The sequence below is a fragment of the Vombatus ursinus genome, unplaced genomic scaffold (genome assembly GCF_900497805.2).
Source record: "Vombatus ursinus unplaced genomic scaffold, bare-nosed wombat genome assembly UNPS02014813.1, whole genome shotgun sequence".
NCBI lineage: Eukaryota > Metazoa > Chordata > Mammalia > Diprotodontia > Vombatidae > Vombatus > Vombatus ursinus.
The window spans coordinates 2,782,633-2,854,721 of NW_020954591.1; the positions used below are offsets into that span (position 1 = coordinate 2,782,633).

Genomic DNA, 72,089 nt, shown 5'->3' on the forward strand with positions numbered 1-72,089 from the left:
ATTTTACGTTTGGTGTAAGTCAACTGTTTAATGTAACTACTAAAAAAGCTAAAGTCTTTTTAGGCCCAGGACCAGGAAAGTAATATTTCCATGGTATTCTACCCTGGTTGGAGCACATCTAGAGGGTTATATTATATTCTGAGTTTATGGGGGGGATACTGATATACTCACTCATTCATTCATTTATTCATTCAATAAACATTTATTAAGCACATACTACGTTCCACGCAAAAAAAGGCAAAAGACAGTCCCTGCCCTCAAGGAGCTTAATAGAGTAGACAACATGCAAACAAATATATACAAAGTGAGTTATATACAAGATAAATAGGAAATAACTAACTAAATAATAATTAATTAATAGGGGTTGAGGAAGGCATCCTGTAAAAGGTAACATTTTCATTGGGACTTAAAAGAAGCTAGGGGTGTCAGTAGTTGGATTGGAGGAGAGAGAGTGTTTCAGAAATAGAAGATAAGGGGAAGAGAGAATTCCAGAGAATGGCAACCAGGATGGTGAAGAACTTCAAGATTGTATACAAACAAAAAAAAAAGACTGGTTGAAGGAACTAGGGATGTTTACTATAGAGAAGAAAAGACAGGGGCTACAAAACAGCAGCCTTCAGGGGCAGCATAGAGTAGTAGAGAGAGTACTGCACTTGGGATCAGGGAGGCCTGGGGTCCAAACCCCACCTCATTGCTCACTAGCTAGCTGTGCTGATCTTGGGCAAATCAGTTGACCTCTCTGTGTTTCAGTTTCTTCAACTGTAAAATGAGGGGATGTATGGGATGACCTCTGAGGTCCTTTCCAGCTCTAAATCTATAATCCCATGATCCTATGATCAAATATTTGAAGGGTTGTTAAAGGATTTAATTTATTCTGCTTGGTCCTAGATGGAAGAGTTGAGAGCAGCGGGGTGGAAGTTATGCAAGGATAGATTTCATGTCAATTAAAAAAAAAATAACAATTCATGAGAGCTGTCTAAAAGTAGGATGGACTACCTCTGGAGGTAGTAAGTTCCCCTTCACTAGAGGTCTTCAAACAAAGTCTGGATGACCAGCTGTCAGTCCTTTTAAAGACTATATTCTTGTTCAGGAACAACTTGGACTATATGGCTTCTAGAGGTCCTTCCAAATTTTTGATTCTCTTCTTTCTAATTTCATGTCTAATCAATTGTGAAATGCTGCCACACATTTTCCCCATTAGATCTCATACCCATCTCTCCTCTCCCCTCAAAATGCCATAACCTTGGTTCAGGAACTCATTAGCTCCCATCTGGACTATTATAATAACCTTGTTAATTGTTATCCCTACCTTCAGTCTCTCCTCTCTCCTATTCATCTTTCATCTTTAACTGCTAAAAGTCTTTCCAAAGCATAACTCTAAAGTTGTCACTCCCCTCTTGAAAAAAACAGAGGCTGCCTATTATCTATAGGACATAATATACACTTTAACCTGACATTTAAGGACCTTCACAACCTGTCTCCAGTTTACAGTTCCAACCTTATCATGTATTACTCCCTATTGCACACTCTACAGTGAAGCCAAAGAAGACTAAATGGCATTCCCCTAATGCTATATGCCATCACCTTCATCTGTGCTTTTGTACAAGCCATCATCCACTCTTGGAATACATTCCCTCTATTATCTCAGCTTTTCAGAACTTTAATGTTCATTCAAGGCTAAGCTTCCCTAGTCAGCCATGCTCCTAAGGTACTTTGTCTGGATTTGTCTTTCTTCTGAATCACTCCCTATCTTTCATTAGACTTATCTATGCACATATAATACCCACCTCCCTCACCCCATTCCAGTAGATTGTAAACTCAAGGACAGGAATTATGCTTTTATCTTTGTAGCCCTGTTTATTTGTTTCCTTTAGCACTTAACACAATGTCATGCACATATTAGAAGCTCAAAAATGTTTGGTGAATTTGAATTTAATTGGTAAGACTGGGTTTGAATCCAATAAAATATAAGTTCCTTGAAGGCAAGGACTGTTTTGTTTGTCCCTTTATTTCTCTAACTCCTGGTACTAAATAGGTACTCAATAACTGTTCATTGAATTAATGATGTATAATGTTGCCTCTGAAACCAATAAGATATTTTGTGATGCAACAGAGAATCATAATCATAAACTACATAAACTTGGAATCCCCAACAAACTTGGACTGTGCCAGGTCAACAGCATTGTTATAAGGTCAATCCCACATCCTCTTGCTAATTTTCATTATTGTCCTATGGAAGTATCAAGTCCCTTATTTTAGAGATAAGGAATCCAAGGCAAAGTCTTTCATAAAGATAATTTCACTTAGTTCCTCAAGTAGTACTGAAGACCTACATATACTATCATCATACTGGGTGCTAGAAGTGGCATGAAGGAGTTCATGATTTTGTTGGTGTAAATATACACAATGCATGGAACAAGAACACATGACAGTATACGATAAAATACTTTATTTTATTATCTAAATAATAAATAATAATTTAGAGATAGAAATGGCTTTAAAATTGAAAGTGACCTCCAGAAGTAATCTAAACCAACTCTCTCATTTTACAAATGATGAAACTTGGGCCCAGAGAAGTTAATTGACTTGGCCAAGGTCATATAGGTGGTAGGGTAAGGATTCTCACTCCAAATCCAGAGTTCTTTCCACTGTACCACACAGCCAATGTGGAGCTGTGAAAAGTCATCAGCCTCACTCTCTCCTCCAGAGTCATCAAAGTCCAGTGGCAAGACAAAAGTCAAGAAGACTAGAGATGGCTGGGGTGAAATGGATGACCTTTGCCTTTCTAAATTAAGGTCTTTTTCAGGCCTCAGTTTGTCTGAGGCAACATCCATTCAATGACTGAGGGCTAGATAAGAACTGAAACAAAAGATAGCTTCACTTAAATCTAATTCATATGCAAGTCAAAACATCAACCTCATGATGTCATTGGCCCTCTTCAAGAAGGAAGGATGAACAACTGTAACAAGAGAAACTAGAGCACTTGGGAGAAGGTTTCATAGAGGAAGAAGAACTGAGTTGGACCTTGAGAGATTGATAAGATTTTGGTTGGTGAATAGGAAAGGAGGGTTTTCCAGCTGGGGGAAGGTAAGGCTGAGCCAATGAGTGACATGTAATGACAGTTTTTCCCAGACTAAAAAGTTCTGGCTGTAACAAGGGTCAAGGTGTCACTCATTAGCTCAGCCTCATCTATCAGCCATTGCCAGGTCAGAATCTGTTATTAGTCTAAAGTTAATTTAGATTTGTCAAAGCATGATAAACTCCAAAAAATCATTATCCATTTATATAATAAATGTGACAGTTTCCATCTCCAACCACAAAGCAAACCCTTTTGATTGAGGATCCTTTATACACTCCTCAAGTCTCCTAAAAGAAAAATCCATGAAGTTTCTTTGCTTAATAAAACTTCCATCTCCAGTGGCAGAACTCTTTTCTAGTTTATCACAGTTGATGAAGTTTGAAGTCCCCTTTTGCTCTTATTGGGCAAGGTAATAAGTGCTCTTTGTCTTAATTATAGTAAAGAGGGAATAAATACTGAATGAAGGAATGAATGAATTAAATTGAATACAAGATCAAGAAGCTTAAAATTCATTCTCTAGATAGTAAGCAGTCTTGAAGACAAATCAATGAGTCAATGCTAAAATTAAGAATTAGAATATTGGCTTTCTGTTTTACCTCCCAGTGTTCTATCCAAATCATTCCGATTCCTTTCTGCCCTAGAAAGACCAAATATGAGGGAAGTAAAAAGAGGAAGAATTCCCAAAACAATAGAAAATGAGGGTTCAAATGAACATTTGCCAGGCATAACATTTCTGCTGATCTCAGAATTCCCAACAGAAACTAAATGAGGAGAGAAACTATATCTGATCCAAGATTTTTATTGAGTTTTTTAAGCCCAAAATAAACCCAGCAGCTGTTCAAATGGTTGACACTAACCTCAGACTTTGACCAAAAATTAAAATCCTCAAGTAAACAGAAAGATAATGAAAAAGAGTGACAGAATATATCACCACTCATATGAATCAAACAAATCTGGATAGAGACAGTGAGAGGTTTGTGGTTAATTTGGGATTATCATGAAAAAAGTACTCTATTGCCAGCCAGGAAACCTGGGTTCTAGGCCCTGCCTTAGCCACCTACTTTAGTGAAATTAAGCAGTCATTTTCATTCTCTGAATTCCAATTTCCTCACTTATAAAATGAAAGGATTGAATCAGATGTTCTTTAGGGTCCTTTCCAGCATTAACATTCTAGAATCCTTAGTTTGAATGCTACTCAATCTTCTTCTTCTGCTCAGATCTCATGACCATATAATAAGCATTTATTAAGTATTTACTATGTACCATGCACTAGGTAAGGTGCTGGAGGTACAAAGACAAAAGTAAAATGGTCCCTGTAGGGGACTTTAAAGCCATTTAGTCCAGCTCCTTCATTTTACAGATAAGAAACCCGGATCCAGAGAGGATGTGCCTGGCCAGAGGTTATAGAGGTAGTAAGCAGCTGACAGGACTATGTACCACTGGAAAGTCCAAGGTATTTCCATATTGTAATTTGTCGGCAGATTAGCAAACAATTTTAATATCTGCTATGTACTAAACTATATATCATTACTTTCATATGTTGTTGTATTTTGTCAAAAGGTTTGGCCCCATCTACTGAAATTATTATTTTTTTGCAGATAATAGTTTTATTGATGTGGGTTTTTTTTCTTTTACATTACATATATTTACAGATTACTCCCACTTTGTGAAAGGTCCCTTATAACAAATAGTTAGGTCAAACTGTTAATACAGTGAACTCAACTAAAAGTTCATACATTTCAAATCTGTAGCACCACCAGCACCACCTCTCTACTATTTTTTAAAATTAACGGAAATCTCGCGCTCTCTCTCACCCCTACCCCACTGTGGAAAGTGGGGAAGAAAAGAAAAAAAAGCAAATTTTTTTATGATAAATGTGCATAATCAAACCAAACAAATCCCCTCAAAGGCTGCACTCTCCCTCACTTGCTCTCTGTTTCTGTCTCTGTCTCTGTCTCTCTCTCTCTCTGTATGTTTATATATACATACATATTTATGTTTCATCAGTCCTCTGGAATCATGAATGATCATTGTATTGATCATAGTTCTTATAGCTTTCAAAGTTTTTGTTTTTACAGAGTTGTGTTGAATAAATTGTTCTCCTAGTTCTACTTACTTCAAAAGTCCCCAAAAGTCTTTATTTTTTAACATTGATGCTACAAATTGTTCTATTTCTACTAATTTCCCTCTGCATAAATTCATATGTCTTTCTATGTCTTTTTGAAATCATCTATTTCCTCATTTCTTATAGCACAATAGTACTCCCTCATCATATTCATATACCACAATTTATTAAGCCATTCCTCAATTATCATGTGATTTGTATTCCTTGTATGTTGTTTAAATCACCCCAGGGCAGTGTAAGCTACTCTTCTTTTTACTTCTAATGGCCCCAGATGCCAATTAAACCTGTTCACTATCTCTACAGCTTCTAAATTTGAGCATAGGTATCAAATGTGAATGTCTGATGAGACTAATTAAATACTTTGAAAAAGTGTGAAATAATTAGTCCTGGGGGAAAGGAGGACAGCAAATAAACAAAAAACCAAAAGCAAAAACAAAAAAGACTTTTCAGACATTACACCGACAGGGTTCTTGTCTTTATTAAAGTTTAATGAAATCACAGCCCAAAGATTAATTAAAAAATTGAAGGGCTATGAATTAACAGTAGGAAACAAAACCTCTTTTGAGGACCACTCTTTCCTAGTTTAACAAGATAATCTTAGTAGCTTATTATCATATATTGCCACCTAGTGTTCAAATAAAGGGGAAACTTCCAATTGTGCCCAACAGCCCTTTTTGGCAAAATCCTTAAGCAAATTCCTTGCAGTTAAGTTTGGATTTTCACTATGTCATGAATCCAAATATAGTCCCTTGATGCACATCTTTAAGTTTATTATTGAGGTTAATAATTTTTGTCTTATTTTTTTCATTTTATTGGACCAATATTTCCTGAGTGTCTGCTATGTGCAAAACACTATATTAGGGGCTTAAGAAGTTCAAGATAAATGAAAACTAGCCCTTAAATGTCAATAAAATTATACTCTAAAAGAGGCAAAAAGACATACATAAACAATGAAGAGGGGAGGAAACCAAGAGGAGGGAAAAGAAGAGGGAGGAAGAGATGGGGGGTGAGGCAAAGGGGGAAATACAAGAAAACTTTAGAGGGGAGGACACTAGCAACTGGGTGGACTAGAAAAGGCCGCCTGCAGAAGATGGTCTTCTAAGGTAAGCAGTCTAAGAGGTGGAGGGAAAGCATTTTAGACATGGCGGACAGCCAGTGCAAAAGCCCTGAGATGGGAGATGGAGAAGTGGGTATGTCAGCAACAGCAAGCAGTGTGGTAGAGCTGGATCTTAGAGACTTTAAATTCCTGGACTGTACAGATGCGACCTCAACAACTGGCAACTCACTAAAGATCTTGTTAGGGCAACTAAGTCACTGTGAAAGGTCAGGTGAAGGTGTTCTGCAGGAAGGTCACTGCAGTGCCTCAATTACATTTTTGTACTAGGCTCAGGGGAGAAGGAAAGCCAGATTTCTTTTTGAAATGACTTGCATCTTTGTTTTAATTTACTGTCTCCACTAGTGAAACATCATTCTATGGATACAGGTTTATCAAAATAAACTATAATCCCAAATTCTTATTCTTCCTAAAACACAGCTTTTAAAAATATAAAGATTGGATTAAACACATCCACTTCCTTTAAAAAAAAAAACTCTTTTGTCTTTCAAATTAACAAAGTTGTACTGCAAGAACTATTTTTACAATTAACCAAGGCAATTTTAAAATTTAGGTGGTAGTGACATCTGGTGTTCATATAGAGGACTGCATTTCTCCCTTTAAAAAGGAACCAAAATATATCCATTTATAGACTCCTAGAATATTAGAGCTGGAAAGGCCCTAAAATCACCTAGTTCAGGTGTTCTCAACCTTTTTATGTCATGGACCCCTTTGATATTCTGGGGAACCCTATAGACCCCTTCTCAGAATAAAATTTTAAGTGCTTAAAATAAAATGCATAGAGTTACAAAGGAAACAAATTGTATTGAAATAGTTATCATTTTTTTTTCAAAAGAAGTTCACAGACACTAGGTAAATTCTACCTCCCCATTTTATAGATATGGGAATTGAGGCACAGACATTGATTCAACAAATACTTATTGAGCACCTATTAGATGAAAGTATTTGTGCTAAGGACTATGGGAAATATAATAATAAACAACATTTATTAAGTGGAAAGGACACTGCGTTAAATGCTAAGGAAGATACAAAGTTTAGATGACCATAAAGATATCTACAGATATCACACTAAGTACTTTAGAGAGTTCCAAAATAAAGTGTTGTATGAGGACTGTGGGCAAGTTTATTAATGAGCAAGTAACACTTCATGGTGAAGGTGGTAATTGAGTTGAATTAAACCTAGTCTCTGACCTCAAGAAGCTTACAAACTTGGAGGGAGGAAGAGTCAAGCACAGGGTACTCTCCAAGATGCTCTTAACTAGAGCAAACCCCTATGTAAAATGAAATGTACTTTTGTGGAAACAGCCCTTCTACAATCTCTTTGACATTATTTAATAGATAACATGAAAGCAAACTTCCTCTCAAACCCTTTCTAATTATCATAAATTAATAGATTCTCTATATGAAAGGACATATGACACCAATGCAGCTGTGCAAACTAACCATACACATTATGCCTCCACAGATGGGGATCTGTGCTATTTAAAGTTTCCAGGGAAAGAAATTTCACAACCTTCCTCCATAACCTATTCTACTGTCAAATAGCCCTCACTGTCAGGAAATTATACATACTTCAAATCTCTCATGATGGACCATAAGGCTACGCATTTCCTCCTCGATCCTCAATGGAGCTGGGGAACAGCTGGTCAACTATGTGATGAAAACAACTAAAAAATATGGATGTTCCATATCAAATTGCCTAGTTTCTAATATCTGTGATTTCAGAAATGATTTACTTGCTCCATAAGTGGGTGAGTTAACATTGAAATCAACTGTAAGGTGGGCTGTGAAATTCAATTACTCATAATTTTTTTTTTCCCCAGAGAAAACACACTGGAAAATGAGAAGACCAAACAAAAGAGGGATTCACTCTAAAGGCTAGCGCCTCTTCTTACCTGTACAGATACATCCTATCCCCAATCTAAAGTGAAGCCAGACCCTGGGAGGAGGAAATTTGTAGAGAAACTTCAAAGAAGTCTAAAAGAGATATGAACATTTGCATGCAATATTCATTAGTGCAAAGTATGGCCATGTCACTTCCCTATTCAAAACCTTTCAGCACCGCTAGTGGACTACAGATTAAAATACAAACGTCCTAGTCAAGTCAACAAGTATCAGGTACTTACTATGTGCCTGGCGAGTTAAATATTGGCCATACCAAAAAAGGCAAAAACATAGCCTCTGACCTCAAGGAGTTCACATTCTAGTGAAGCAGACAACATACAAATAACTATGCATACTTGGTGTACATATATCTCTTAAATGAGAAGTAATCACAGAGAGAAGGCACTGGTTTTGGGGGGTGAGGGTGGAGGGATGCGTTTTTCATAAGGTGGTGCTTGAGCTGAGTCCAAGGAAGCCAGGAAAGCCAGAGGGTGAACATTCCAAGCACGGGAGAACGCCAGTGAAAAGACATGGAGATGGAGTGTCATGCAAGAGAAATAGAAAGAAGCCAGAACGTAGTGTTTAAAAGAGAATGGGAGGAGAGGAAATGTAGGTATTATTGATTGCAGATTTCTTTCTCGAGTTTAGCCACACAAGGGAGGAGAGATATGGGACAATAGTTATAAGGGATAATTGGGTCAAGTGAAAGTTGTTTTGTTTTGTTTTTTAAGTATGGGAGAGACTTAGGCATTTCTGGCATTTTAGGCCTTCTGCCACCAGGCTGCCAGCTTTTTCTAGTGTTGCTTCACATTAACTGACAGTTATATAATCTATATTATAGATCTATCACCCCTTCTGAACTACCTTAACACAGCACTGACAGGTTTGTAGATCGAGTACCAGTGTATTCTGGGGGCACTTACTCCTAAAATTATAATTTATATGCTACCACCAGTACAGTTCCCTTTAATAGTCAGCCAGGAGATACAATCAACTCAGAGGTGTATGGGGTACTCAGCAAGGACTAGTACCTCTGGTGTGAGGGCTTGCTGAACTCTTTTCAGGACTGTTCATCCACCTTTGGTGTCCACCTGTGACTCAACTCTTACCTGTGACTCCAAGAAGCTGTAGTATTTGCAGTGGTTATACCCAGGTAAAACCATCTCAGCAGACTGGCCAAACCTGGTTGAGGGTAACCAACAGTCCTCAAACCCATCAGTGAGTTAGGGGGACGTCTATCCCAAACATGTGAAGACTTTCCCATGTAGAATGGGCAGATAAGAACAGTTTGTTAAAACAGCCATGAAGGTAGTTGAAGCAGGCACTGTGGAATGCTGAGAACTTGGTCTTATATTGAATGTGCTAAGGGCATTAGTTGCATCCTGGGTCATCACCAATTGTCTTGCTTTGTCTTGCCACTGAACTTTGATGACTGGAAGAGAGAGTGAGGCTGATGACTTTGTGCAACTCTGCCTCACTTAAATCCAATTCATGCACAATTCAAGACATCACTCATTATGTCATGATGTCATTTGTCCTCTTGGAAAGCAAAGGATGAACAACAAAAACACAATCAGCTCAAAACAAAAACATTTACTAAGGTGGGATCACAAGAACAGGAGTGACAAAACACCCCATAAGTTGAGGGCACTGTCTCCCTCAGATATAGTCAATGCCCATGGGAATAGCAGACAAACTTAGTATACAATGATAGTAAAGCCTTCATGCAGAAAATACAAGTGGTGGCCAAGGAAATTCAGATACCAGATATTACAGGGCTTCAATGTCCTTTTTTTTTCCCCATAAAGCCCTCACACTGCTCCCTCCATCCCCTGAGCACTGCCTTCAGGGTTACATTCAATTTTTCAGCAGCCAATAGCCAAATGCATTTTTAATTCAATCATGAAGTACTCCAGAACAATTCATAAAGGAATAATAGAGCTTAAATACACTTTGCACTCTATTTGAATATAATAGCTCATTACCTCTGCTATTTTTCCCTTATTTTCTGGAACTATTGCCACTAGGTTGGAGGTAAATCAACTTTCCTTATGCCCTACCTGCCCCATACAGACAAACTAGATTATTAGTCATTCCCTAATCTTTTACTGATATCTCCTCTCTCCGTGCATTCACATGACCTCTCCCCCCCATGTCCTTCACTTCTTCAAGTTCAGCTTAGGTGGCACTTCTTCCATGAAACATTCCCTTACCCCTCAACAAATGGGTAGATTGTATGTTCCACCAATATTCACATCATGTCAAGAAATCTCAAAGGACTTCAGCACTTTGAGTGGATCCCAATCGTCTTCTGGTGTATTATGGAACAACATGGACAAGAATCACACAAGACGAGAAAATAGAGATAGTTTGTGATTTGTATCATTTCAGGGATTATCTACACAAATGAGAACACAGATCCAAAAGAAGTCTAAAAGTTGTCTCTCTCCTATTAGACTACATGCTCCTTGCAGGCAGGGACCATATCCTTTTTCATCTTTGGATCCCTAACACTAAGCACAATGCCTTGCCAAGTAGGCACATAATAAAATATTTATTGAATTGAACATATATATGTATATATATATATGAATCTAAGTAAAATGGCAAATAACCTGACTTGTGGTTATTGATATAGCTAAGGAAATTAGTCTTGGCTCTTTTCTTAAATCTTTGTTTCTGGAATGGAAATAATGGGAAGTTTGGAAGGAAGTAACCACTCATTCTTAAAATTTATTATAGAGAGAGGAAAAACCAGATATTGCCTGATAAACAAGCTAGATTTAACAGATCAAATAAAGTAGAACAGTAGGTCAGAGAAAGGAGATGAACTAAAAGTATAGAAGACAAGTCATCCCAGTGGGAAAGTGAAGATCTCAAGAATAAAATTCTGAAAACCACAAAGAACAGTTGTGATGAAGAGGAAATGGGGGGATTGTCTAAAGAGACTTCTATGGATGACCCAGGCACTGATTAGACAACTTAAATGTTTAAAAGATATAAAGAAAATGGAAACAAGGAAGGAACAAAAAATTAATACAGAAGCATAGCAGCCTTGTAAGAATAATGTTAAAAATATTTAACTTCATAATAATCTGGGGCTGGCAAGGAAAGCTATGGATAATAAGGGTTTTGGTTTGGTTCTTAGCTATATATGAACAGAAAGCATGCAAAGAAGGGTTGGGCCAACTAACTGGGGAGATAGAATGGTGATAACCAATGACAGAGAGAAGGGAAAGCCACTAAATTCTTGTTTTGTTTTTGCTTTCTTTGTGCAGGATGATAATCTTTGAATTGGAAAAAAAAAAATAAAACAAAAATGGCCAAGAGGGAATTTATATCCAAGATAAATAGGGAACTATAGAGAGTAGCCTTGTGAAATCAAGTCATGAGGCTCAGATAAACTTTATCACAGGATACTGAAAGAATTGGCAGATGTGAAATGATTACTCACCCTACCACCCAGAAATGGACTGGGTGAAGAGTCAGCTCAAGGGGACACCTGAAGTCAAGTGCTTTCCTCCTGCTTTCATGCTACCATTCCCCCACCACCACCCGACCCCAGTGAGGAGTTGGCTCCAAAGACTTGCCTTAAAGCAAGAGTCCTCTTCCTGTTTCACCTGCAGCCCTCACCACCAGAACCCAGTGGGGAAGAAACATTCCAGGGGTTTGCCTGTGATCATCTTCTTCCTGCCTACCCACCTCAACCTTCGCCTAGCACAGAAAAGCTGATCTCTTCCTCTTCCATGCTTTTCTACAGCACCTGGCATGACTCCACCCAACGCAGAAGAGCAGCCAGGTGATCATGGACAATCACCCCTAGATTTTGCCCTACAACACCACCCCACGGAAACTTAACAAGAGAACTCATAAGGTCATTTCAGGATGAGATGATGGAGTGATCAGAAGCAGAAAAGCCAGCTTTCTCATTATTACAGCAAGGAAAGATGGATACAGAGAAAGAAAGAGAGACAGAGAGAGAGAGATGGAGAGAGAGACAGAGAGATGTGTGTGTGTATATATATGTATATATTATATATACATATACATATTGTATATACATATATACATACAATATATACATATATGTGTATATATTATATATATAAATACATATGTATGTATGTATGTATGTATGTATGTATAGCACCAGTCCAAGTGATGCTCAAGAAGTATAAGAAGAAACCATAGAAACTGCATTATTTCAGCTCAGGATTAAAAAAGAATAAAAATTAAATTTAAAAGATAGGTAGAAGATTGTGTACTAGGGAAGGGATACAGCCAGAAAATCTTAGTTTGGAAGCATAGCACACAAAAGTGTTCCAGAGTGAGGAACCAGGGAGTTCCAGGGAGCTGTCAGCTGTGAGCCTGGGGGAAGAAAAATGAGACAATGGACAAACAATGAACCAGGGGCAACTGGAGACTGAAGCTGTGTATCTCTGATTTAAGACTGGGGTTAGGGACCTACAGAGCCCAAGCCTGGAGAGCAGCAATCAGAGCATACCTTAGATGAGACAGTTTAGGACACTGAAAGTTGACAGTTCAATGATCTGAGTCACCTTGAAGTCCTTTCTTATTCAGTATCTGCAGAAAGGAACAGCAGAATCCCCAGATAATTTAGGTGAAGATCCAAAGATCCATTCTTTCCAGAAATGCAGAGTCCTGACACAAAGTTCTAATGAAGGAAATCAGAAAATGATAAAATAGCAGAAGATACAGACTATAAAGAAATATGGACCCAGGTATGCCTAAGACACAAATCCAGAAAAAGAGAATAATTCCATAATATCTATAAGCATCATCTTAAATAAGAACACAGCTTTGCCACATGGTCTACTAAATTTCTTGGAGGAAAGAAAGCAAGAATTTAAAATTTTATTCTGTAAGTGGCATAAGACCTCTAGATGAAAGAATTGGAAGGTGAATAAAAAGCATAGTAGGGGAATTGCAAAACTTTAGCCAAAAAACAAATGTCTTCAAATTAGAATGGATCAAACATAAATCAATGACTCCATGACACAAGAAACAGTAGAATAAATCCTTAAGATGAGGGGCTGGTGACAAGAACTGCTGGGAAAACTGGAAAACAGTATGACAGAAACTAGGTATAGATCAACATCTCACACCAAATACCAAGATAAGGTCAAAATGGGTACATGATTTACACATAAAGGGTGATACCATGAGCAAATTAAGAGAGCATGGAATAGTTTATCTGTCAGATTTATGGATAAGAGAAAAATTTAGTACTAAAGAAAATATAGAGAACATTACAAAATGTAAAACAGATAATTTCGATTATATAAAATCAAAAAGTTTTTGCACAAACAAAACTAATGCAACCAAAATTCTAAGGAAAGCAGAAAACTGAGGGAAATTTTTGTAACAAGTATCTCTGACAAAGGAATAATTCTTCAAATATATAAAGAACTGAGTCAAATTTATAAAAATACAAGTCATTACCCAATTGATAAATGGTCAAAAGATACAAACAGGCAGTTTTCAGACACAGAAATCAAAGCTATCTATAGTCATATGAAAAAATCTAAATCACTATTGATTAGAGAAATGCAAATTAAAACAACTCTGATGTAGCACCTCATAGCTATCCAAGTGGCTAATATGACAAAAAAGGAAAATGTTGTATGTCGGAGGGAATGTGGGAAAACTGGGACACTAATGTACTGCTGGTGGAGTTGTGAACTTATCTAACCATTCTGGAGGGCAATTTGGAATTATGCCGAAAGGGCTATAAAACTGTGCATAACCTTTGATCCAGCAATACCGCTGCTAGGTCTATACCCCCAAGACATCCAAAAAAAGGGCAAAGGACCTACTTGTACAAAAATATTTATAGCAGTTCTTTTTGTGGTAGCTAAGAATTGGAAAAGAGATGCCCATCAATTGGGGAATGGCTAAACAAGCTGTGGCATGAAATATTATTGTGCTATAAGAAATGACAAGCAGGATGATTTCAGAAAAACTTGGAAAGACTTACATGAACTGATGCATAGTGAAGTGAACAGAACCAGGAGAACACTGTACACAGTAACAGCAATATTCTTCAATGAAGAACTGTGAATGACTTAGTTATTCTCAGCAATCCAAGGATCCAAGACAATTCCAAAGGACTAATGATGAAGCATACTATTCACCTCTGGAGAAAGAACTGATATTGAATGAATACATACTGAAGCATGCTATTTTTCACTTTCTTTCTTTTTTTTCTTTTATTTGATCTTCTTATACAAAATAACTAATGTGAAAATGTTTTACATAATTGCACATGTATAACCTATATCTGCTTACTGTCTCAGGGAAGGGGGAGGGATAGAATTTGAAACTCAAAACTTTAAATACAAATGTTAAAAAAAATTTTTTAAGATGAGGGACTGGAGCAGAATTTATTGTGCTTTCAGGTTTGTTCTAAATAGCAGGGGCAGCAACAATGATCTAAGACAAGGCAACAACAAAAACACAAACTACTGAAGGAAGTAATTAGGGAAAGTACACTATACTTAAAGGCATCATAAATAATTAAATAAATCAGTGCTTAATATAAATATGCACCATATGGCAGAGCATCTAAATAACTAAAACAAAAGTTAATGAAATTGCAGGGAGAAATAGACAGCAAAACAATAACAGCTGAGGCAGCTGAGGTGTCATGGAAAGTACAGTGCTTGGTATATATTTTCATCCATTCAGTTCCAGGTTTCAAGCAACTTTGACTAGGAGAACGGCAAGGGGACTCACACAAACAGTACATCAGAAAGAATGTTTTCAAGAAAATCACTCTTATGCTACATTTTTGGCCACATTTTTTTCTACTTAGACTCTAGAGAAAAAATTCTTCAATATTCCTTAATCTTTATTCTTATTTTTCCTCCTCTTCCAGGTTATTACTGTTTCTGATAATAGAGGCACCAGGGCTTAGCAGACAATGCACTAGATCTGGAAGATGTGAGCATGAATCCCAGGTATGATATGACTTTATTTATGTTTTTGTTATTATTTTTGGGAACTGAAATTTATCAGGGTAAGATTATTCTCTCTATAAACTTGGTTTTTGATTTCTTAACAGTACTTTAAAACATAGAAGTGAATGACTTTGTCAAAGGATGGAATGTACCTATCAAGAGCCAGTAAAATATATATTTGCATTAAGTTTTGTAAATCTAATGAATGACTGAATTAAAAAGTGTTTAATTCTATTATCTTAAATACTGTGTCTCAAACATTCCTTCAGCTTTCCTTACTCAAAAGCTTCTTATCTTCTGATTTTCCTGACTCATTCAAAGGTAAGACAGAGACTGTAGAATTTTAAAGGTTGATTAAAGTACCAGACTAGGAAAGCACTCAGGGAACAAAATGTAATCTTTGCTGTTCTCTTTGTTATCCTTCACCACAACTGCCTGTTTTAAGGCATACTGATAAACACATGACTAACTTTGCATTCCAAATAACACACGTTTTTAATCTACAAATGACATGCACTTAAACAGGCTAAAAGATCTATAGCACCATAGGTACAGCTTCAGCCTAGAAAAGATATTGTATCATTGCGAGGCAGCTCTTCCATAAGGACAATAGAAGGATTATAAAACCAAAAGAGACAAGATGGAATGTTTTCTGCCTAACCAAGCATATCTAAACCATATGAACACATTGAAAGCCTAGAGACAATCATTTGTGTTGTTTCAAGAAAGAGTGGCACAGGATAGCCCTTGGTTGAAAGAAAGTAATGCCCAAGAGAATAGTGATGAAATAAATAAAAATAGAAAAAATCATGAAGGAAAGAAAAAGATATTTTAAACCACTGATTTAGATTCTGTAACCTTCATTCTTTCTTTTTGTCCTTCCTCCCTTCACTCATTCCCTTCTTTCCTTCTCTTACTCTCTTCTTTCTTTCCCCCCTTCCTCCCTTTCCTATCTCCTTTCCTTCCTTCCTTCCTTTTTTTCCTTTCTCCCTCCCTTCTTTCTTCCCTTCCTTTAATCATTCCCTTCTTTCCTTCCATCCTTTCCCTTTTTCTTGTCTCCCATCCTTTTCTTTTTTCTTCCTTATCTCCTTCCTTTCTTGTCCTTTCCCCCTTCCTTCCTCCCCTCTTGCCTTTCTTCCCTTCTTACTTTCCTTCCTTTCTCTCTTCTGTCCTTCCCTCCCTCCCTTTCCTTCATTCCTTCCTTCTTCCATCTTTCTCTCTTTCCTTTTCTTCCTTCTTTTCTTCCCTCCACCAAAGTACTATCCTAGACACTGTAAATAATTATAAAACCATTCACAATTCCTCTTGAATGTGGGAACAAATATGACCAAACCTAGAGGACCCAAGAATTTTTCAACCCTACTGTGCTATTTGACCCCAAAACGCTTATTTCCATGTCTTTACTGCTAGTCTTCAACAAGTGAGTGTTAAATATGCTGCCAAATGCACTGGGATAAGGAGTAACAGACTCAGAAATAGTAAGAGCTGAGCTCAAGCCCCAGCTCCCCTGAGCTCAAGCCCCAGGGTTGCTGTGAGTATGAAATAAGATCATGGATGCAAACATTAAAGAAGTAAGAAATACCTGTCATTATCTCAATTATTTCACAAGAGGTGAAGTCTGGATCGTTCAGTGTTTTGGTCTCCAGTTTGCACATTATCCAGAAGACTACAATCTTAAATTGTAACATGAAGTATTTACAGTATATTAGATGTGAGGAAGACACCTGAGGCCCACTAAAATGAGTAACTGAAGAAAGGTACTTTTAAAATTGGTTCTTTAAAAATTGGAAAATTATCTGATCTCTTAACTCTACTTTGAAATACTTCTTGCATGGTCCTACATATTACACAATAAACATCATTCTTAAAGCAGGACAAGAATAATGCAAGAATTCCTTTTAGACTTGTCTCCCACGAAGAGGCATAGGACTAATATGGGATAGTGCTGCCCAGACCTGTTTTGTTGTTGTCAGTCTGACTGTTCGTGACCCCATTTGGGGTTTCCTTGGCAAAGATACTGGAGTGGTTTGCCATTTCCTTCTCCAGCTCATTTTACAGATGAGGAATCTGAGGCAGAATTAAGTGCCCTGCCCAGGGTCACACAGCTAGTAAGTGTCTGAGGCAGGATTTGAACACAGGTTATCCTGACTCCAGGCCCAGCATCCTAAGCACTAGGGCACTTAGTTGCTCAGGCCAGGTCTGCATCTTTCTTTAACTGTGCAGCATTGAAAAGGCTAAGAGTGGGGGCGGGGCACAGCTGAGCTGTTAGTTTTGTCAAATATTTTACTGGGGTGGCTGCCTACCTACTTCTCTGCCCAGAGACACAATTCAGGTCATGGTGAACTTAACCACCCGTTTTAGACTCTGGGCACACAACCAGGCTTATGTGGTCAGAGGAGCCAACACTCACAGCTCCCATTATATGATACTTAAAATTTTATCCTCATACTATCTTATTTGAGCCTGGCAACAACCCCATAAGGTAGGAAGACCAAGTATTTGTAGCCCCCTTTAGAAGAAGAGAAAACTGAATTTCACAGAAGTTAAGTGACTTTTCCTAGGTTACCCCGATGGTGAGGAGTAGAAATTCAGGTTTTCTAAGTCTAAATCTAGTGCTTTATCCACTTACACAGTATCCTGTAGGATAAGAAAGAAGATTTAAGGGTAAGCTGTCCACCGTCCCATACAAGGAGAATTTATACCTACCATCCACTGCACAAAAATAAAGATTCAGACTAGGTGATTTAGCTATGTTTCTGAATGGAAGTGATTTGGTTTAATATTTGAGTATAAAAGATATAGACCGTTTCAATTTATATCCTGATCTTAAATATAAGCATTCCTAGTATGAAAAGTCACCGAATCACATTGCTTGGATCCTACCTTAAAGCTTGGTAAGGACAGATGATGAGAGACAGAGAGAGAGAATGTATGTGTGTGTCTATGTGCATGCACATATACATACTTTATATACACACAAATACATATAGAAATGAGAAGATGTATATACTTTTTTTTTTTGCTTAGGCATTTGGGGTTAAGTGACTTGCCCAGGGTCACACAGCCTGTAAGCGTCAAGTGTTTGGTCTGAGGCCGGATTTGAACTCAGGTCCTCCTGACTTCAGGGCCAGTGCTCTATCCACTGCGCCACCTAGATGACCCTGAAGATGTATATACTTAAAGTATACACATACACATATGCCTTGCCTCCTTTCTCTCTCTCTTACTCTCTCTCAAAGTCTAAACTTAAAACTGAAATAACACTTTTGGGACATCCTGTGTATGTACACACACACACTACTTCACTACTTCAAACATTACTACCCCAAAGTTCTGTCATTTCATGGATAACATTATTGCTATTATTGACACAGATCTTGGATTGTTGTAGCTGAAGACATTCCTCTCCCAATGGCCAGCCTTTTTGGTTATGACCCTCTGCAAATGTAAACAGATTGGATTTATATATCTGGAGCATTCCTTATACAGTAGGAATTGCCAGGAATGGAATGTTCCTATGAAGACAATTCCAAAAAGATGTCCATCTAGCAAGAAATGCAAGACCTTTGACGCCTATGTAAAAATGAACAAGGCAGAAGGAAAAGACAGGACATACTAGAAATCCTAAAACAAGGAGGCAAATTCAACTTCTTATTTGTCATTTCCTTTAAGCACTGCAATTTTGTAGGGTGAGACTCATTAATATGGTCCTGGAAGAGTATATTGAAAATGAAAAGGACTGGAAAAAAGGGTCAGGGCAATATAATTATATAGTAAAAATTGATATAAAAAAATCCAGGAACCAAAGCACGATGGAGAATAGTGGGGTGAGAATTAATGGAAAAAGAAATTAATAAGGGTGAAAGCTCCAGAGCATCCAGGTAGAGGAGTCTGGAAAATGGATGAGCAATACATACAACACAAAGGTATGACACAATAGTGAATGTAGACCTCAACTATCCAGGCATCTGCCAAAAGACTGTTAAAGGGCTCTCAGTTCAAATAGCACAGCTGACCAATTATTGATTTGTATTAATGTTACCAAGGCTGGCCTCTTTTTCTCCTCTGATAAACATTTCTTAAATACCTACTATGTACCAGGAACTGTACTAAGCACTGATAAAAAGAAAAGCAGAAAATTCAGTCCTTGCCTTCAAGGAGCTCATAGTCTAATGAGGGAGACAATATACAAGCAACTAGTACAAACAAGCTAAGCAGACAGGCTTACATTTTGGGGCCCGTAAGAAGCCCTAATACCTTGGTTGACATTTCCAGAGCTTGAGCTCCATGGGGATCACTTAAAGAATCCCAAGGTCACTGCCTCACCATAAAGCATTGGATTAGGACTTTAGCAAAAAGACCTAGATACTATGTGAATGTGTATGTGGATAAAGGTCACTTGTGTCCTGTATGTGAATAGTTTCAGTCAGCAGGAAGAAAGTTGGATTGAAATGAATTCATAGAACAATCATTGTCTCTTCTTGGCAAAGAAGAGAGTACTGCACTTGAAAATTGTAGATAGACACATGTAGAACCACTATCAAATTGCTTGCCTTCTCAATGATGGTGCAGGAGAGGGAGGAAGAGAATTTGAGACTTGAAATTTAAAAAAAGAATATTAAAATTGTTTTTACATGTAATTGGGAAAAATAAAATATTAATTTTTTAAAAAAGTTGTAGATACACTTAGGCTGAACCTCCAACCTATTTACTAGTGTTGCCATGCTTAACTTGATATAGAAAAATCTCAGAACTGGAAGGGTCCATAGAAGTCATCTGGTTCAACTTGTTCATAAAGCATCTCTTTTACCACAATGAGTCAAATTCACCGACTGTAAAAGTACCATATTAAAATGTAATTAGAAAATGTTTAACAAAATAAATTTCAAAAACCACACAATGTAGATAACGTTAATTTGTGGTTTTTTAAAGTCAACATGCCCGGATCAGTTTCTATTTGAGTTTGACAACGCTGCTCTACAATATTCCCAAAAAGGTATAATCCAGTCCTTCAGTGCTTGATAACCTTTTATGAGAATAAAACTTGCCTTTGTGACATAGCGGATAAGGCCCTGGACCAAAAAACACGCATTTAAACCCTGTCTGATATTAGTTCTGTAACACTGGTAAGTCATTTAACCTTTCAGAAGCTCAGTTTCCTCAACATTAATAATAATAATAATAATACCTACAATATTTTTCTCAGAGGTGTTAGGAAGCTCAAATAAGATCATGTATATAAAGTTATTTGTAAACCTTTAAGCACTATATAAATGTGACCTTCCCAAAACAATTCACTTCACCTTTGGATAGATAGATCTAATTGTTCCTAAATTTGTCCTGATATCAAGCCCTTAATCTTCTTCTCTGCAATTTCCATCCATTCTTCCTGATTCTATCTTCTGGGGCCTTTCAAATAATTGAAGATTGTTTGAGTTCTCAAAAATGAGAAAAGTAATGTTTAAAATTTCTATTTTTCAGGGCTGTTTTAAGGAAAGTATCTCTTTAGTTGTTAAATGCTATATAAATGTGAGTTTTTATGTCCTCTTGACTCTTCCTGGATCTTACTTATTCTTTAGATTAGCCCTTTCTTAGATATCATCTTTCCCCAATAACTTGTTGCTTTTCCTGTGTTTAATATTCCCAGCTCTCCTCTATCCTAAAAGACACCCTATTGCTCCCCAATTGTCCTTTATTCTTCCTTTCCACCCTCCCCCCCAATTTCTAGGCTTTCACAATTACTCTCCTTAAACCTCTGTAATCTTGTTTCCATTCCCATCACCCTAAGCAACTGCTTTCTCAACATCTCCCTACCTCCATCACCAAAATAATTGTTTTCCTTCCCCCTCTTCCTTGACCTTTCTGCAAAATCTGAGTTAACCACTCTTATTTCACTTACTATATTCCACCTTGCACTACTTATTTAGGTTCGTGTCTTATTCACCCTACTAGATTTTAAGCTCCTTGAAGGTAGTCCCCATTTTATACATCTTTGTAAAATATTTGAGTTCCCATTACAAGTTTGTTTACTTTAAGAGAATTGAGTTAGCAAAGAACTTGGAAGGGCTAGGGGAGAGTACTTTGAGAAATTCTTTGGATAATGCTTAAGTTTCAGGAGTGGTCTAAGAAGGGTGGACTGGTTCTCCAGGTACTACTTCTTATGGCAATAGTTACAGTCTCCAATATAAAAAACAACTACTTAAATAAGTTTTTACGATTGTCTCCAGTCCTCCTAAACCCACCCAGCTTTCTTGGAATACAATCTCTATGGTTCTGGAGGGCAGCTAGGTAGTGTGGATAGAGTGCTTCACCTAGACTCAGGAAGACCTAAATTGAAATCTGAAGGGGTTGGGATCTGGGCCGCAGAAAGGATAAACCCTGGATTTTCCCACTTGGCCAAATCTCTGGCGTTAGCCTGAGGCTATAATCCCATCAATTGGCCTTTCATTGTGGTTACACCCAATCTCCCAGTTAGGTTAACTTAGCCTGGCCTTCCTTTGTCTTACCTCTCAAAGTATGGCCCCCAGCCATTTCCCACCCTTAATTCTAGCTAGGCTCCTTTCTCCCTTGCCGGGGAGGTCCAGGTCCCAGGAGTTCTGTTCACCCCACCTTACTGACCACTCCTAGGTCCCTCCCACAGTCTTTCTGTATATAAAGTCCACCTTGTCTCCCTTAAGATGCTTAGTTTCTTAAAATCTAACCACTGCTCAGATTCCTATAATCTAGCCACTGCTCAATTTCCTAAAATCTAGCCACTGCTCAAATTCCTAAAATCTAGCCACTGCTCAGATTCTTAAAATCTACCCAACAGCTTACTAATGTTCAGACTCCTTAAGAGTCAGCCCAATATGACAGATGTTCTAATAAACCTTGTCTCTGGGTGAAAGAAGGCTTAGGTTGAATTCTTTCGGGCAGGACCAGCATGTTGTGATTTTGGGGTCCCAGCACCCTGAACCCCTAAACCGTATCTAAATCCACTCACAGACACTTACTAGCTTGTGTGACCCTGGGAAAGTCACCCAATCCTGTTTGTCTCAGTTTCCTCCTCTGTAAAATAAGCTGGATAAGAAAATGGCAAACCATTCCAGTATCTTTGCCAAGAAAACCCCAAATAGGGTCTTGTGGGACATGACTGAACAACAAAAAGGTGTGGAACCAAGAACTATAACCAAATCAACTCACTAACGGAAAGAGTGTTGTCAATATACTTCCCAATGGTCCTAGTATCCCTCGGAACTTTCTGGATCACAGAGCCCCTGCCTGGCCACCATCCCCCTATGTATAGGGTAGGGGGGTGCTGCAAAAAGTTTAACAGCTGACTCTACAAGAGAGGAAAAAAATACTTTAAATTTAATATGCATTACTAACGTTTTCTCCATTACTTTAAGTCTAAACAATTGACAAAATAATTTTTTAAAAAAGTTCTCATTTGTAGTGTTGTAGATTGAGTAGCTTATACAGAAAATTTTGGTTGTTTTTCCAGAGGTAGTGGGAGCAGCCTCCAGCACACCCTCTGTAAATGAGCTTCTTTCCATTAGAATGTAAGAACCCTGAGGGCAGGAACTTTTTTTTAAAATTTTGTATTTTCTTAGAACAGTTTAGCATTTAAATTAATTAAATACTCAATCAATTAACAATTAAAACTGAGCTTACACTACCTCAGCAAGCAATTTAACTCGCAAATGTTAACAGCCATTACTTTTTCTTAGATTCTTAAATGTTCTAAGTCCTGGAACATTGCCCCAATAGCAGCAACGCAAAGGAAGTAGAGAAGAGAGAAAGAGGCGGATCAGGGTGGAGAAAGAGAGCCACCTGGGACCGTCTGCGCATGCGCTGCTTTTCGTCCGCTCCATCGAGCCTCGGTTTTCCTTCCGCTCGATGTTCTCTGGCAGCGATTTCTCCCACCGCCTCCTGCGACGACAACGATGCTGACGCCATTTTGACGGTGACCAGAAAGTGGGGCTCCTGAGCACAGGTAAACACCGGCTGACCCAATTAGTCCCTCTGTCTCCCCCTACCTCTCTGGTCGTGGTTTTCGCCTCGTTCTCTCTCGTCCTTCTGGGTTGTTTTCTCCTGGAAGCCTCTCTCCGAGCCTTGTCACAGTCTTGTCACTCGGGCCCTGTCACAAGGGTCCGGGCCTGTGTCACTCGTCTCAATGCTCCGCCCCCCCCCACCCCCGTCCCTTCACCGCCTCGCGGAGACCTCCAAACCTCAGAGAGTCTGTGTGCTCAGGGCCCTGGCTCCTCCACCCCCTGGCTGGGCATTGGGGGGTCAGGGTAGGGGTGACGCCTTTGGGGGCCGAGGCTGCCGGGGCTCGGGCTCCCAGCCTTGGAGCCCCCTCCCGACTGGGCCAAAGAAAAGTGCTTGTCGCGGGGTTCGTTGAGCTCAGTCACTCATTGCCTGTCACCAACCCGTTCTTACTGTTTTTGTCTTTTTTCCTCCAGGAAGAACTTGCCATTTAGGAAAGGGGGAAAAAAGCAATAAAAGAAAAGATTCTTTTTATTATTTTCCTCTCACCAGAAATGGCCAATGTGAGTAAATTAAGTCGAGTCCTTAAAATAGCTGGTGGTAACTGCAGCAAAAACTTACCGTATTTTGATGAGGGGAGGATTGGGAGAAGGGCGGATTGGTTTTATCTTGACTTGAGAGGTGAAGAATTCAGTCATTAAACACGCATTTAGCGCCTGCTGTTTGCCCAGGCACTGTGCTGAGCGCTGTAAGGATGCAGAAAGAAGCAAAAGACAGCCCCTTCCATCACAATCTAAATTTTGGTGCTGATAACACGACATGGGTATGTAAGGACTTAACCTGTGTATAGCTAGCTTTGTATGTATGTGTTTGCATGTTGTCTCTACCATTAGATTGTAGACTTCTAGATGATGGGGACTGTTTTGCTTCTTTTGTATCCCCAGCACTTAGCACGGTGTTTTAGCATATAGTAGACTCTTAATGAATGTTGATTGATTGATTTGTTAGAGTGTTTTTGATATGGTGGTTTTTGACCCCGATTTTCCATTGAGTTATAAAAAGCGGAGTGTTTGATTCTCCATTTAAACAGTTCTATAGCTTTTAGGTTTATAAATGCAATTTCTTCTCATTCACAGTGCTAGACATATAGTAGATTATTAGTAAGTGTTGATTGCTTGGTTAGCATGTTTTTAAAATGATGGTTTTTGACTCTGTTTTTAAGTTGAGTCATTAGAAGTGTTCTTGGTTCTCCATTCCAATAAATCTGTAACTCTTAGATTTATAAACACATTGCCTTCTCATTCACAGAGCCTGGCACATAGTAGATGCTTAATAAATGTTTATTGAATTGAATTCAAAAGAGGAACGGGTTCACTAAAAGTTTCTTTTCAAATAATTTTTGCCATGTCTAACTTTTATGAATAGATAAAGCATTTATTAAGTAAGCTCTCACTGTGGACCAGCAGAGTAAAGTTATTCCTTTTTCCACATGGCTGGATGTTTTACATGGCTTCCCTTGTATAATGAGTATCATGTTACTTGCCTTATATAAGGAGGGAATGGAGAAAGGGAGATAATTTGGGGACTCAGTATTAAAAATGAATGTAAAAAATTTTTAATGTAATAAAAAAAGAAAATGCAAAAGAAAAATAAATAATACTTCTTGCAGATATTATCAAAGCCTTTAAACATCACCTTCATTAAGTAAACCTTTGACTCCACTTAGAGCAAGGGTTTTTAGGGTTTTTTTTGTGTCATGGAGTCCTTTGGTAGTCAGGTGAAATCTATAGACCATTTTCAATATGTTTTTAAAGGTATAAAGTAAAATACATAGATTACCAAGGAAAACAAATATATTCAAATAAAGTTATTAAAAAAATTTTCATGATCCTCAGTTATCTATCCACAAACCCCAGATTAAGATCCCCTGATTTAGAGAATGATAAATTGAAGGCTAGGAATATCAAGTTCCAGTCCCATGAAAGTATAATACATTCAAAAGAACAGTAAACAGTAACTGGCTTTTAGTCATGACTCCTAATGACAGACCTGTAAAATAAAGGAAAACCATTACCCAATAGTAAAAATGTTGTAAACATAAAAAAAAATTAGTCCCTGTGTTTTTAAAAGGAAAATTCTGCAAATATTTGAATAACATTATTTGTAGTTTCAGAGTCCTCTGGCAAAGTGTACGCTCTTAGGTAAACTCAGGTGACTTCTGGAAAGTGTATAAATTCACCTAGTTGGAAAGAGCCTATGCTTTTGCAAGGAAAATTTTGTGAGAATATTGTTTTGATATACACAGTATAGTATTTAATGTTTATTAGGTGACCTTTCGGAACTTAAATCAATTCTTGTACATACAGTCCATGTACAGTAAGTACTTCGCATATGTGCATATCTTGCAGTATAAAAATATAAATGTTCTCTTGATTTTGGAGGAATGTTTTCTTTTACAAAAGGGATCTTAAAATATCATCTGAAGAACCTGACATCTGATCAGAAGAACAAGTTTGTTCATAACTATGTAGGTGATTCTAAATTGAAACTGCTTAATCTGATTTAGACTTATGATTATTAACAGTAGCTTTAAAATTTTATTTATTTTTGGTATTCTTTTCTTTTTAAACTTCGAGTCCCACAATCTCTCCCTCCCATTTCCTCCCTCACCCAATGGGAAGGCAAGCAATATAATAGCAATTATACATGTGAAATAATGCATAGCATATTTCTATATTAGCCATATTCCTCCCAAGAAAAAGAAAGTGAAAAAAAATCATACTTCATTTTGTACTCATAGTTCATTAATTCCCTCTCTGAAGGTGAATAACATTTTTTCATCATGAGGCCTTGGGAATGTCCTGGATCATTGTATTGATCAGTCTTTCACAGTTGATCATCATTACATCATTGTAATGTACTGTGCAGGATGATCTCCCAGTTCTTCTCCCTTCACTTTGCTTCAATTCATATAGGTCTTGCCATGTTTTTTCTGAAACCACCCTTATCATCTTATTGCATAGTAGTACTCAATCACAATCATATATATCCTCAACTTAACCATTCTCCAGCTGATGAGCAGACCCTCAATTTCCAATTGTTTGCCACCACAAAAAGAGCCACTGTAAATAACAGTTTTATGCCCTTTGGGCATGGTTCCAAATTTTCTCCAGAATGATTGGACCAGTTCACTATTCCACCAAACAGATGTTAATGTACCTGTTTTTCCCTCCTCCTCTCTAGGATTTGTCATTTCTGGTAGATGTGAACTGGTATCTCAGAGTTGTTTTAATTTGTGTTTGTCTAACCCATAGTGATTTAGAGCCTTTTTTCATATGAGCATATATAGTTTTGATTTCTTCATCTGAAAACTAACTTCATATCCTTTGACTGTTTATCAATTGGAGAATGGCTCTTATTTTTATAAAAGTGATTCAGTTCTATGTTCTGTATATATTTGAGAAATGAGGTCTTTATCAGAGAAACTTGCTGTAAATTTTTAGATAGTACTTCATTGTCTATGGTACATTTTATCAAAATGAAGTTTACTTGATTATCCATTTTAATTCCTGTTAAATAATACATTTTTCTTTTGCTTTGTTTGAGATCATGATTGCTATCCCTGCCTTTTTTACTTCAGTTGAAGCATAATAGATTCTGCCCAGCTCTTTTTTAAATTGTGTTTTTCTTTGTTTCAAATATGTCTCTTGTATACAGCTGTTGTTGGATTCTGGTTTCTAATCCATTCTATCTAATTCCATTTTATGGGTGAGCTCTTCTCATTATCATTCACAGTTATGATTATTAGCTGTGTATTTCCCTCTATCCCATTTTCTTTTGTTTCTTCTTCTCTCTCTTTTTATCCTGTCCTTCCTCAAAAGTCTATTTTGCTTCTAACCACTGCTTCCCTTAATCTGCCCTCCCATTTATCATTTCTCCCATCCGTCTTTTATCCTCTTTGCTTTCTATTTCCCTATTGGGTGAGTTCGATTTCTATACAAAACTGAGAGTGTATGTGTATATATATGTGTGTGTATATATATATATATATATGTATATATATATATATATATATGTATATGTATGTGTATTCTTCCTTCTTTGAACTAAATCTGATGAGAGGGAGTTCAAGTATTGCCTGCCACCACCCCTCCCCATTTTCCCTGGCACTGTAAAATCTCTTACTTGTGAGAAAATTTTCCCTATTTTACCTCTCCCTTCCCCCACTGCATCCCTCTTTCTTACACTTGAATTTTTCTTAGAGATCATTCCAGTGTAATCTACTCAAACCCATGCCCTCTGTCTATGTAAACTCCTTTTGACTTTGGCAATTGCTTTTAATTATTGTATCCACATACATTATAGGTCATAGGACCTCACGAGTCTGTCCTGAAAACCCCCCCTCCTCCCTTTTCATTTACTCAGTAATTCTTCAGGTATTAAAGGTAGATAGTTAAAACAAGCTACTGTCATCAGATGCTCCTCCCACTGTTTATCTAAAATTATGCAAATTAAAAACATATTCTAGTGTTGAAAGAGAAATTGAGAATTAATTTATTAGTATGCAGTAATTCACTTTTTTGTTGTTAAAACACTTGTTGGGCTAACAAAAACATGATACATTAGCTGAAGTTCTGAGAACATAGAATAAATTAGGACAGAAAGCAATAGCTGCTGTTTTGCTGCCTTTTATTCCCTTTTTGTTACAGACTTATTCTACTTTTTTTAGGAGGTGGGACTATGTTATTGAATGTATTTTTGATAAACATACAAGAACTCACGTCCCTAGGGAATAGTGTCCAGTTCATAGCAATTATATTTATTCTAATTCTGCTATTAAACCATTTTTAGAATTCAGTTCAGTGGCCTCAGTGATTTTTGAAAATGTCAATGTCAATAGGAAAAAAAGTGAATATACTCAAACCAGTAAATTTTAAAGCAATGTGAATAAAAAGGAACATTGCTTTTGTGCCTCAAAAACTGGCTTTAAAAGTAATTTCAAAAGAGTTGTTCAAAATATTTATGATCATCATTGGAATAAAGGTATGTAAAACTGGAGTTTTTTTGTTTGGATGTGTTGCTTTGCTTGGTATCTTGTTACGTTGTAGCAACACATACCACTTTTTGAGTGCCGATTCTTGTGATCCGATGTTAACTCTCTGTGAACCATACAAAAAACTAGATGGTCCTTGCGCTCAAGCAACCTAGTGTAGTTGTATTATAGTTATTTTTGTATATTCTCTCTCCTAGATCTTAATAAGCTTTACTGAGTTTTATATTCCCAAATGGATATAGCATAGCTAGTACCTTGCTCCTAGTTGCCCAGTGACTATTTGAATCAGTGCATGAATAGTTAAATAAGGCATATACTTAAAAATTAAGTGATTCAAGAAATATTACAAAGCTATAAATAATTAAGTGGCAATGATAATAAATGCTAAATGATTTTGGGGTAGAGAAGGAGAATTGCTGGGGATCAGCAGTAATGAGGAATGTTTCCTGAAAGAAGTGGAGCTTGTGCTTTTGAAAGAACTTAGTATATTTACTGCATATTCCATTAACTTAGCTACACAGGAAGCTGGCCAGACTTAGGGTAAATGGGGACAGGACCAGTTAAGTTTTTTTCTGGCCAAATAACATTTTTGAGGGTGAACTATTTTTTGCAACTGCCATAAAACCTCATTGATTTAGATCTTTATTCAAATGTCATAATTTCCACATTAAACATTTCAGCAAACTGTAAGTTCCTTTTGTGTTCAAGGTCCTGGGCTAGACTCTGAATAAACACATTTTTTAAATGATAGTTTGAGTACAAAGTTCAGTATTTTAAAGTTAAGTAAAAGTTCAGTATGAAAAGTGGTATAACTTAAGATTTTTAACCTTTTTATATTTATGGTTATTGTAGATCTACTTTGAATTTTGCTCTTCATTAATAATTTTGCTTCATTATAATTTTTATCTTGATTTATACTATATACAGCTCTTAAAAGTTAATAAGTAAACCTTTTTTAAATTGATTCTTTCACATTTAAGATGACTTTTCACTTCTTTAATTTCAAATAAGCGAATCTTTTCTTTGTTTCAAAACTGTCCTACTTATTAATCTGTATGCCTCACCTTTAATCACCAGAATTTTCTACATTATGCAATATTTTTAACAACTTTGGGCTGAAACCAATTAGGTTAATATTAGAGCTTGCCCATGAGACCAACCTCAGAGGTTCTGCCGTTTTACCTACCAACCCTATGAAGACACCAAAGATTTCATTCCATTTCTAACATTTCCTAGTATTCTCAAAATGTGTTTTTGTTTACAAAAGGGAAAAGTAAGACATTGTAAATAGGATCCTACTAATTCTTTGACATGGAAAAATTTAGTTTGTCACATGCCCAGTTGATAGAATCATCATCTTACATAAAAAAAAGCACATTAGTAGTTTCTAGTGATAACTTTTTAATATACTTATTTGTTAGAAATCATTCTTAACATTGAAGTATCTACTACATGAATGATACTGGTCTGGCTTCTGTTTGTACTGTGGAAAGTTTATATATCCTTAAAGGACCTACTTAATATTTCAATAAATATAATTATCATTTATATTTTGTTGAATTATACAAATAGGAATCTTAATGATAAGTGTTCGAAAAAATTATACTCCAATATAAGAGTTTACCCAGGAGATATGTGCAAGTATCGATATAAAACATTTCTATTCCAATCATTTTCATTTTCTTTTTTAATTTTAGGTGCTCTGTAACAGAGCCAGGCTGGTTACATACCTCCCAGGATTTTACTCTTTAGTCAAAAGAGTTGTAAATCCCAAAGCTTTTTCTACTGCTGGATCTTCAGGTTCAGATGGGTCTCATGTAGCTACTGCGCCCCCAGATATATGTAAGTAAAAGATATTTTTATATAATTTGAATTATTTTTATACTTGCAGCAAATTATTTGAATATACTTACCCTCTCTCCAAAAGTGGAAATATATCATGCCAGCATTATTAATTGCCCCACAATCCCTTTTAGGTATTCCTCCATTGCTATATCTATGTTGCCTATATCTACTGTTGCCTCAGTTTCCTTCACTGTGAAATGGGGATAATAATAGCACCTAATTCACAGGATTGTTTGAGAATCAAATGAGATACTTGTTTTGTTTTTTGCTTTTTGGGTTTTTTTTTTTTTTTTTTTTTGGTGAGGCAATTGGGGTCAAGTGACTTGCCCAGAGTCGCACAGCTAGTGAGTATTATGTTTCTGTGGCAGATTTGAACTCAGGTCCTCCCGACTCCAGGTCCAGTGCTCTATCCACCCTACCACCTAGCTGTCCCGAGATACTTGTTTTTAAAAAGCCTGGGATGTATAGTGCCTAGTACATAGTAAGTGCTAAATGCTTATTCTCGTCTCTTCTTCCCCTTCCCCAATGCTATTGTGATCTGAAGTTTTAAAAAATAACTCATCTTACCTCTTAAGAAAATCTCTCTTTCTAGTTTTTTTCTCCTACCTTTTAAAAAAAATTATTAAACAATACTGGTGTAATACATAAAGTATTTGCCTAATAAAAATTAATTAAAGAAGAATCAATCATACAAGAAAGAAACAGCAATTGTAGTATCCAGTACTAGTCTCTGGAACATTATAGGTCCTATATAAAAGCTTATTCCATTTCCTTTTCTTCCCTACCTTCAAATGTTTACATATTAACTTATCCAGACAAAACATGACTGTGATATTGCTACCTCCTCTAATTTCTATAATTTTTATACCTTCGTTGTCAGACAACGTATAATCTGTGTCTGCTGCCTCCATTTTCTCACTGCTTATCTTTCCTTAAAGCCCTTTAATCTGGTTTTCATCTACTAATACTAGTTTCTTCGGTCATTGCCTTCATCCTATATATTAAAACGTAAATGCATTTGTTCTTGAAACTTACTTTTTCCTTTATCTTCTGTTTCACTGTGCTATTCTAATTTTCTTGCTGCTTTCTTATTTCCTTTTTACATCCCTTAACTTAAATGAGTATTTCTCAAGGCTCAACCCTTGGCCCTCCATTCATTCCTAAACCTGTGCTTTAGTTAACAACCCAGATAATTCTCTATTCTTTCTCTTCAACCTCAACCCTTCTTTCCAGCTTCATTTATCTGTTTTCTAATAACTGGAATACCACCTTAAAATCCTACTGTCACCTTAACTTCAGCTGAACTCATTTGCATTTTTACTTACCTAGAACAAAGATCAAGAAAACTATTAAAAATTCATTTTTAATAAAAATAAGGACATCAAATATTTGGGAATTGACCTGCCTAAAAATACACAGGATCAGCTTAAGGATAGCTGTAAAAGTATAATGACTAAAATTGAAGGGGAAATTCAATGTTTATGAATGGGCCAGATTAATAAAGTAAAAATGGTAATACTCTGCAAATGTATGTCTAGTTTATGTGATTACAATGAGAATACCAGGAGATTCATTTATAGAACTAAATACAATCTTAATAAAATTTATATGGAAAAAATCAAGTTCACAAGAATATCAGAGATAAGATGAAAAAAGTTGATAAAGTTTTTAAGCTGATAAAGCCTACACTTCAGGACTCAGAATATATGATAAATTGGTTAGCAATATTTTTGGGTGTGGGGTACTTTGGGGTACAAAGAATAACAATTGATGCTATTTTCATTTTATTTAGGTATACGAAGAATCCCATATGTATTTTGATTGGAATTAAATAAATTATTGGGGGAGAGTTCATTTTAACTTTATTAATCTGATCCAACAATATTACATAATTTAGGTCTTTTTTTTTTTTTTTTTAAAAGGCATTATAGTTTTAACCAAAAAGACCGTTATATGATAAATATATATAAAGTAAAAACCTGGAGGAAAGGATTCAAAATCTAATATGCTTGGGAAAGTGGGAAGGTTGACAACATGCCAGAGAAGTTTAGACCTACAAATATATAATGCCATGTACTTCTCTGAATTTCAACGGGTGGATAAGCTTAACTTTATTTTTCTAAAACTATATAAGGATGGAAGAAAAGGGAAAAATGCATTTGTCTCAGTTTATGGAAGATAACTTTTTTCTGTTCAACAAATAGAAATTGTTAGGGACAAAAGACATGCTTGACTACATTCAAATCAGAAACAATACAGAAAAAAATAAGATTGGAAAAATATTTATGGCAGATATAATTGATTTAAAAACTTGACATCAAAATCATAAGGAGCTGTTAAAAAAAAACTTACACAGTTAACATCCAGTGTACAATAGGTAAAATGGTCAAAAGATGCAATTTTCAAAAGAAAAAACCTATGTTGTTAAGAATTTTGAATTATGAAATATGAAAACTTGAAAATATGAAAAACCTTGAAACATGCTCAACTGCACTACTTATCAAAGAGATGTAAGTTAAAATGACTATGAGGTGCCACATCACACCCATCAAATTGGCATATGTAATTAAAAGCAAAAAACTCAGTAGTGGTGAGATTATGGGAAAACTGGTAAATTAATTGCTGATGAAATTAGAAATATAAAATTTTTTTGGAGAATAATCCAGCAGTACCCAGTAAAATCACAAAAAATTGTAATACCATTTGTCCCAATAATTCCAGTTGTTAGTGATTTTTAAGTGTCATAAATAAACAAAAATAAACTTAATAAAATTTTTTCATAGCAGAATTATTTGTAATTACAAAAAACTACAAATACTTAAATGTCTAATAGAAATAATTAAATAAGGATCGAAGAATTTTGTACACTAATGTGATGGAATCATCTAGTGCAGTTAAGTCTAACATAATAGGAACATGTAGGAACAGACTTTTATGAAATAATGCAGATTTTTTAAAAGCAGAAGGAATGAATTTTAGCATTTTTAGGTGCTTATTATGTGCTAGGCATTGTACTGAGTGCTGAGGATACAGATTTTAAAAGAGACAGTCCTTTCCTAATTACATTCTAACAGGGAAAATAACACATCCAGGAATAGGTAACCAGGGAGGAGAGTTTTGTGCTGGGGAAAGGTCAGGGAGGAATTGACAGGTTCACTCAGTAGGATTGGCGAGCCAAAAGTGAATGAATTAATTTTTCCACGGAGTAGGTCATGGATTCAGGAAATCCCCAATGTGGAGATCCTGGTCTGAAGCTTAGTGGATACTGCAGGTCCAGATGAGGAAGAACAGCTCAGTGGCTGCTGATGGATGGTGAAATTGGATGACTAGATGCAGTGTAAAGCTGCAGTCCAGTCTGATGACCAGCATTAGTCTTGTATTGACTAGTCATTGAGGTTATCGTATATACCAGTCCAGGCCTGTTCCATCCTTACGTCTGTTCACTGGTATATTTCGTTCCAGCTCTTCCTTGGAGGCATTTGCTCAGCAGTAGCAAAAAACTGGCTTCCTGGACCACTGTCAATTTTCCATCTCCCTCCCTGGAATAGAATGGCTAGCCACCAGTTTCTCCTGACAGAAATTTCCCTACAGTAGCAGGCTTCTAGGGCATCTTGCCACCTCTTCCTCCTTCTGGTCATCCTTCTTGCATCCATCTTCCTTGTCCACAACAAATAGAATTCATACTTAACTGGAGCCATATAAAAGTGGATGTGAGGAGTTGGGTGTGAGGCCACAGGCCTATATAATCCCTAATACTAGGGAGACTGGGGCACTTGAGCCCTGGAGTTCTAAGCTGCAGAAGGGCTATACTCATCAGATTTCTACACTGTCTGGCACTAACATGATGAGTTTTGGGGGTGCTAAGGTGCTCCAAGATGCCAAAGGAGGGGCACACTAACCCAGGTCAGAAAAAAGCAGGTTAAAACTCCTGGACTGATCAGCAAGATGGGGACACATGGTCTTTTTGTTGTTGTTGTTGTTGTTGTTGTTGTTAAAGAAGAAGAGAGTAAATGTAGAAACAATTCCAATTAAGACTCGGGATTTCCTAGACAGTTATATTTCATATATTGAAATTAATTTAAGTCCAAATATTGATGAAGTAAGTTAGATGTTTTTGAAATGTTGGACAAAACTTAGTGGACATTGCACTACTACCTTAATCATAATGATTTTACAACCCAAACCTAAACAGATTGATTAGGATGAAAATTGCTGCAAAGTCCTATTTATCTCAGTGGCAAATAGTCTGAAGACAGCCAAGTGTGGCTAGGAAATAGACATGCATCATTAATATTGCTTGTGTCTGTCATGTGATTAATAACTGATCTTTCTATTTGGTGAGACCACTCATTTTTTTCTTTCTTAAGTTCTACAATAATTATGCTTAATACTATGTTGATAAAAGGACTTTACCAATTCTGTAGTATTCTTTTTATTCCCAAGATGTATTTATAACCCAAATTTTAAAAAAAAAATTAAATGTGAAAAGGCAAAGGAAAAAAAATGGAAATTTGCTTCTGTAGAGAATTAAGCCAAAGAATCATATCCTATATTTGTAATATATGGATTTCTCCTTAAGTCTCTCCCTGAACCCCACCCCCCCCAAAAAAAAAACAACCTCATGATTTTCAACCCAGAAGTGGTTTCTGACTTATGTTAGTGGTACCATTATTTTCCCACTCATCTTGGTTGGAAATCTTGGAGTCTGTGTTGAGCCAGATCCTGGAAGTAAGAAATACCACAAGAGAGATGGACTTGTAGTAGATAGGAGAGTTTCTAAAAGTAACTACATCCAAAAAATATGGCAGTTCAAATACATGTTTGTTTTCAACCAGAAAAAAAAAACACCCAAACTGAAATTTCCAGACCTCATGATCAAATTTTTAGTGTGTGTTTTTAAAATAAATCTCGAATTTTATTTAACAAATGGCATTGATATAGATGATGTATGTTCTCATTAAGATCCGCATTGCTGAAATCTTAACCTCCTTCTTCCCTCCCCTCAGAACTTTCTTAAAAGAATTTCTTACTTTACAAAAATCGTAGGCCCAAAAACTATAACTTCTGTGCCAAAACTGAAGAAAAAATAATTATCTCCACTTCTTTTTAGGTTCAAGAACTGTGTGGCCAGATGAAACTATGGGACCATTTGGGCCCCAGGATCAAAGATTTCAGCTCCCTGGGAATATAGGTTTTGACTGTCACCTCAGTGGAACAGCTTTGCAGAAGAAAAGTCCAGTTCATAGAACTTTGCCTGATGTCCTAGCAGAGCCTTTATCAAGTGAAAGGCATGAATTTGTGATGGCACAGTATGTAAGTGAATTTGAGGTAAGAATTGTTATTGTCTAATAAAAAAGTGTAAAAATCTTATGAAATTATTTCAACCATTACAAATTATCAATTCGACTGTAACTTATCCTGGGGAGTTGCCTGAGGCACTCAGGTTAATTGACTTGCTTGTAGTCACAAAGCTAGCATGTGTTAGGCAAATTCTGAAAGCCCCGTCTTCATGACTCCAAGGCCATCCCTCTAGCTAGCTAGCTATTCTGTTATGCTGCCTCTCAAGATTTGATATTGCCTAGAAATCCTTAAATGTTGTTAATAAGGAGGAGGTGTTGTGTGCTAAAAATGTTTACCTTTGAGCTTACAGTTTGTTTATACTATAGCTTCTGCCTTCCCTTTCAAAACTACCTCATTTTTTATATATTCTATATGCGTGTGAATTGGCTTACCTGTAAGAATGCCAACTAAATGAGGGGAGAGGCTATTTGACTTTTTAGCTTTGTATCCTAACATGTAAAACAGTGCCTGGCATATAGTAGAATTTTAATACCTACTTGCTGATTGCTAATTGATTAAATCTGCATGATTGCACTATAGCTGGCAGACATATCTAATGCAAAAGCGTTCCTGGCCCAAAAGTAATGTTTAAAGTTTGGCTTTTAAAGTTTGTATAAAAATATATTTCTCAGTTTTTTTCAGGAACACTAGTTAAGGCAGAGTGTTTAAATATCTTAGCATGCTTATCACTGTTCACATACCTCCAGTTCCAGGTTGACTTTGTCATTATAGGATATAGGAGCAACAACTTAGAATTAATGCAGGTTGCAAAACAATTTCTCTGGGCATGTTGTGTGTGTGTGTGTGTGTGTGTGTAAGTGTGTAAATATATTCATATTATTCCATGTAATACCTGTGAAACCTGTTTATCATCAAATACAACTGAAAAAGGAGATGGGCCAGGCAAGTAGCAAAAATATTATATTGGTTTCTATGCTATGTTCAGTGATCTATAGGAAGAATTTCCAGTACTTTGAGTGGAGTCCCATAGAGGAATAATGGGAGTATGGGACATGAATGTCTCATAATATGAGAAGTTGTTACAGAGAATATAGATTATTTTTTATATCACCTTTATTTCTTAGTATATCCCTTCCCTCTCCTCTACTCAAAGACCCGTCCTTTATTGCAAGAAACTGAAACGGAAAGGCAGTTCAACAAAATTAATAACCAAATTTGATGGCATACACAATCATATATATTCATAGTACCTCACCTCTGCAAAGAATGTGAGAGAAAGATGCATTTTCTCATCTTTTTTTCTCAGCCCAGATTTCACCATTATAATTACACAGCAGTCAGTTTCTTTTTTTGTTCAATTTCATTTACATTGTTTTCATTGAATTTTTTTTCTGATTCTGCTTACTTCACTCTATATCAGTTCATTTAAGTCTTCCAGTGCTTCTGTAAAGTCTTTATTTTCATTATTTCTCACAACACAGTAATGATCCATTTTTATATTGATGCACCACACTTTGGTCATCCATTCCACAGCTGATGGACATTTACTTTGTTTTCAATTCTTTGCTACCACAAAAAGTGCTGATGTGAATATTTTTTATATGCATGTGTGTAGATGTAATTTACACACACATATATCTACGTATAATTACATATATATGTCACTTATGTCTTTGACCTTCTTGAAGCATATGACTAGCTAGCATAGAGTCTTTGGGTCAGAAGGTATGGAGGTTTTAGTCACTTTTTTAACAGAATTCCAAGGTATTTTCCTGAATGTATAGACTGAAAATTCTAAATAGAATTTTATTTTAAATTCACTATAAGGAATCTCCAAATCATACCTAAAGTCCCTTTGACCACTCAAATCGGGAGCAAACTCTCTTCATTTTAATAAAGTAGAAATAAAAGACTAAAGGGAAGATGAAAGCTTCCTATACGGGCAAAACTGGTATAAGTTGGAAGCAGTATCTGGGTGTGTCAAGGATTAAAGAGAAGAGTGGGAAAGTAAAAGTGTTTTTTCTTACTTGATCGGATTGTGGTAATATACAAAGAATGTTTGGTTGACAGGTAATACTTTTTGTTTGACCAATTAAGTTATTCATTATTGTGAACATAATGATACCTTTGGGTCTTAAATTGTATGTATCTCTTTGTTAAGTGCTTGATAATTATTTATATCATCTGTCATCTCACATAAAAATCCTATGTAGGTTAATACTGTCCTTATTTTACAGAAAAGACAAATAGTGAAATGTTACAAGATGATTTCACAGTTGTCACTGCAATATAATTCTGAAGTTTTGACCCATTTCTTAACCTGTTATGTGTTCCGTTCTTTATGAAATCAGATCTTAGAAATAAATACCATTATCACATTTATATATGTGAGACTCTTTTTCTTCATTTCGCAGAAGTAGTTTAATTTGACAGAATATATGTTATAAAAGTAACTTTAATTGTTCATGCCTCTACCCCTGTGTGATTAGAGCCTGTATTTCAGAGATAGAGATATATGAGGCTAACTAGAGACAACTCAGTAAGATCACACATTACTTGAAACACAGATTTTACCTACTTACATTGTTTTGTTCTCCTTAGGGAAGTGATGCACCTGTTGAACAACAGGAAATTAACAGGGCAGAAACTTATTTTGAAAGTGCCAAAGTAGAATGTGTCATACAAACATGTCCAGAGCTACTTCGAAAAGGTACAGTTATGTTTTATTTTCTGTGGCACTGATAACCAGATAACATAGGTAATTTTCTTACTATTGAAGAATTCCCTCTAGTGGTAGTAATGTTTAAATCTCAGTGATATAATACATCTTTGACATTTGAATGCTTTTACCTTAGCCATAGTAAGTACTTTGTAACATATTACCCCATAGTGACATTCCTTAAAGAGAAATTTAGTTTTGTCACTTTTCGTGTTGTCCTTTTTTTTCTACTCCACTTTGGAATAGAAAATTGACTGTGCTGCTATGTTGTAATAAACATTAATTAACAGTTTGATTGTTATTAATAATTAATAGTTCATCTACTATATCCATTGTGCTAGGCACTAAGATATAAAAACATCAGCCTCTGTCCTCAAAGAACTTGCATTCTACCACATTGTGTTTTTGTAACCCTGGATGTGATTCTAAAATACGTCAGCTTAGTGTACTATAATACCAGTAGGAGTCAGGCTTGGGTTCCAGTCCTGACTCTGAGCCTTACCAGATAATGTAACTTAAGCAAACTTTTTTCGGCCTTTATTTTGTCAGTAAAGTTTAATCTCTTATTAAAAAGTAATTTGAAAGTAAATTCAGAAGTTTTAAGTTCATCTTAGAAAACCAAAATTTGTTCCTCTTTTTCAGAAATTGTTTGCATTTTTTAAGTAATTGGGCTTATTTTGAATTTCATTTTCCATTCTTATGTACAAAGTACGTTGCAGAAATTACAGTATTCTTCTCTTTAAAAAAAAATTAGATACTACAGTAATGTATTTCTTCCCTAAATACCTTGGTTACATCCTGATCAAGCTCTACCAAGATAATAATGGTGGAATTTCTATGTAGCCTTCTTTAAAGACTTTTTAAAAATTTATGATATCACTGGCATGTGTACTCCCTCCACTGAGGCACATTGCAACCACTTTACATCTTAATGGAGGACCTGCATGAGTTGATATGGCAGTACAGAATTGATCATTTTAGTGATAAGCCTCTTCAAACTTTGACTAAACTTTCCCTCAGACAATCTGCCATTGGACCTGTCCTTAACGTCCTTCAAGCTCAGTAGGCCCTGCTAAAATTTGTTTTACCAACATAGCCTTCAAAAGCCAGGGTCGCTTTGATGTCTTGATGAAACATTGGAATAGGACCTTGGTGGAAGTTTTTCTAGTCTGAAAAGGATAAGGATAAACCCATGTTTTACATTTAAAATTCCAATCTATTAGCAATCTGAAGAAGAAATAATAATAACAGTAATAACTCATCATCATCATTATTGAGAAGCTGCAATGTCTAGTAGAAAAAGTGCTAGACTCAGAGTTAGGAGAGACCTAATTTCAAAAATAACATCTCTGACACCACTATGACCTTGTTTCATCTGTTAAAAATGGGATAATACTGCAATACTTACTTTACTTTTTAAAAATAATTTGAGTAAGGTTACATAAATAGCTTGTTAAGTAAATATAATAATGACAACCCATTTAAGTTAAATAATTCTTGTGATGGATGTTGAAACTCTTTGGCACTGTAAGGTACCTTATTTTTAGAATTGAATGAGAAGAAGATAAGAATAAAATTATAGTCTATATCTACATTGAATGTTAATTTTATTCTCTCACTAGATTTTGAATCCATGTTTCCAGAAGTGAATTCTGGCAAACTAGTAGTACTAACTGTAACACAGAAAACCAAAAATGATATGACCATATGGAGTGAGGAGGTTGAAAATGAAAGAGAAGTGCTGTTAGAAAAGGTATGTACACCTAATATTTCTTACTTTTTTTTTTCTTTCCTCCTGGGATGGATGTGAAAGATCTGTAGTGTCACTGATGTAAGGAACTCCATCATGTAGAAACTCTTTCCACCAATGTGTATTGGCAACTCATCTCTAACTTATAATCTTAGAGATTTGCCTGGGGTATTGAAAAGTTAAACTAGCTTTTCCATGAACAAAAAGCTAGAACATGTCAGATGTAAGACTTGGTCCTAGGCCTTCTTGACTCAAGGCCAGCCTGCTGTCTATCCACTTTGCCACACTGCTTCTCTTCTCCCCTCCTTTCTCCCTTCTGTGTACTAATCTATCAAAATGTTTTTACTTTTTAAAATTGTGACCTTTAGTTATGTCCATTAATAATGATCATAGCTAACATTTATATTGCACTTTTTGGTTTAGAAAACACTTTACATTCTCATTTGATCCTAACAATTACCTTGTCCAGTGGGTGGTATTATAATTATCCCCATTTTACAGATGAAAAAACTGAGTTTCAAAGAAGCAACCTGCCCAGGACTACAGAGAGAGAATATGTGAGGAGTAAGATCCTGGCTCTCCAAACTCTTAAGTCCAGCTTTCTTTTCACTGCACTGTTTTGCCTCATTTTTATTATAGTCTACTTTGATGTAGTGGAAGCACTTGAAATCAGAAGACATGCGTTTTTTGTGTTCAGAGCTGGTGCTGTCAGTATTTTAAAAGAAGTAACCGTACAACCTTTGCTCTCAATAAACATGAATAAAATGATAATAGATTCATATAGCACTTTAAAGTTGACAAAGTGCTTTACATTGTATCTTTTGATCTTCATACCAACCCTAAGTATGATGTGTATCATTCCCATTTTATAGATGAAGAATGAGAATAAGAGGATGGAAGGTGCTAGTCTGGTAGACCTGTACTGCACACTAAACTCTGGCACAGTACTATAGCTGTAAGCCACAACATCTCAGCACTCTAGGCCAGTGGTGTCAAACACAAAAAGAAATGGGAACCACTAAACCCCATCTGAAGATCCCTGCAGATGCATATTAACTTAGAAAACTGCATATTCATAATATCTGAGTCCTGTTGTATTTTTTATTTATTTTGTTAAATTTTTCCCATTTGCATATTAGTCTGGTTCTGGACACACTTGGAAGTTTTGTGAGCCACATGTTTGAAACCTCTGCCCTAGTCATTTCTTTTAAGACTATTAAGTTATGAATGGGTTGCTGAGGTCTGTAAGTGCAGAGGCCCTGGGCTCAAATTCTTTCTCTTTTACTTCAGATTTGTGTGACTCAGGCCTAACTCAGACCCAGCACTTTTTGCTGCTCCCATCCATCTTGATGCCAAGTTATTCTAAGTTACAAATACTTCCCCTTTCCCTTCATTCCACCTCTGACTCTGAGAACAGTAATCTGCACCACAATACCAATTCCTGGAAAGTCAGTCTGTCAGTTTCATCGAATCTCCACTCAACTATCACTGTCACATCCCTGACCATAAAACACACACCACCCCCCCCCCCCCCCCCCGGCCACCATTCTCCTATATTGTATTGTCTTCTCCTGTTGAATGCAAGTACTTTAAGGACGTTTGTATTTGTATCATCCTCTGTGCCTAGCCAATAGTAAGTGCTTATAAATGCTTTTTCATTCATCTATTCCCAACTGTTTTGTGGAATCTAATGGTGAAGACATGCAGCTGTTCTACCATGCTGTACTTCAAAACAACTGAAACTGTCAGATTATTTATTGTTGAATTCCCTCTTTACAGAATAAATGACATCTAGGGGTTTTAAGTATTACAGTATATATAGAAAGTGCACCTAAGTTACTGTCCACTAGAGGGTTTCTTCTCATGGATGATGTATAGTTAAATTAAATCTGATCTGTTCCAGCAGATGTCAGTGTCTACTGCTTGGTTACCAGTTGTACCCTAGCTGGTATATTGTTTGAGATTTTGTGGTTTCAGTTTTACCTTTAAAAGCTCTGTGTGCATCATCATCTTCTGCTATGGTTCTTTTGTTGTTAGTGTCACCACAAAGAAATCAAAAATACATCTGAAGTCTTCATTTAGTTGTTGATCTCTGTAGCTTTGTTCAGAATTGTGAGTACTAATATTTTGAGGTATGCAGAGAAGACAAAATGTTTTTATGATTGTCATTACCAAATAGTATAAAAATTACAACAGAAAATAGCAAAGTAGCTTCAGTCATCAAAATTTCCTAAAGGGGTGTGTATGTATGTGTGTGTATGCTCTGTATTTGAATCATTTTGCACTTTTGTGGTTTTTAGCATTGTAATCTAGTCTGTCTGTTGTAATCTTTCTGTCACATAGATTTTTTTTGTTAAAGAGCCATTATAAAGATGTTAGAATATTAAATATAACCTTGGAGTGAAAGTGTTATAGATGTCAAGTTCATGACAGATTCAGTTATTAATTTCTCAAATAGAAATATCCCCAAGAAAATTGAGAGAATTTTTGTTGTTGTTGTTAAAAATGATGAACCTTATTTTCAGGCAAAATCATATTCATAAGAGGTAAGCCTTAGTTTTACTTTGCTTTTTTATTGCTTAAAGATAATTATTGCATCAAAGAGTCAGACTTTACTGACTTAGGACTGCATTCTTATATGTAATGCTCTATTTGATAATTTTTACTATCTAATAGAGAAAAAATAGTGATAGCTAGAGTATTTCTCAGGTCTTTTCTCTTACAAAAATTGTAAATCAATCTTAGTGCTTATTGTCAAAAATATTTTCTTTTTCATGTATGGACAATAATCTAGAATTTTAGCTGAAAGTAGCTTTAGAGGTTGCCTAATCCAAAGAGTACTGACCAAAAATCCCCCCTACAGAATCTACAAATGTTGATTCCACCTCCACTTTAAAAGACTTCTAGTGATGAGCAATTTACCACTTCTCAAACAGCCCGTTATACCTTTGGATTTTGCTAAGAGATGGCTAATATTAATGTTAGGTATGCTTTCTAGATCAGAGTTGTCATGCATGGCTCACAATACTCCTATTGTAGCCCAAACCAGATTAAAATGTAATTGGTAAATATTTAACAATAAAAAATAAAATACAATGAAACATGGATGATATTACATTTTAAAATGTCAGTATGAAGCCCGTAGCAATCCTTGTGTGTATGGTTTAGTAATCCCCATTTCTGTTTGAGCTTGCCACCAATATTCTTGGTAATGGGAAGTAGAAGTGATAATAGTATTCAGTACATTCTGAAACCTAGGTTAAGGCTTATAAAAATGGTAATTGTACAGTGTTTTTAACTGCAGTAGGAACCCACGATGTGAATACAATAGCATTTTAGCATGATTTTACTTTTTTCCCCAATATAAATTAAGAAATGCTAAGGAAAACATGTTTATGATGCATGAGCATCAGAGTTTGCAGCTTTTAAAAAAAGGACTTGGAATTAGTGCACTTTGGCAGGATAGTGTATTTTAAGTTTTTGCAAAATTAGCTTTCAACAGTATCAAAATGAAATTTACTATAGAACTTTTAAAAAATTATATTTTATTAGTGTCTTCCTACCCCTACACCTCCCTTCACCCTTTCATTGTCTTTGTTCACTTCTATATTTGTGTATATTTTTGTGTAGACTTTCCTTTATATCTACTCATAGGGATTATATAGCTAAAGCAGGAAAAGATCTCAAAGACCATCTTTATATTAGAGATGTATTACCTTTTAGAGATATATTACCCTTTATGTTAGATATGAGGAAACTGAGGCCACAGGAAGTTGTGATTTGCCCATAGTCACACGTGTAATTAGCGTCAAATGCAAGATATGAACCCAGGTCCTAACTTCAGAGAAAGTGTATTTGCCTTTACATATACATTGTATACAGTCTGCATACTGAGCTACTCAAAACAGTTGCTAAGTCTTATTGTTTTTACCTCCACAACATCTCTCACATAACCACCACCCACTCCTAATTTAGGCTTTTAAGCTTTTCAGTGACTTGCATCTAACTCTTAATTGGTCTTTCTGTTTCTAGTATGTCCCACTAGAGTGCCTCAAGAGAAAACTAGGGTAGAACTCTGAACTTCTAAAAATCAGTCAACAAATATAGACTGATTTAGAATTGTTAGGATCTCAGAATTATAGAGAGTATTACAGCACTGTATTAAATAATCTTTTTGTGCACATGCATGCTGTGTGTGTGTGTGTGCGTGTGCGTGTGTGTGTGTAGATAGATATCCTGCTTTCATATCCAGTTTGATCCAGAAGAGATTATAAGCTCTTCAAGAGCTTGGACTGTCATTTAGTTGATATCACAATTTTTAAACACAGTTCTTAATGAATACTTATGGAAATGAGTTTTAGGATTTTCATTCAAGGTACAGCAATTGGCCCAGTGTTTTCTAATATTTTAGTCTTTTACCTGACATTCACACCCCTCCAAAGATAAGAGTAACTACAGGTCATTTGGGGGTAGGATGGGGGAAATCTGGGCAATTACCTACACAAAACTTATTTTGAATAATAGTTCATAAAATAGGAAATAAATAAGAATGCTACTGAATTTATTAGACTTTTTTGAATGAAGGTTAATAGGTATGAGTCTATAGTCAGCTTTAATGATCAAAGCAGTTGTAAAATGTACAAACCATCACTCTTTTTCCATTTGGTAAAAATAATACAGTGTTATTAGAATAGTAGCTTAATATTCATCATTAATTTTAGTTTTTAGTATTGTTAATGGTCTTCTCAAAGCCAGAGATGTTCTATTCAGGATTTTATTTTAGCATGGTAAAAACTGATACTAGAATGATTGCCTAAACATTTTATCATTTGTATAATTTCTTTATTTGCTTACAGTTTATAAATGGTGCTAAAGAAATTTGTTATGCTCTACGTACTGAAGGCTATTGGGCTGACTTTATTGATCCATCATCCGGATTGGCAGTGAGTAAATATGTTTCGAAAGCTAGAATATTTGAAATGAGAGAGGATTGAGATGGGTGGGCTCTCTATTGTGCTAAAGAGAATAGGTGTTTTGGAAAGCTCATTTAAACTTAAAGAAATATCGTTTAAAAATCATACTTGGACAGCCTCTCATTCCAGCTTCTCATCTGCACTTTGAGAAGTCAGCAGAATTTCTGTTTTGCACTAAAATCAGCTTATTTTTCATAAGTAATAATCACAGATCACAGGAAGACCTTGCCTGCCCTTCCCAACTGCTGATGCCTTCAATATATCTCTTATCTGTACCTAGATAGTTATATGTTGTCTTCCCCATTCAGGGGTAGGGAACTTGGTGGCCTCAGGGCCACATGTGCCTTCTAGGTCCCCGGGTGCAGCCTTTTGACTGAGTCCAAGTTTTACAGAACAAATCCTTTTATTAAGGGAATTTGTTCTGTGAAGTTTGGATTCAGTGGAAGGGCCACACTTGAGGACTTAGAGTCACATGTGACCTCAGGGCTGCAGGTTCCCCACCCCTGCCAGATGTATGCTGCTTGAGAGCATGGACTGTTTCTTGCTCTTCTTTGTATCCCTAGCACTTAGCACAGTACGTTGTACCATACTATATATTGAATGCATACTGACTATTGTGTATTTAATGGAACATTAGAAATCTTTACTAAGTTAAATGGTCTTCCTTAACTAAACAAACACTCCAGATTCTTTTAAGGAAAAAAATTACTGAATGTATTGAAGATCATCCTTATTAATATTTTGGATGCCAACATTTTAAAAAGTTGACCCTTGGTGAAAATTTATGTTCAGTTAAATTACTTTATGAGTTTTAGTTTCTAAAATCTTAAATTTCTACTTCTGTATTTTAAGAACAAGTTTATGAGTTAATAAATTTATATTACATTTCAAGGATCCTAGCCAAATAAAATATTACACATGTAAAGAATTTATGAGAAGTAGCATGATGTAATCAATATGAAAGTAGCCTTTAAGCCAGGAAGACTTGAGTTCAAATCTTGCCTTTGACATATCAGCTCTGAAACTGAACCTGTCATGAAACTGAACTTCTCAGTGTTCTAGGCAAATCTCTAAGACTATAAATTTCAGAAAAGGTGCCAGCCTGTTTTGGAAGCAAGAGTTTCCTCACCTGAGACCTCTAAAATTAAAATCACATATCTTTTTTTTTTGCTTTTTGGTGAGGCAGTCGGGGTTAAGTGACTTGCCCAGGGTCACACAGCTAGTAAGTGTTAAGTGTCTGAGGCTGGATTTGCACTCAGGTCCTCCTGACTTCAAGGCTGAAGTTCTATCCCCTGCGCCACCTAGCTGCCCCTGAAATCACATATCTAATTCCTGTCCCCTTGGAAGGGGGGAAAAAAATCACTATATATTTTGTAGAAATAGAAAAAAAAATTGTAGGAAAAATCACTGTGTATTTTTATCTCAATACAACTGATATACATTTAATATGTAATGTATCTAGCATTTTCTTTTGCCAGTTAGGCAAAATTAAAATTAGGCAGTGCTTAAGATGTTCCTTAGAGGAGAACATAATGATGGGCTTGTATTTGATATATGGGGGCAATCTTTCTCGTTTGTAATTCATTGTTCATTTCTTAAAAAAAGAGTACTTGTAAGAGACACTATTCTGAAGTAGGTACCTTAATGGTCTCTTTGTTTATGTTTTTGAGGTAAACTTATTTATGCCATAGAATTAAGATCCATTTGGTTTAAAGACAGTTTTTTTCCTATTCACTGGTTCCAAGTAATATATATCTTCCTTATCGATTTTTTTTTTTTAATCCTTAGTTTTTTGGACCGTATACAAACAACACTCTTTTTGAAACAGATGAGCGTTATCGACAATTAGGGTTTTCTGTTGATGATCTTGGCTGCTGCAAAGTGATTCGCCATAGTCTTTGGGGTACCCATGTCGTTGTTGGAAGTATCTTCACGAATGCCACAGCTGACAGTCGCATTATGAAGAAATTAAGTGGAAACTAGGTGGCAGCTGCATTATTTGTATTTGCCACTTTGTCTATAAATGGTGTAAAAAGTCTTCAGTTTTTTAAAGTACTCATTTCTAGGTTTAAAAAATATTTATTTCAGCGTCTGTAAACTTAAGAGTTTGTGATTTATGAGATTTTCAAAAATTGGCAATTGTTCACTCATATTTCTGTTTAATACATGTTAACCACCTACATTGTATAAAAAGCAGTAATTCATATGGATTCAAGGCTTGATCCCATATTACATGTTTATGGAGAGTTTTAGCTATTTTTCCTTTATGTTTGAAATTTTCAGGTTTACTTACATCCTTCCAAAAATAAATCACAGGTTAAGAAGATGAAGATGATGTTTCTTTTCCCATTGTGATGCTTTTCAAATTTGTTTCTGAAAACTTTTAAATTCAGATTCATGTAAATCTTATCAGGTTGCACAATTTTGGTAAATTATAGTTGTGATATATAGATTCAGGTTAAGAATCTTTCTCCATGTTTACTGGAAAAGCAGTACTTTTTACTACGTTTTTAAAGTTGGTCTTCCTCTAATCTAAAACTTTTAAAGTTTTGATATTTTCCTCATTTTCACTCTGTAGATATTTACTTTGTGTCAAGGTGCATACATCAACATCATTATGTAACCTAAAATGTTTTAGGCCTTGGGTTTAAAAACAAGTGGCAGAATATAAACACATTTCTTTATTATAGACAATTTTTAATTTGTTTCATTTGCCAAATCTATTTTTGTGATCCAATGATAAATTGAAACTGCTGCATGTTACAGAATAAATACCTCAGCCAATGACAGAACTTATTTTTTGATAATATAAACTTGACAAGACTAATCTTGTATCATTGGCTTTTTGCCAGTAACTGCCGTGAAAATAATAAGAATATGTAACTTATGCCAGAAAGTATTCATTGCCCTTCTATCTTGGGTTCCTCCTGTAGTTGTTAAATAGGGGTATCAAATACCTATTTAAGAACTGACCCACAGAAATGACAAAATATAGTATTACTCTGCTTGATTAACACTTAGCTTGGTACCAGGTGATGTTCATGCTTACAAGGAAAGTACTTAAGTTATCACTTATTGTAAAGAAAAGCAATGATTCTCTTTTTTTCTGTACTGAACAGTACAGTCAGTATTTTTTAAATGGGTTGCCAGGTAAGAGGTTGGAGAAGATAATCCCCTAAGTTCTCTTCCAGCTTTTAACATTCTATAATTCTAGATATTAATGATTCAAATACAGAAATCATCCCTAATAAGACTTCTAATGAACTCCCAAGGGTCCATGCTATGAGGCTACCTAACTGTATGGTCCTTTTCTTCAGTAAATAGTCTCCTATATGCCATGTGTTTTTAAGTAGTTCCTGCTACTTCATATTTTGCCTATCTTTTAATGCGTTAGTACCCCCTAAAATACTATTTTTTCCACTCTTTGCTACTTTGATCTGCCTGTATTCTTCAGCTGGAGTTGATTTATCATTTCGTATATTTCTCTTGTCATGTATCAGCACTTCTTTCCAAAAAAGAAGCGCCCCATTCTGGGAAAAGAGGTTTACTGCTGTCTTTGTGTTAGATAAACAAAGACTTGAAAAAATATTTGTTTTATCTATTTTGTTTTTGATGCAATTACCAGCAGTATGACAAAAAGCAAGGACTTTTTATACAGAGTTGAACGCTAAAAGGAGCAGTGTTTTTACAAAGTTGTGATATTTAGATAGTCAACATGAAGACAAACTATGAGTTCTGTGAACCCATACCCTTACACAAGGAAATAGGTGATGGTTACTGTGCTAATAAATGCCTGTAAAACAACTCAGGTCTTATTTTTCATACATTCCCTTGACTATGACCCTACAAGTAAGGCTAAGAAATGTATTTGCAAGATTAGTGAATATCCAAATCAACTACTGTTCCAAAATAGAGCTTCTTAGTTTAAATTAGTATTGATCCAGTGACATTGACAAGTTCAGCTTCAATTATCTTGAAAATATTTTTATACTTTTTTTTTCATTTTTTTTATATGTACCAACTTTGGCAGCTTAAGTTGTACAGTCACCATTTTAATACTTTTTTTAAGCTGTATCTTTGGCTTGTAAGTTTTCTGTATTATGCCAATCTTCTAACCATACCTTGCCATATCAACAGCCAGAAGGTCCAAATTTGTATTTATTTCATTTCTGCTTTTGTCATCATATAATATACAGTGCCTTGACTATTAAATGGGGTACTTAATCATTTGGTGGACTCGTAGATAGAAATAAAGATCTTATTTCTTTGTTTTTACAAGTAGAGCTTTTTATGGCTCTAATTACACCTTTGTAGTACATCTACTTTCCCCACACTATCAGCCAGACACATAAATATAAAGGGGATGGAAGCAACAGTGTGTCTGTTTTTCCAAAAATTGTGTCTTTTATTTTTAAAGTCTAGGATCTGAACATTCAATTGTATACACATTATAGCTTGTCAAGAAATATTCTTACTTCTATTAAAAGAATAGAAGCCAAAGGATTTGTGTACAACTTTAGCATTAAGTTGTCTACAAATTTATTTTTAAATATGTAGAAAAATAAAGTATTTTTCCATAAAGATACCATAAGTAGTTGTAACTCAAGTTGAGTATTAATAACTCTTCTTTATATAGTCAGTAATTATAACATGAAATCTGAGTGTTTCACGTCTCTAGCTATACAGAGCAAGTAGATCAAACAAGATTTATATTTATTTTGCTATGGAAATTAAAGTGAATGGCATATAGTTTTGGTGAAAGTATGGTGTATCAATTTATTGGTTTGTACCTAGTTGAAATCTACCAAAAAATATGATTAATGCAAAAAAGACCCAATATAGATAGATCAGCCTACTGGAGTCAAATGAATCTTAGTTTTCAGTTTAACCTGTTTACCCACTGGAGATCTTTAATTAATTGATTGCTGAATTGTTCAGCTCAATTCACAAATAGTGAACTATACAGATTACCAAAACTGAAGACTTGGGGATCATTTTAATGCAACTTATCACCCTGCAAAACTAATAAAAATAATACCTCTTAATTCCAGGGTGGGGAAAAAAGCCTAGATTTTGAGCTTACTAAATAATACATTCAGAAGAAACAATACTCTGTTGTCACATCTTCTATAGTAGCAGGGGATTTTTATTTTTATTTCTTTTACATTAGATGTTTTATTGTATCAATATTTGATTTCTCCTGTTTATTTTTAAATAGCTGCTTAGTAAATCTTTGACCATCACATGAGCAGCAAATATTTTAAGCATGTGATTCTCCACTCTCCTGTCTCAATTTCTTAACAGTAGCAAAATATATCATTGCTGCCTCCATTCAGCTTTGACATTTGGAGTAGAGCAAACTCTGCTTTCTAACATTTTAGTCTCAAAAATTTAATGGTATGGCTAAATCACTGAAAATGTGAAGTTAAGTCATAGCACAAAATAAACTGGAATTGTGTTTATTCTAGAGTAAATCATTTTAATGAGATGCCAGTAGTACCCACTGCACAGCAATTAACTCTTTTGGAATTACTGGGTTCTATTTAATTTCCTGGAAGAAGCAATTTATCTTAGATGAACAGAATTTTAGTTTGATTTCCATTCCCCATAGAATCAAATTCAGTTAAACAGAAAGAGAAATTTTCCTTAGCACTTTGCTCAAATAAGTTCGAAGAATTTTATGTCAGTTTAATCCCATCTACATCCCTGGATGCCAAGAGCTGAGCATATGTTGGCACAAAGATAAAACATTCAGCCATTTATTACCTCCAATAAGTGATGCTTTCTCATCTGCAAGATGAGGGTATTGGACTGGATGCTTTCTGAGGTCTTTTCTAGCTCTCATACTCTGATTCTTCAACAGAAATGGTATAGTGTAGTAGAAAAAGCAGTGGACATGAAATGAGGTTCAAGTCCCAAGCTTTGCCACACACTTATCTTGGAATTTGAGAAGTCACTTTAACTCTATGGGCCTCAGCTGTAAATGAGAGATTTGGACTACATAATTATGATTTGCATAATATCAAAATCAACTAGGAAAACCTAATTTGGAAATATCAGTACTTTCCTGCACTTTTCCAACTTCATATTGAGCAGTTACACAATTGTGGCTCAGTTACACATGGACCATCTGTACCACCTACCTGACAACTCCTTACCACTTTTTTCAAGATTCCTTTTCCTTTTTAAAATTTTTTTTTGTTTTTAAATGTATATTAAACTTAAGTACAAAATAAGAAAGGAAATAAACATTTCGATGTACACACGGAACATGAAAGGATTCAATACAAAGCAATAAATTTCCATTTCAAAAAAGCCTATATAATAAATACTACACATTGTTTTCAAAGCTGTCCAGCTTTGCTTTGCTTCTTTACAGATTTTCTTTTGTTCTCTGCTGTGCACTTTTTACTTTATTTTTCCCCTCCCCGCCAAAGAAGACTACAAATTAAATATAGAGATATGTCTGTGCGTGTACATATATACATACACGTATACATAGACATCTATAAACACACATGCACTCATACGCACATATGTGAGACCATACTGTGCTTATTTCTACTTAACTGTTTCTCTTAAGGTGGATAGTATCTTCTTTCATAAGTCCAAATCTTTCCATGTTTCTCTAAGTCAACCAGCTCATCATTTCCTGCATCACAACAGTATTTCAGTCCAATCCCATTCTGTCTGAAAGATTGTCTATGAAAGTTTTTTGCCCAGTTTTCTGCATTCCTTCTATTCTTGGCTGTATTGGTTTTATTTATACAAGAAAATTTTAATTTAATCAAGATTATTCATTAAAACTTCAATGACGCTATCACCTTATAATATGGTTTAAGGTCTGATACTACTGGATCTGCTTCCTTTACATCTTTTCACCCCTGATTTCTTTGTAGTTCCTGACCTATTGTTTTTCTAAATAAACTTTTTTATTATTTTTTTTCTAACTTAGATAATTTTTTAGTAATTTAATTGGGATGTCATTACATAAATAGATTAGGTAAAATTATCATTTTTATTATATTGGCTTTACCTACCCATGAATAAATATTACTTCAATTATTTAGATCTTTTCCTTCTGTCTAAACATTTATAATGCCTAAAAAGAGCCAGTCTGCAGTATAACATTTTGCCAGTGGGTGTTGCCATCTTACTGCCTAAAAATTTCTTAAGCATGACACTTCAGGTCATAATGCTTTACAACTAGAAAAGGGACTTTAGAGATCATCTAGTCTAACCCTTTTATTTCACACTTGATTAAATAGACCTAGAGAGCTTTTGAATTCCCAAAGATAATACAGGTCATTATGCAACAGAGCTATGATTTGAACCCAAGCCCTTTGACACATCCCTTGCTCCCTTTCATTAACCCGTACTACCTTTGTCAAGCTATAAAAAGTTAGCTCCTACATCCTAGAGCTGTTGTGATGACAAAAATGAGATCATATATAAAATGCTTTACATACTTTAAAGTACTGTGTAAACACTGGATACTGTTATTAGAGACTTATACCAAAATCTTATTCAGATGCCTCATCATGGTATTCAATGATCAACTTGGATTCTTGAAGGCTATGCCCTGAGATCAGCAGTTCTGGTAGATTCTACTAAGCTGGAAAACCTTCTAGTGTGGGTACAATGACAAACTGTTGCCCAGGGACCAACAAAACTAAATTCAGAAAAGCTTGTCACCAAGTTGGTTTCAGGGAGATGACATTTTTAGCCATAGAAACTCTTGCAGTCTGTCTACTACATTATAGAGCTAAGTGAACTAAGTCAGTGGAAGGAGTACCCACATTAACATTGCTTCTCATGACTACTGCAGACTTAATAAATTTTGTTTGAGGCAGCTAGGTGACACGGGATAGAGTGCTGGGCTGGAAGTACAGAAGAGCTGAGTTTAAATCCCAAAGGTGATGAAATGTTCCTTCCAGCTCTCAATATATAATCCCATGAATTTCTGATCTTTGAAATACTGTGTATTAGAGCAGAAAAGAGATCAGCCCTGGAGTAGTCGCACCATCTTCCCCCTCTAATTGTATGAGACACTCAATGCAGCTGACAAGTCGCACAACAGTGCTGATGGGTAATATTACAAATTAATGTACCTAACCTCAGTCGTGTCCTCCTTTCAGTAAAGCAGCCCTTTTATTCCTCCCTAATGGATTCCCTACCTCATTCCCCACAGAAATGATTCCAAACTTTCTCTTCCCTCTGAAAGTGGCTGCCATCTCTTGAAGGCATCCCCAGTGTCTTACATTCATAACCTCAGCATTGTCTCTGACTCCTCCCTCTCCCTCTCTTCACCTTCACAGCTATCACCTTAGTTCAGGCTTTAACCACATGTGATGAAGGTTATTGCAACAGCCTCTCTGTCAGGCTCCTTGCTTCAAGTCTCTCTTCCCACTCCAGTCCATCCTACACACTGCTACTGAAAGGATTTTCCTTAAGCACAGATCTGACCATATGACTCCCCTATTCAATCAACTCTATGGCGTCTGGAAGAAAATAGATATTCTTCTGTTTAGCTTTTAAAGCCCTTATAAGCTAGTCCCGGCCTGTCTTTCTAGCCTCACTGGCTATTACTCCCCCTCCTGCACTATGGGATCCAGCTAAATTGTCCTTCCCTCTGTTCTTTACACCCAACAATCCATCCCCCATTTCCATGCCTTTGCACTCACTTCCCACATACCTGGGATGCAATCCCTCCTTATTTCTAAGACAATTCCTCTCTTCCTTTAAGATGGAGCTCAAGCACCATCTTCTTTATAAATCCTTTCTTGCTTTCCTGGTCCCCCTATTCTAACCCACTAGTGTCTTCCCTCCCAAACTACCTTGTACTTGACCACTATATGTATGTTTGTGTATGTATATGTATGTGCACATACATATATTTGTATTTACTTTAGACATGCTATATATGTGTCTATACATTGTATGTGTACATATATTTGTATTTATTTTAGACATGCTATATCTATTTCTGTATCTATAAATATGTGTATATACATACACACAAACTATATATGTGTAAATAAAAGAGACCGGTGACAACTGGAGGTGTTGTCTTGAGCAGTGGAGCATCTTGGCCTTTTTAAGTTAAGGTCTTTCCCAGGTCTCAGTTTGTCTGAGGCAACACCCATTCAGTGATTAAAAGCTAGATTGTTGTTTGTTGGTGTTGTTCATCCTTCCTTCTCTAAGAGGACCAGTGACCTCAGGAGGGGGATGACTTGATTTGTAAGTGATGCACTTGATAGACAGGGATTAAGATAATTGAATGAAGGAGACCTTTGACAGACAGGCATACTAAGAGAAAAACTGACTAAGTGACAAGTTTGGACTAATACTACATAGCAGTGACAGCATCCAGACCTCTCTAAATATGAAATACAGCAAAGTCCTGATTGATGCAAAAAAATGAATGCTGTGAAGGAGAAGTAGTTGTTTTATTTGAACTGCATGTTTCTGCTGGACTGGAACCAATGACCATATTTTACATAATTATAACTTTGCATAGCTGACTATATTATAATGTACATAGTATATACACATAGTATATATGTATATATAGCATATGTATAGTATAGTATAAATATATAGTATATAGTAACATATACATATATTATAAATATATAAATTATGGTAATAACAGTTGTAATTTCAAATATATGGGACTACTTCATGGGATTTATTATTAGTATTCATTGGGACCTAGCAGTACAGACTGCCTGTGGATTTCAGAGCTGGCTTCCTACACAGCCTCATCAGTATTTCCTAAGCGGTAGTAAACATCAAATCATAGGATTGGCTCATGGAGGCATAGATTTGGATCTAGAAGACACTATAGAAATCATTCAGCCTAACCTTCTCTTTTTACATATGAGGAAACTGAGGCACAAAGGTGAAGGAACTTGCCTAAGTCACACAGGTAAATGGTCAAGTTGGGACTAGAATCAAGGTTCTCTCTGCATTGCACCAAGCCTAACAAGAAGAGGCCTCATAACATTAAGAGGTAGTGTAATGTGATGGAAAGAGCACTGGACTTAGATTCAGGGATGGCAGCCAGATGGTATTTGGCTAGCTTGATTGAGATTTGACCACAGTATGTGCTTGCCTCTTATTGGCGCATTATGTTGGACTTTAAAAAAAAAGGGGGGGGGGGGTTGATTTTTGGTAGCCTTGCTTAGAGAAGATCCTATTTACTTACTTAAGAAGATTTGAATTCAAGTCTTAGTAGCTATATAACTTTTACTAAAATATTTCTCCAATGTGGGCCCCAGTCCTTCATCTCTAAGAGAGGGGCAATATACTCATGCTACCTAGAGAGGCAGAGTGGTTATATGCACAGGTATGCTGATTTGCAGTCAGGAAGAAGACATGGATTCATCTGCCTCTGACACTTTCTAGCTATTTCTCTAGGTCTCAGTTTCTCATCTGGAAAATGGACGTAAGTGTCCATGGAACCTACCTCACAGGGTTGAGTCTAGTCTTGATAGTTGCCTTGCAACTTTGAAGTAATATATACATTTCAATTATTATTACTGCCGAAGAGACAGCATGGTCTAGTGGATATACCACTGACTTCAGAGTGAGAAAGAACTGGGTTCAGATCCACTGCCATAGTGGCATTGTGACCCTGGGCAAGTCACTTAACCCTATTTGTCTCAGTTTCTTCATTTGTAAAATGGACTGGAGAAGGAAATGGCAAACCATTCCAGTGTCTTTGCCAAGAAAATTCCAAACAGGCTCACGAAGAGTCAGACAGGGCTGAAATGACTGAACAACAAAAAGGTCAGTTCTGTTGACTTGCATTGGCAAAGAGATTCTTTTCATTAGGAGGTCCCTACATGAATAAAAGCACAGCTCTTCCTTTCCTTCCCCCTCAAAATTATGTCATGGGGTTATCGTAAGGACCAACTGGGAGGATGTATGAAAATAAGCAGTAGCCCAAGGGCAAAGCAAGAGGGGTTCCTACCAGGAGCTGATCACTTTCCTCTTCCCCTCTCCAGATCACCTACCCCTCACATATTAAAGGGTGTCAAAGAGCCCAGCAGACATCTGCTTCAGGGAGCCCTTTTCTTCCTCAACACTAACTCCTTTTGCCCTACCCCTGCCCATCCCTGCGCCTTCCTGAGGTAATACCCAGAGCTCCACTCCAAATTTCAGAGCCATTTTCTCCTTCATCTCCTTCATGACATCATTGGTCAAGGATCTCCTGCCCTGTCATTGTTCTACAAGGACTGTCAGACCTTACAATCCACCCTGGGTCCTGGGGCTTTCCATCTGTCCTGAAGCTGGACTCTCCCTTCATTAGAATAGGAGCTTCCTGAAAACAGGTATTTCACCTCCCTTCCGTCTGTATCCCCAGCACTTAGCACAGTGCTTAGTACTTAGCACATGCAAAGTACTTAATGAATGCTTTTCCATTGCATTCTACCTCATTTCAAGCATCCAAAACATTTATAACAGTAAGACACTATCTAAATGAGAGCCTCTCTGATTGCCACCAACATGAAAGAGATGCTCAAAGAAAATAATACTTCGGGTTTTGAGACTTCTGGGAGCCAAGATGGCAGAGTAAGAAGTAAGTCACTCTCATTCTCCCTTATGGATCTCTGAAAGCCCAGAAAATATCCTCCCCAGGAAAAACCTCAGAACAGCCGAGCCAGCAGAAAGATGAGGCACAGCAGTCTTGCAGCCCTGGAAGCTTGGGGGATTAACAGGAAAGGTTGGTTTTGCTCTGGTGGACAGGGAGGAGCACAGGATGGAAGGCATCCCAGCAAACCAACAGCAAGCCACACCTCAGCAAACCAGGGTGAGATCCTGAGCTCTAGGGTGGTGGAACAGGCAAGTCCCAACACCAGGACCCCTCGAGTGCAGGGGAACCGGGAGACTCCAGCTTAGAAAACCACCACATGCACTGGCAGGCAGGTGTCCTCCAACAGCCAAATCTACCATGCTTCAGCACAACTCCAGGAGGCACAGCTTCAGGAGGGGCAGTTCCAGGCAGGCAGGCATCTTCTGGTGGGCAAGTCTTCTAGTGCTTCATAGCAACAGCCCAGATGAGCAGGCATCCTCCAGGGGCCAGACCTTCCCCATAGGAGGCTTCAGTGTTGCTGACCCCAGCTCAGCACCAGGTAAGCTGCCAGACCCATACAGACTCCAGCTGCCAGCACCTGAGGCACCAGCACACAAAGCCAGTGACCAGGTCCCAGGCTCTCAGCACGAGAAACCTGGGCCAGTGCCCCCTGTGCTCCAGAAGAAGAGCAAGAAACAGAAACAGATAATGACCGTAAATTCTTACTATGGGGACAGGGAAGATCAAGGCTCAAAATTGGAAGAGGACAACATTGTCAATATACCCACACCCGAAACCTCAAAGGGAAATATGAACTGGTCTCAAGCCCAAAAAGGCTTCTTGGAAGAGCTCAAGAAGGATGCTAAAAGTCAAATAAGAGAAGTAGAAGAAAAATCGGGAAAATAAAAAGAGTTATGCAAGAAAGAGTCAATAGCTTGGAAAAGGAAGGACAAAAATTGAGTGTAGAAAACAAGTCCTTAAAAAGTAGAATTGGCCAAATGGAAAAGGAGGTACAAAATCTAATTGAAGAAAACAATCCGTTAAAAATTGGAACTGGGCAATTGGAAGCTAATTACTCTATAAGAAAGCAAGAATCAGTCAAAATCAAAAGAATGAAAAAAATAGAAGAAAACATAAAATTATTCATTGAAAAAACAACTGACCTGGAAAATAAATCCAGGAGAGATAATTTAAAAATTATGGGTCTATCTGAAAGCCATGATGAAAAAAAGAACCTGGCCAGCATCTTTCAAGAAACCATCAAGGAAAACTGCCCTTAGGTCCTAGAACCAGAGGGTTAAGTAATCATCAAAAGAATCCACTGATCACCTCCTGAAAGAGATCCCAAATTGAAAATTCCAAGGAATATTGGAGCCAAATTCCAAAATTATCAGGTCAAAGAGAAAATACTGCAAGCAGCCAGAAAGAAACTATTTAAATATCCTGGAACTACAGTCAGGATTACATAGGGCCTTTCAGCTTCTACATTAAGAGATCAGGGAGCTTGGAATATGATACTCTGTAAGGCAAAGGAGCTTGGATTACAACCAAGGATCAACTATCCAGTGAAACTGAACATAAACTTTCAGGGGAGGAGATGGACATTCCGTAAAATAGGAGACTTGCAAACCTTCCTGATGAAAAGACCAGAGCTCAACAGAAAATTTGATCTTCAAATACAAGACTCAAAAGAGGCATAAAAATGTAAACAGGAAAGAAAAAAAAAAGCAATATCTTATTAATAGGGGCAATCTGCTTATGTCCCTACAAGGGAAGATGATACTTATAATTCTTGAGAACTATATCTTTATTATGACATTTAGAAGGGTTATACAAAGACAGAGAGCATGAGAATAAGTTGACTTTGATGTCATGATAAAAAATCTAAGTGGTGAAAAAGGATTGTACTTGAAGAGAAGAGGAGAAAGAAAAAGGTAAACTACATCATATGAAGAAGCACAAAGACCTATTACAGTAGAGGGAAAGGAAAGAGGGAGATGAGCATTGTTTGAACCTTACTCTCATCAGATTTGACTCAAAGACGGAATAACATAATCAGGTATAGAAATTTAATTTAACCTATAGTAAGGAAGAGGGGAAAGGGGAAAGAAAAGAGAGGAGTGGATAGAAGAGAGGGAAGAAGTAGTAAGGGAAAAAAAGGGAGGGGGCTGATAGAAGGGAGGGCAGATTGAGGGAGGTGATGGTCAAAAGCAAAACTCTAGTGAGGAAGGAAAGGGAGAAAGGAGAGAGAAAAGCATAAACAGGGAGGAATATAGGATGGCAAGAAAGACAGAGATAGTAATCATAACTGTGAATGTGAATGGGATGAAATCTCCCATAAAATGAAAGTGGAGAGCAGACTGGATTAAGAACCATAATCCTACAATATGATGTTTACAAGAAACACATTTGAAGCAGAGGGATACATACAGAGTAAAGATAAAAGGCTGGAACAGCATATATTATGCTTCAGCTGAAGTAAAAAAAAAAAAAAAGCAGGGGTAGCAATCCTGATCTCAGAGCAAAAGCAAAAATAGATCTAATTAAAAGAGATAAGGAAGGAAACTACATCTTGCTAAAAGGTACCGTAGACAATGAAGTAATATCATTACTAAACATATATACACCAAGTGGTATAGCATGCAAATTCATAGAGGAGAATTTAAGGGAGTTACAAGAAGAAATGGACAACAAAACTATGCTAGTGTGGGACCTCAACCTCCCCCTCTCAGAACTAGATAAATCTAACTACAAAATAAACAAGAAAGAAGTTAAGGAGACAAGTAGAATTTTAGAAAAGTTAGATATGGTTGACCTTTGGAGAAAATTGAATGGGGATAGAAAGGCATATACATTTTTCTCAGTGATATATAGCACCTACACAAAAATTGACCATGTATTAAGGCATAAAAACCTCACAATCCAACACAGAAAGACGGAAATATTAAATGCATTCTTTTCACATTATGATGCAATAAAAATTACATATAGTAAAGGGTCATGGAAAGATAGACTAAAAATTAATTGGAAACTAAATAACCTAATTCTAAGGAATGAGTGGGTCAAACAACAAATCAGAAATAGTCAATAACTTCATCCAACAGAATGACAATCATGAGACAACATACCAAAACTTACGGGATTCAGCGAAAGCAATTCTTAGGGGAAGTTTTATATCTTTAATGCTTGCATGAATAAAATAGAAAAAAGAAGAGATCAATGAATTGGGCATGCAACTAAAAAAGCTAGAAAAAGAACAAATTAAAAATCCCCAATTAAATACCAAATTAGAAATTCTGAAAACCAAAGGAGAGATTAATAAAATTGAAATTAGGAAAACTATCGAACTAATAAATAAAACTAAAAGCTGGTTTTATGGGGAAAAAAACAATAAAATATATAAACCTTTGGTTAGTTTGATTTAAAAAAGAAAGAAGAAAACCAAATTACCAGTGTCAAAAATTAAAAGGGTGAATTCACCAATGAAGAGGATATTAAAACAATAATTAGGAGCTATTTTGCCCAAATGTATGCCAATAAATTTGACAATCTTAGTGAACTGGATGCATATTTACAAAAATATAAATTGCCCAGATTAATGGAAGAGGAAATAACATACCTAAATAACCCCATTTCAGAAGAAGAAATTAAACACGCCATCAATGAACTCCCTAAGAAAAAAATCTCCAGGGCCAGATGGATTTACATGTGAATTCTCTCAAACATTTAAAGAACAATTAATTCCAATACTTTATAAACTATTTGGGAAAATAGGAGAAGAAGGAGTCCCACCAAATTCTCTTTTTTGATACAAATATGGTGCTGATACCTAAACTGGGAAGAGTCAAAACAGAGAAAGAAAATTATAGACCAATTTTCCTAATGAATATAGATGTAAAAATTTTAAATAAAACATTAGCAAAGAGATTACAGCAACTTATCTCGAGAATAATACATTATGACTGGATAGAATTTAAATGTAGGGCTGATTCAATATTACAAAAACTGTCAGCATATCAACAGCAAAACTAACAGAAATCATATGATTATCTCAATAGAGGCAGAAAAAGCATTTGACAAAATATAACACCCATTCCCATCGAAAATGCTAGAGAGATAGGAATAAAAGGAGTTGTCCTTAGAATGATAGGTACTGAATAGGGGAGAAAGAAAAATCACAAAGGATGGCCTTTTCCTTTGTCAGTAAAGCAGGAGGTGAGAAACTTGACTCTGGGCAAGTTACTTAGTCACTTAACCCTATTTGCCCCAGTTTCCTCATAGAGAAGGAAATGGCAAACCATTTCAGTATCTTTGCCAAGAAAATCCCAAATGGGGTCACCAAGAGTCAGATAGCACTGGACAACAACAAATAAATGTTTCAATATATACAGGGAATTTCTTATTATTGTCCTCCTTGGGTATTAACTTTGTAGCAGATTTTCTGGGTCAAGGGGTATTGCTTTATCTTTGCATAATCCCAAAATGTTTCCCAAAAGGCTCCTGCTGATTTACTAACAATGTATTCATTTATTTATGGACTCATACATAGCTCCTATCATAGGGAATTTTCTGAGGCTGTTGCATTGTGAATATAACTTCTTTTTCTACTGTTTCCCCTTGGATATCATTGCTATATAGAAGTACTGACCTTTTGATCAATGTTTGTTTTATCTTGAACCTTTGTGAGATTTTTCATTATCTCAAGTTAGTTTCTTTGCTGATTTGCTGGGATTTTCCAAGGTAGGTCTTATCTACAGATAGGTCTAATCTTCTCTCTCTTTTTCTAGAGTTTGTACCTTTAATTTTTTTCTCTTGTCTTCTAGTTATTATGATTATTTCTATTGCCAGAATGAAAGTTTCTGGATTCCAATTTTTAAAAAAACATGGAAGGAGGGACCACCTCTAATTTGATTTTTGTTTTTGTGGGTAGGCCATTAGCATCTCCTTCCTACCAAAATAATGCCGGGTATTGTATGGTTCTGTTTAATATACCTTTAAAAAACAAACAGAGAGTTCTTCTAGTGAGTGCTTATGCTTTTAAAGACTTTTTCTTTTATTTTTGGGTGACTAGTATTATGTCAAAGGCTTTTTCTGCATCTCTCAATATACTTCTGTGAATGGGGGCTGAAGTATTTTCACTGTCATATTCTTTTCCTAATGTTGAATTATCTTTGCATCTATCTACGAAGTCAACCTGGTCATAATGAATTCTCTGTCAGAGGTACTGCTATACTTTTTTTTTCTGGCTAGGAATAGTGTGTCAGTAGTCATTCAAGATACTAGTCTATAGGGATGTTTCTTTTGTCTCCCCCACAATAGGTTGGGTGCTTGGATCTGTCAACCATCAACCTTTATAGTTGGTTCTAAGAAAGACAAACAAAATTGGGCTGCATGTGCGTGTTTTTTTCTCTCAAAGCTTGAGAATGTACATGTAGAGATATGCATAGGAGTTCACAGGGAAAATATGAGAAAGGAATTTTCTTAATAGGATAGATTCATAAATACATTAAGATTAGAGAAGTATAAAAGCGTCCATTGAAATTATAGTTCCAGGATGTCTGTGTTTCTTCTATCAATGACATGACATGACATGATATAACATATCAATGCTCATAAACAGAGAAGAAGGCTGCCATTAGTCAAGATAGGGCCCAGTTCAAGGCACCTGGTCCTTGTCAGAAGAATGTTCCTGGTCAGCAAAATCAAGCAGGAGATCTTGGGTTCATTCAGAGAGCAAAACATGTCTGTTATGCCAGGGTGCCCAAAGCATTATGGTACATTAAGCTCAGAGTAGGCCAAAAATGTCTTTCTCCTGATTGGCCAATCCAGGTTTTAGGTCTTTCTCGGGGAAGAGGGCTCAAGCTGGCTTGGGAGGACCCAGACTGCTTTACATTGCCCTCCATTTAGTCAAAGATGAAAGCATGGGGGAAACTTCACTCTTCCTCAGGGAATGGGAAGAGATATCCACTTGAAGCAGGCATCTTCAGATGCTCCAGGAGTCCACAAGCTGGTAGCTGTTGGAATAGTCAGACAGACCTGATGGGGCCCTGAGAAGACATATGGGTTGACAATTGAGAGGAAACAGCAGAGTATAGGTACCTGGTTAAAGGCACATAGAGATTGTTCAGTTTCCCTAAACAAGACAATAACGTTTTCTCACAGTTCCCATAATTGCATAATTACATTGTCAGGTACAGATTAAATTACTTAGAGGGTTCAAAAAGGACTAGTTTTGAGAAGGGAGATTTACATGTCACCAAGGTAACCAAGAAGACTTAAACATAAACCCTACAAAGCAACACAATTATCACAAGTGTTAACTAACATCAAGTCTCCTTGTATCCCAGTAACCCATTCTCAATGTCCATTTAAGCAGCACCTTCTGAGTCCCAGATATCTCATGTAGTTATCTGGTCCCTAGATATCCTTTCTTGGACAATAGGATTATTCTCAGGAGACCTCTAAGTGGGGTTCTGCATCTAAAAGTTCAAAGATAATTTCAAATCTAGCAGTTCAAAGATAATTTTGACTGATTATAAATTAGTACAATCACTTGAATTTGGTTCTCCAATTTTGAAACTTCCAAGAATTGCAATTTATATATCCTTTGCTGTTTATGTCCTTACCTAAATCCTATACCTGATTTAAGAATCTCTTAAAACTTGAGGGTCCAACCATAAAATGAGTTTTTTCTGCCATTTATAGTTATCAGACAGATACTTTAAAAATGGGAAAATGACTTCACTTTTATTACCACTATCCATACAACGTATGTATAAAAACCCCAATCTGAGATCTTATTACCAAAACGTGTTTAAAGCCTAAATTTCCATGAGAGATAAATTTTAGAAGTCAATCATATATATCTGTATATAATTCTTGGAGAAAAACAGGCTAATCTGGTTGCTTTTTGTCAACAGTTGCCATCCCATTTAATTAGAAGTCTATCACATTACATCTTTGTCTTATTGCATTGTCTAATCATTTCCTCCTTAGGAGGATGTTATCCCATTTGGGAGCAGAGAACTGATTGATACCAGGGAGTAATACTGTATGCAGACCAAATCAGGAGAGAGGTGTCATGCAGGCTAAGTGCAGACTCCTCCAGCCCAATGATTCAGGAGCCAAGAGAGGGGGCTAGAGAAGTAGAATATGTTATGGTAAAAATATTAAAGGATAACTGGATTGACCCTTGTCTTCCTAGCAGATTCTTCCCAGTAACTACTTCACGAAGAGGCAGTCTAGAAAAGATTGGGATTTTCCAAAGTTCTTGGGCAGAACACATTCTGTCTCTCCCTCTGGGTAGAAAGCAGTGTGCTCATACTGTTCTTATGGTTTGGTAATAAGAAAGAGTACAAAAGACATCTTGTGGGTGTGTCCCTTGCAAACACAACCTCAGAGTAACTCTTTCTTCCTTCCACAGACAAGACCAGTTCTCAAAGTAGACGAGCAAGGTAAATATCAAAATAAGTGAACTCAGATTGACCAAGTTAACCTGAAATGCACACCTTGGTGGGTCTCAGGATCTTTCTTCCAGATTGTACCGCTTTTCAGCATTAAGGTCATTGTTGCTGGAAAACGAGGGAGAAAGCATCGCTTTGGATTTGGAAACGCGTGGCATATTAGAGTTTCATTTTCAGGGAGATTTTCTGTCTGATTCTCACTGACCACTCCATCACCTTTCCTCTCATGGGCAATTCCATCCTTGCTGTTCACTTTTGGATTTTGAGAGGGGCCCCTTCATTTTTGAATAGATGAGTCTATTTCTCTTCTGCCATCTAGAATTTCATAATCTGTCTCCCAGATTAAATGGTCCTCCACAGAGGGTCGCCTAGCCCCTCCTATGCTAAATGGAATGTTCAGACCAGAAATTTTCCTCACTTGCGTCTTCAGGACACACTTAAGTACTGCTTCTTTTCTTCCCTTGGATGCTGAAGAGAAGACAGAGCTAGAATAGCTTCCCAGTTCCAGTCAGAAGTGTTGTGGTGTCATTGATGGAGGGATGTCAAAGCTTTGGTGACTTGGGTCATCATCTCATCTCCTGCTGAGCTCCTTTTCAGGGATCCAAATGCTTTTTGTGCAGTTGCACATAGGGCAAAGGCAGTCAACCCCTTTTGGCCTTGAATGAGCCATTTCTGGAGCCAGCAGCAGGTAGAGAAAGAACATACAGCATGTCTGGCAGGAGCATTGACAGCCAGGCTTTTCCAGAGCTGTTCCTAGGAGAAACTGCTGTTAAAGTAGGGCTGCTGAAGCCAGGAGGAGTCTAGAGGGAAAGAGGAGGATTTTGGTGTTGGGGGCAAGGACAGTGACCTAGGTGTGAGGTGAAGTTGAGGGAAAGGAAAGCAAGCCAAAACAGGGTCAAGGTCATACAGGAGTAGCAGAGGGAATGGATGAGCTGGCCTCATAAAGAGGCTTTCAGGATGAAGGGCTGCTGTGAAGAGACCAAAAAAGAGCAGGACCCAATGATTAGTGGAAGGGTTGTGTGGTGAACATGGGGAAGGAACAACGTCTAGGAGAGACCACCAATTAAGGAAGCATAGCAATGATGTAGAGATGCAGAAGACAGGCTACAAGGAAAATGAAAAGTTAACTTGGAAAGTCAACTGATTGTGGTTGCGGAGAAGAGAAAGGAACATGTGAAAGTTGTAAGCTCCCTGCTGATGAGGAGGGAAAAGTTGGGAGAAGGTGAACTTCGCAGGCAGTAAGGAAGATCCCTACAGCACCATTTTTCAACCTTCAGGGCAGTTTTGAGAGAGAACAGAAGGAATAATGAGGTGGTTCTTTGGAGGAAAGGAAAGATTGCTTAGGACACTGCATAGAGAAGTCAAGCCACCAGAGAAATGAGCTTTCTATTTCAATATTGGTCCAGGGGAGAGATTGAGCTCTTTCTGCTTCAAAGGAAAACAGGTGAGTCTCTGACTTAAAAGAGAGAATGCAGGAAACAATGTGCCAAGGCAGGAGAGGCAAAGGTGAGCAGAAACAGGTGTTGGAAATGAACTGTTTCTCTTTTGCTGGGAGAAAGTTGGCCTCTAATTTCTGTCCAGGGGACTTGTAAATCAGAATAGTAGAAACTGAGACATTGAGGGGAGCAGAGATCTGATTGAGGTTGGGAAGCAATAGTGTGTGCAGACCAAGTCAGGAGAGAGGTGTCATGGAGGCTACGTGCAGATTCCTCCAGCCCCGGTGGATAATTTGGCAGGTGCAGAAAAGAAAGTACAAAGTAACTGAAAGAAGCAAATTTCAGCCTGGTGGGAGGAGGAGATCACTTAGGGCACATTGCTCTTGTGTGTGATTCCAAAGGGACGGAAGTCAGGGCCCCTGAGAGGATGAGAGATGAAAGTCAAAGGCCCCAGGGTGTCTAGGCCTGACTTCTGCCCTCCTTGAGCTCCAGAGCCCAAACCCAAGAGGAGGCATTGCCTTTGCTACTCTGAGGTGGTCTGCTGGTGTGATGGAAGATTGTTGTGGTGGTTCCATCATACCGTGGTAACAGAATGAAGGGGGTTGCTAAGAGTCATGACCCTGAGGTATCCAGTGGCATTTGCCTTGTGCTGAGGTGGAAGGTGCAGTGGAGTTCAGTGGAGACAAGAGTCGGGTGGTTTTCTTTGTGGTATTTTCTGGAGGTGTGGTTTTGGTGTGTTGTCCATCATCTTTATCTAGGATCCTTTGAGCCATTTGTGGCCAAGTAGGTATGTGCAGCTTTCTTTCCTGGCCATTAATATTCATTTTGTTCATCAGGTAATCTAAGCCAATAGTTGTTCCATTTCTTTAGGCCTTAGGTACACTATCATGGTCAAAGACTTAGGGCTTTTAGGGAAAGAGGGGCAGAAGGAGAAAGGTGGGAGTTCTTGAGAGGAGGGCTATTCCCCAAGCCACAGATGCTAAGAAACTGAAAGAAATCTTGGCTAGATAGGTGGTAACTGAAAGTCCTGAGGAGCAAACGGAGAGGATATCTATATTTCTGTGTCTCTATCTACCTACTATCCATATCTATATCTATCTATCTCTGTATATTTCTATCTCTATATAATGATGTTCCTATCTATCTATCTGTCTTTCTATGTATCTAAATATGAGGAGACCTAGGAGTCTAAGTTTCATTGATTCAAAGAAGAGAGAGCTCAAAAATTGATATACCCTTGCTTCCATGGTCACTCAGCCAGGTAAATAGTAAATGTTAAAGGAAATGTCAATATAGAGGAAGAGAAGTCCTTTCTCTTCATCACCCCCTTTGCTGTAAATTGAGGGACTTGAGTAGTGTTAACAGGGATAGAAAAGACCCTTTCCTTCACTTTGACATGACCCTTATTGTGTCATTCACTCATATCCAAGAAATACAAGAAGGCCACAAGAAGAGACATTCAATGCCAAAGGCTATATAGATTTGAAATGGTAGCTTGAGGTCAAGCAACACACTTGTTAATTTTGTGGACACATAATATTTGGCATTTCTTTTGTACACTTGCGTGGAATCATAGTGAATTCAGCCCCGTCTACCCATCTGTACATATATGGAGAAATACCAGCAAAAATACCTGTTTGGGTGGAGTGTGTATGTGTGTGTGTGTGTGTGTGTGTGTGTGTGTGTGTGTGTTCATCAAAGTGAATGTGTGTATATACAAAGTTACTTATAAAAGACTAATCCTGGAGAAGGCCCAATTGTGATGGGAAACAACAAAACTTTTCCAACTGGCTGCCATCTCTTTCTTTCTTGACCACTACATTGAAAAGCCAAGTGACCTAGACTGTTCTGGAATTGGAATGTGGGCAGAGGAATGTGGCTTTGAGAGCAATTGGATAGTTGTAAGGTTGGGCTAGGGGAGGAACAAGAGGAGAAGGATGAGAGAAAGAAGGAGCTAGATGAACTTTTGTTACTGTGCAGTGATGCCATACCTAAGATTGATAATGAGTGATAGCCACAAAGACTGCCTCCGTTGTTTCTAGATCATCTGCTTCTCTTGCTTATCTAAAGGCCTGCTTTCCTTGGGTCTGGAACCAAGAGAAGGGGCTGGAGAAGTAGTATGTGTTGTGGTGAACACATTAAAGGGTAATTGGTTTGACCCTTGTTTTCCTAGCAGATTCTTCCCAGTAGCTTCTTCATCAAGAGCCAGTCTACAATAGATTGGACGATTATCCAAAGTTCAGGAAGTCTTCCCTTGGGTGGGATACAATCTGTCCCTTCCTGTGGGCACAAAGTAGCGTCCTCATGAGATTCTCCTTGTTTGGTTATAAGGAGGTATACCAAAGACGACGTCTTATGGGTGTGTCCCTTGCACAAACCCCCTCAGAGTAACTCTTCCCTCCTTCCACAGACAAGGCCAATTCTCAAAGTAGATAAGGAAGGCAGTATCACATAGGTGACCTCAGACTGACCAGGTTTCCCTGAAATTCCCACTTTGGTGGGTCTCAGGATCTTTCTTCCAGATTCTACTGCTTCTTAGCATTATGGCCAGCATCTCTTTGGATTTGCAAAGGGGTGGCATGTCAGAGTTTCATTTTCAGGGAGATTTTCTGTCTGATTCTCACTGACCACTCCATCACCTTTCCTCTCATGGGCAATTCCATCCTTGCTGTTCACTTTTGGATTTTGAGAGGGGCCCCTTCATTTTTGAATAGATGAGTCTATTTCTCTTCTGCCATCTAGAATTTCATAATCTGTCTCCCAGATTAAATGGTCCTCCACAGAGGGTCGCCTAGCCCCTCCTATGCTAAATGGAATGTTCAGACCAGAAATTTTCCTCACTTGCATCTTCAGGACACACTTAAGTACTGCTTCTTTTCTTCCCTTGGATGATGAAGAGAAGACAGAGCTAGAATAGCTTCCCAGTTCCAGTCAGAAGTGTTGTGGTGTCATTGATGGAGGGATGTCAAAGCTTTAGTGACTTGGGTCACCATCTCATTCCCTTCTGGGCTCCTTTTCACACGTATGGATGCTTTTTGTGCAGCTGCACATAAGGCAGAGGTAATCAACTCGTTTTGGCTATAAGTTCTTTAACCATTCCCCAATTGATGGTCATCCCCTCAATTTCCAAATCTATGCCTCCACAAAAAAGCACCTGTAAATATTTTTTGTACAAATATGTACTTTTCCCTTAAAAAAAAAACCTGTTTAGAATATATGGCTAGTTGTGGTATTGCTGGATCAAAGGGTGTTATAAGATAAGTTCAGAGCAGTGTTAGCTTACTGCTTTAAAATTCTTTGTTTTGCTTTTCTAGAGAAGAATATTTTCACTTCTGTCTTTAAAAAGATTTCTTTTCTGCTGGAAAGCAGTGAAGCTGCAGAAAAGGAAAACATCATAGCTAAAGAAACTACCACCACAATGGAAAACCTTCCTAATGATGATTTTATTCTAGAATGTCTCTGGAGAACCAGGTAAACTCATGTATTACTAATGGGGTTATAGAATGGTAGAATCTAAACTAATCTAAAGCAAACTATGTGCCAGAATGCTCGTCAAGTTACAAAAATCACAGGGTGTTCCCCCTATATGTACCTGTCATCTTTTACTGAGATAACACCCAATCGAGTGCCTTATATATATAGTAAAGAAGGGATGGTTATATTCTTATAGCATTTGTAGTAGTAGTATCTGGTTACTTCAAAACCCTGGAGATGCCTGAGATGCCTGGCAAGTTTGGTCAGTTTGAAGAAATTCTAGATTATCAACACAAAAGAATAATACCAAGAAATAAAATTGATCAGTAAGTGGAAAAGGAAAAGAAAAATTCTAGAAACATCTCTGTAAATTTGTGTAAGAGGACACACACGCGCGCACACATAAACACAGGCCCATGTGCGCACGTGCACGCACACGCAGAGGCAAACTAGAACAAAAAAGTATCGATTAATTTTGTAGCCTCGGAAATATATATGCTCAGAATAAAAAGAGAAATGTTAAATAGTTAGTGATAAATGTACAAAACATTAAAGGGGCCATACAGGGGAATAACTGATAAAAAGTTGTTAATATAGTATTGATTTCAGTGAATGGAATGTAATACGCCTAATTCATTCAGTTATAGCATTGGAAGAATTGGGGTAGAAGGGAAGAAACTTGATGCCCAAGTCAACATTCTCCCCATTTTAAATACATATGTTGTTGGTTTTGTTTTTCCAGAAAAATGGAATTGAAAAGACAGGAGCTGGCCATGCAAGCAGCCTGGGAATGTAAAGCTCAGAAATTTCTCACTGAAATCAGAGAGATACATGCCATGGTGAGAAGGTCCAATTGATGGGTGCTTTCCCCATTTTTTCCACAAACCTTTACTCAGGGCCTATTTGTGTGCAATCTCCAGAAAACTGGGGAATGTAGTGAGGAGGATGTAGGAAAGGCATCAAAGCAATGTTCCCAAATTGGAGGATGCTGGCAGTTTTGATGGGCATCCCAAAGCTTAAAAACAAATGTTTCTGCAGAGAATCAATGCCTCTCAACTCTTCCTAGAAATTCTGAATTAGGGATGAATTTTCTTTTTCAGCCTTATATTGTTAAGAGTGACATGAATTTACTATGGTTTCCAAAATAAATATTACTTAAAACAAATCACTTTTCCTAGCTTCAACAATTTGAAACACTAATAAACATCATAAAAATCAACACATCCATTGTTTGGGGGTGGGGTTTATAAAGTATATCTCGGATTCATGCCCACACTTTCATTATTGATCATTTCCCTGTCATACAAAGATATATGCAAACATGCACACACAAACATACGTACAAACACATACATATATGCTTCCTAAATAAGGAAACAGTTTAGCCAAACCTCCCAACATAACTGTATCTGTAGCCCACAGCTTCTCTACCATCAAGAAGGAACCATATTTCATTGTCTGTTTTCTAGGATATTTCTTTTTTTGTTTTGTTTTGTTTTGTTTTGTTTTTTTGTTTTTGGCTAGGCAATGGGGTTAAGTGACTTGCCCAGGGTCACACAGCTAGTAAGTGTTATGTGTCTGAGGCCAAATTTGAACTCAGGTCCTCTAAATCCAGGGCCAGTGCTCTGTCCACTGCGCCATCTAGCTGTCCCCAGTTTTCTAGGATATTTCAATACAATTAATAGAGAATGGCAATCTTTCATGGTTGTTTTCATTTCTATTCATTTTAGTTATAGCTAATGTGCTCCTTACCTCATACTACATCGGTTCATAAAGGATTACCTAGGGTTGCTCTGCATTTTTTGAATTGTCATTTAGGATACCACTGAATTTTGCTCTCCAGAGTTACCAATCATGACTTCTGGTGCAAATCTAAAGGCTTTATCTCTTATCTTATTCTTGTCTTTATCGTGTCTTAAGTGTTCCTCTTCTCTATTCCTATCTTTCTTGATTTCTCCACAACCTTTGACACCTTTGCTCATCCTGTTCTCTTGGACAGGCTTTCCTCCCTGTGTGTTTGTGACATTGCTTCCACCTGGAGCTTCTCTTATTTGTTTCTTTCAGTTCATCTGAATCTCCTTTTGTAGGGTCTACATCCAGGCCATGGCCCTCAACATGGGTGTGTCCTCCAAGGCATTGTCTTCTTCCTTCTTAACTTCTCCTTATATATTGTCTTGCTTGGTAATCCAATGAGCTCCCATGAGTTCAGTGAATCAGCAGTCCATGTAAACAATCTCTTGCCAAGCCTTGTCCTTTCTACCTACACAACATTTCTGTTATACATATACATCCCCTTTTTTCCACCCCTTGTATCATCACATTAGTGTAGGACCTCTTTGATTTGTACCCAGGAGAGGCAAGAGCCTCTCCCTTCTTCAGTTCTCCCTCAGCTTCAATTTAGTCTACTCTCATCTACCAAAAAGGTCTTCTGAGAATATCGATCTGTCCATATTTCTGCCCTATTCAATAGTATCCAGAGGCTCCTGAATAACATATAAAATCCTGTCTTTGGCTTTTATAGGCCTTCACAAACTGGCCTTTTTCCAACCTGTCCAGTCTTATGATTTGCTCTAATCCAAATACTCAAAGATGCAGGGACCTGGGTTCTTCTTGCTCTCCCTCAGACACCACCCTCTATGTGCCACCTCCACACTTTCTCAGGCTCTGTTCCCTATGTATCAAAAATTCTGTTTTCACCTCCACCTCTTGGCTCTCACATCCCCCAAGACTGAAATTCTGCCTTCTGAAAGAGACCTTTTGTAGTGACCTTTCTTTATTTAAACCCCCATCTCTATCCCCCCCCAGTTAGTGTCTTTCTTCTGAGATTATTTTCCACTGATGCTCTATACATCTTTGACATAAAACTTTTGATGTTTTTTGTTTTCCACTTGTTTTCAATTCTAATGGAACTCCTTGAGGGCAGGGAATTATGTTTCTGCCTTTCTTCACAGTTCACCACTTTGACTGACACATGATAGATGTTTAATAAATGCTTATTGACTGGATTTAATATCACATTTTATTCACATCTCACAATTGGGGGGGATGTTAAATGTACTTTATTTCACACAACCTATGTGATTAGGGGCAACTAGGTGGCACAGTGGGTGCAGCTCTGGCCTTGGGATCAGGAGGACCTGAGTTCAAATCCAGCCTCAGACACTTGACATTTACTAGCTGTGTGACCCTGGGCAAGTCACTTACCCCCAATTGCCTCACCAAAAAGCAAAAAACAAAAAACAACAAAACAACAACAACAAAAAACAATGCCTCCCCTCCAAATAAATCAAGGTCAAAAATAAGGGAATAAAGCTCAAGATGATATCAGTCCAAATTTGTACGGG

General features: G+C 36.9%; 1 protein-coding gene across 1 annotated transcript; it reads left to right on the forward strand.

Moving 5' to 3' along the window:
* The first annotated feature begins 23,064 nt into the window (after positions 1-23,064).
* On the forward strand, positions 23,065-50,253 carry MMADHC (metabolism of cobalamin associated D). The gene is made up of 8 exons (XM_027835161.1): positions 23,065-23,157; positions 23,627-23,713; positions 29,901-30,045; positions 35,159-35,376; positions 37,951-38,059; positions 39,691-39,821; positions 44,675-44,761; positions 46,580-50,253. The coding sequence occupies exons 2-8, from the start codon at positions 23,705-23,707 to the stop codon at positions 46,772-46,774; spliced, it is 894 nt and encodes a 297-aa protein (XP_027690962.1). The 5' UTR covers positions 23,065-23,157; positions 23,627-23,704; the 3' UTR covers positions 46,775-50,253.
* The last annotated feature ends 21,836 nt before the right edge of the window (positions 50,254-72,089 follow it).

What these genes read in the sequence shown, in the direction of transcription:
- MMADHC (XM_027835161.1), top strand. An exon ending in GAGAAGTGCTGTTAGAAAAG is followed by an intron (nt 39,822 to 44,674) that starts GTATGTACACCT and finishes ATTTGCTTACAG; the next exon opens with TTTATAAATGGTGCTAAAGA. An exon ending in ATCCATCATCCGGATTGGCA is followed by an intron (nt 44,762 to 46,579) that starts GTGAGTAAATAT and finishes TTTAATCCTTAG; the next exon opens with TTTTTTGGACCGTATACAAA.